The sequence below is a fragment of the Saimiri boliviensis genome, chromosome 16 (assembly GCF_048565385.1).
Source record: "Saimiri boliviensis isolate mSaiBol1 chromosome 16, mSaiBol1.pri, whole genome shotgun sequence".
Lineage (NCBI taxonomy): Eukaryota > Metazoa > Chordata > Mammalia > Primates > Cebidae > Saimiri > Saimiri boliviensis.
The window spans coordinates 4,291,601-4,363,689 of record NC_133464.1 but is presented as its reverse complement, the minus strand read 5'-3'; the positions used below and the strand labels follow the sequence as shown (position 1 = coordinate 4,363,689).

Here is a 72,089-nt window from a genome sequence, read left to right as displayed (position 1 = left end):
TCTCCAGAGTCACAGGTGTGGGTTTGAACCCTGGGTTTCTCATCTACTAGCTGTCTGGTCTCGGGCAAGTTTCTTCATCTCTGAATCTTGGTAGTACTGGTAATATTCAGCTTTGGGGAAGATTGAAGTAAGATTCTGCACTAAAAGCATTTTGCACTGCACCTTGCACGTGGTGAAGGTCTACATTTCCTTATATGGAAAATTTCCTGTTTGTACTACCAGGAAATTTACCAGGTAATGTAAATTCCTGTTTACATTACCAGGGCTGCCACAACAAAGTACCCCAGACTTGGTGGGTTAAACAACAGAAACTTCTTATCTCACGGTTCTGTAGGCCAGAAGTCCAAGATCAAGGTGGCAGCAGGGTTGGCTTCCTCTGACAGCTGAGAGGGAGGCTCTGCTCCAGGCCTCTCCCCGGGCTGTAGTCACCCATCTTCTCCCCATGTTGCTCCACGTGGTATGTATGCGTGTGTCTATGTGCAACTCTCCCTTTTCCATAACGACAGCCACCGCATTGAATTAGAGTGCACCCTAGGACCTTGCTGTTCCGTGATTACCTCTCTAAAGACCCTGTCCCCAAATATCATCACATTCTGAGATGATGGGGGTTTGGAATTCCATCACATAAATTTGGAGGGGGTATAATTCAATCTGTGCTGCTGTTGATATAAGTAATAATAATAGCTATTATTATCATGTGTAGAGCAGAGGTCATTCATTCCAGAAAATTGCATGTCTTTGAAATGGGAAATTCTTCCCTAGTGCCTTGAATGTAATAAATGACTTCAAGTGGGTAGGAGGCTACAAGAATGAACGAATGAGTAAACGGTAGGCAGGATATGAGGAACCTTAGGGATTTACCTCCAACACGGGTGGGAAAAGTGACCAGCGGAGCTCCCAGCATCCGCAGGAGGTAAACAGCAGATGGGGAAAAGGGGTCCCCTCAACAGCCTGCAGTCCTAAGACCACCATGGTAGGAAGAGCCAGCAAGAACCTCTGTTCCAGAAGGACTGAGACCAGGACGAAAGCTGCAGCAAGGCAGACGCCTCACCCACAGTCGCGCCCATCTCCCCCACCAGCTGTCTGTGGCTAGGCCAACTCCTAAACCTCTCTGAAGAAGACCTGCCACTATGTGCTGTGCCAGAGCAGGAGTGGAGACTCACTGAGATCATCTGGAAGAAGCACTGCCTCAAAGCCTGCAGGTGATACCCACACACAAACCTTAGGCTTTTTCCTTCCTGCAATTCTGTGGAGCTCCACCCTTCTGGCCCCTTCCTGGGGATGCAGCCAGCCTAGGGATCACACCGTGGCAAGTCCTGGAAGCAGCAGGACCTGGCTGAAATGGGTACAAACATGTAAAGACCAAAGCGGGCAGAAGCGACCCCGGCTATCCACCCCCCTATTCTGGAAACCTCATGGAGGAAGCCATCCTACGAGGTGACCCAGAGGAGAGGGACCTATTTTTAATGAGGTTACATTGTAACCAAATTGACAGCAGGGAAAGAGAAACAGAAGCTTCTGAGGGAGTATAGACAGGACAGGTACTTGATAATACTTTAAAATTTGGAAGGAGGAGTCTTGTTTTATTTGCTTTTACTACAAGAAAAAAAAATCTGCTTTATTTAGAAGTCATTTAGAATGCCTTAATGGCTAATACATATATAATAAGTAAATATTGTGACTTTCCTAAAAAGTCATAATATTATACATTTATTAGTTAACTTAGAACTCAAAAATGAGAAATAAGACTGTCCTTTTATAGAATAAATAGAACACACAAAAAAATCTGACTCAAAATATCGAATTCCACCTGCTGATTGAAGGTCTCTAAGTGGCCTGTGGGCAACTTCCACTTCCTACTACAGAGTGTGTCATTTCCTCGTCAAAGAGGACTCGGACATCCTTCCAGGCAATACCAAACTCAGTAAGCAGATGAGGGACTCTGGCTGATTAATATAAATGAGAGTCTAGAACAGGAAATCTCTGGAAAATGAGTGAGTAAAGAAATCCTGAAAAAGAAAAGCAATAAAACTTGCCTATTGATTTCGGAAAACAGCCCCCATTGTTCCTGAAACTTGATTCGCAGTTGATGGTGAGTTACGGAAAGGGCAAAAGGACAAATCCTTTTATAAATATAGTTCTGTAGGCCGTGGGAAGCAATCAAAAGGTGCTATGAGACTGAACACAAATCATGCTTTTTTTCAGGGATAATTATTTTGAATCAACAACCTAAGTATTTCCAGTGCACTTTCGCAAGACAAATATTTTCTTGGGATGGAAAAAATAAATGTGTTTTGCAAAGAAATTGAGGCCATATCCAAAAAGACTGAAATGTGTGTGTGTGTATATACACATATATATGCCTATATATACAAATCATATGTGGTATGTGTACATACACCAGGTGTATATCATGTATTACATATACACAACATATATCACACATGCTAGTAATAATTATTTGTACCAAATCTATTTCTCATTACTGTGATACTGTGTTCACACAGTCATTATGTAGAGATACATTATCACAGTGTCAGTCACAGGACTACAGACTATTATAGCTTTCTAAAGTTTCGTTTTGTACTTAGAAATCATAGCTGATCTCTCATACACGGCAGGAATTAAATATTTAACAGTTCTCAATAGAACTTCATTTAAAAAAAGAGTAAAAGAAATAGAAATTACTGCTTTTTTAGAAGAAGAAAAGTAGTGCTGTGTGTAATATTTATAGGGACTGTTTACGGAGTCTCAAAGCAAGAATTGGTTTTTTAGGGTCAAGAGGTGCATTGGCAATACCTGTGTTACTGAAAGGTCCTTAACTCGTTAGTGGCATTCTGTTTAGGACCTTTGGGTCAGCCATGGGATTTTGATGGGTGCAGTGATCTCCTCAGGAAACATTCCGCTGCCATGTAACCCTTGACCACTGCGATTCTCTCTAAAACAGTGCAGACTTTTTAGAACACAGAATGACTCCAACCAGGGTCAGGCTTTAACAACCAAACAACAATAAACAACCACTTTGCAGTTCTCAGAGATCAGCCCTGCCACTGGAAGTGCACAGTAAACCAAGGGTAGGGTTGACAGTCTCTGAAATGGCATCAGGCATGACTCTGGAGCAATTTTGTAGATAGATAGCCTCCATCTCCTTCCACTAGTTGGCTAAAGGATTGATTGATTTTTTTTTTTTTTTAACTATCTGTTGATAGTCTATGATCTTGTTCCAAATATCTGAATAAACTTTAAAAACCACAGTGCAATCACTTGGACACAATCCCAGATCCATCTTCCATTCCTCCATCCACCCATCCATCCATCATTCATAACTGACTCAACATCCTGCTGGGAGCTGTGGAAAAAACAGACCTGAAGTACCCCTGCCTCCGAGCGGCTTTCAGTGCAGATGGTATGCCAGAGACAATATACAAAACAGAATAGAGTTCATCAAAGTATTCTATGTTTTGTTATTTAGTTTTCAAATATGAGCCCTGGATGGAAGCAGCCTTTGTTCCCCCAAGTTATCAGCTAAAAAGAAAGAGCTCAGCCAAGTGACAAGGTGTTGCCGCAGCGATAACACGATTTTGTGGATTTTAGAAACATAGAAGAAAGGAGGCTGGAAAGAATTGGCTAGCACTGCCTGAAGAGGGCAGGCCTAAGTTCTGGTCTCAGCAGAACTGTGAGGGAGATGCAGGGTCTGGGCAGGCAAACCCAGGGAGAAGGGTGGGCTTTTAGATGCCCATCGCACCCAAAACCGTGAAATAATCACCCCCATCTCCTGATTAGTATTTGTCAGCCTCATTTACCCTTAATATTTGTTCAAATGAAAAACATTAAATGCAGTTCTTGGATCCGTAATTAAAGATAATTATTTCAGTGGAAGAGATTTTTGTTTTCATAATCTCCTCTTTGTCTGCATAGAGCCAGCTCTTGGTTACATCTGCCACTGATAGCCTTTGCTCTGTTTACTTTAAAGAATAAGCCACTGTTTGATTTGGTTTCTTGTTTTCGATATGTAAACCCTGGTCTCTTGATTCCCTCTTCCAGGAAGGAAAAAATAAAAGAATAAGGCTCTTTAAATATCAGAGCCATGATGACTTAACAGATACACACAGCCTCAATATTTTATATAACAGCCACTTAGGAAAATGCGTAATAATTTCCCAGCTGGCAGACTTGATTTGCCAGGTGTACCTCAATTGAACCAATCACTTTGCATCTGGCTGTCAATTTGTTTGGTTTTTCTGGCTGCATTGCACCAGAGTCTGTGTGTATTTCAAAAGGTCATTCACCTATTCCATGGTTCAAAGGGTTCATTCTGTTCACTTAAAGGGTCACTGTAATGATATATTAAGACATAGCTAAGGAAGATGAGCTAAAATTTTAGGTAGGGTAAAACTAATAGGAAAATCTAGGCATATAAACCACAAAACACACACAAAAAGGGAAAATAAAAAAAGAAAACATCATACTTCAATTGAAAAAAAAAAAACAAATAAGCACCCCAAAAGAAAAATCTACAGCAAAGCACACTGTAGGAGCTTCACTAGACCCTAAAATTAACAATGACAGCTGCTGTAAATACTTTATTTATTTTATTCATATTCTGCACTGGAAGCATATTCCAGTTGATTGTTTAATTTCGCTAACCCAAAGCAAAAGGAAAGTAGAGATTTATGTAAATTTCATGTCATGCTCAGATTGTAAGGGAGCCACTCATTGAACTTCAGGTCTTCCGTATTAGAAGGAAGACCTAAATGTGAACGGTGATGGATCTTACCTGCTTCTGTGGGCGTGAGGAGAAGGAGGCTTCATGAAACACTTATAAATGTGTGTGTAATTCCCCCACATCCATACGTCGGCCTACTTCTATGAACAGAGAAATGAGGTACTAACCCCATAGTCGATTTTTTAATCTGGAAAAAAATCATTCTTGTAGCAAGAATGAGGGAAATTACTTCCAAAAAGTACCAGGTTTTGCAGATATAGGGATTATGTTTGACCAAAACATCACTTGTCCCAAAATATTGCTATATTCAGATAAATGGAGTTGCTGTTATTTAATCTTACTATATTAAAATACTTATACTTACATGGCATTTTTCATGATACTACTACGGTTTTCACAGATGTTTGGCTTGCAAAATGTTAAAGATTACAATCTGTAGGCCACCAACTAACTTTATTTGTGGAGGGCACAGGACAGAGCACAGAACAGCCAGGAAGCCAAAGCACGCTTGAATTACTGCCAGCACTTCCTGCCATGGGACTCAAACCTGAGTCCTTTCTGGGACTTTTCCTTGCATGTAAAAATGGGGTGGTGCCACCTTCCACAGGGATCTCAAAACCGTACAGAGAGCTTAGCACAGTGTCTGGCACCCAGAGGCTTTGCTGAATCCTGATCTGCCCCCTCCAGTCAGCAACTGAGACCCCACCTTGGTCTAACAGCAAACACAGTCACGATGGTTGTACAGCCTGGATCCCGCCAGCAGGTGTGCTGGGGTAGGGAATGGAAGTCAGACATCTTGATCTCCATACATATCCGCTGATGGACACCCTCGATGTCTTTGCAGTGGGGGTGACGGTGGGGGCTTGCTGCCAATCTGGCTTTTCCTGTTATTGACATGCTCAGATGAAAGTGGGCCCTGTTCACAAACACAGCATCCATTCCCGGGACTCATCCCAAGCAGAACCTCAAATAAAAACCAGAACAAACTACACTAATTTGCTGAACCCCAAACGGAGCCAAATTCAAAGCTCTTATGAAACTACAAACAGAACCACAGTTTCAAAAACACCAGGAAAATGGTCTCAACAAGACATTACCTACGTGAAGGATGTCTGAAATCTTTTTCAGTGTAAAAATGCTATAAGTTTGCTCTTTCACTTTCTAAAATTACTGCATTAGTTATTAAAATAACAACCTAAGTAATCTGACTGCAAATTGAGCTTTATTTTATTTACCCTAAGATCTCTTAATCAAATGGAGATATAACCAGGGTTATCAATGTAGGTATTTCTACTGCATCTATTCCTGTAACATATTAAATCTCTGTCTCTGTGAGAGAAGAACATTGATTTTTCCACAGAAGAACTTTTTTTTTCCAGCTCCAAGAACAGCTAAGGGCTGCAAAACTGAGCAGATGGCCACATGGAAGAATCTGCTTGGTTGATAAGATAGTTTAAAAGAAAAATCACCTTCCTGCACATCTCAAATACCTGTCAAAGTAGGTCATGAATACTGTTTTATTGGAACAAACCAAAATATTTAACGGATCGAATCTTCCAGAGTTCATGATAACTGCCTCACCAAAGGTCTGAGCTTAAGCGTTGACATTTCCTTTATTTATAAAGCCCAGATTGTGAGCAAGGCAAACAGCCCTGCCAGTGTGTTTGTAGGTCCAGACAGTGACTGTGTTGGCTCCACAATGGTCTTTATCACTGTAACTTGTTTGGCCTGACTGTAACTGACTAAACATGGTAATTACAAAATGCAGAGTGCGGGACAGGAATCGCCTGAAGATATGAGTCAAGCACTTTACCAGCCTCCAAACCCGAATATGCCTCAAGAATGTTGTAAACCTTACAAAAAGTGAACCCAGGTGTTTATCAGAAAAAAGACATGTCATACTAAAGAAGGAGTGTGGTCTGGACCTGAGGAAACAGCAGTGCAGAAGGGAATGTCTTTCCTCCACAGTGATGTGTGCCCGCTGCCTTGAACAGCAGATCTGCAGATTAATGAAGATAGTAAAATAGATCACATCCTCCTGCCTCCAGGTATAATATTTTATTCATGTAAGAGCTATGTGAGCCTTGATTTATATGAACTTTCATTAGTAGGCAAAATTCAATCATAAGGTTTCCTCTTTCCCCTCTGGGCTTCCTTAAATTCAACACACAGTCAAACGGTGATTGGCTTTCCCTCTGCCTAGGTAATATCCCACCCCCAGCCCCCCAAAAAAGGAAGAAAAAGATGAAAATTTAAAACAATCCCATAGAAAGGTGGCCAAAGAAAATGGGTTGCATCAACAATATAACTTCTGATTTGTTCTCCTCTGCGACAGTCCAATGCAGCCTTATTCAGATGTGACCATTATTCCACAGAGCGCATTCAGGTCAAGTAGAGACTTTTCCTTGACAAGTACAGAGATACAACAATAGGTTTACACCAGGGCTACTTCCAATCTTCTTGGAGAGGTAACGTGTTTCCATTGCGGATCCATCTATTTGTGATCTGTTTTCTTCATAAACTGGCAATACTTTCCAAATAGCCCCAAATTTCAAAGAAGCTCTAGTTGGTTCCAAATGGAAATGAGATTACATATTTATTATTATTTTATTCTCAAATGTTAGATTTAATTAGGTTGGGAGCATTCATTCATCTGCCCCTTGGGTTTGTTTACTTGATTAAGAGACAATAGAATTGAAGGGAAGGCAAAAAAACCCACATAGGGCCCCCCAAATTGCCATTGTTTTTAGCTTTTATAAACCATTAAAATGTAAGTCAAGCACATAAATACATCTGCGAAGAAAGGAAGTGGTATTGCTGAGCTCCCTGGTAGATGATGATGGGACTTCTGGGGATTCCGCGTCCAGTATTTTCATCTTCAGGCTATCTCAAGGCACGTGCTTGCCAATGACGTCGGACCAGAAATCTCCAAAGGTGAGAAGGCCCTGGCCCACCCCAGATGCAGCTCCTGTTTGGTAAAAGCAGAGAAGGGGTGAGGCCAGGGACACAGCCAGAGCCCTGCTGCCCTCCAGCTGAGCTGCTCACTTGCCACTCCCAAACAAAACTGAAGGGTCGACCTTTCCTTATGCAACCTCTGAAATTAATTGGGTGCTTAAAACCAGAGGTGGGTCAAGCGGTGGATTACCTGAGGTTGCCTCTGGACTAACAAAGGCGTCTCTTCAGTGTGGTGAATGGCTCTGATGGCCCTGGGCCCGGAGCAATGATTTGAGAAAATCGCCCATGGCAACAATTAGGCAATGAGTCTCCACCGACTGCCAAAATCTCACTGAATATTGGAGGGAAAGAGAATTTATATGTAATCCAATTTAGAGCAACAACAACATCAACAATTTAATGTTCCCCAGTTCTTCGCGGGAAAATTTCAATCCAGGTCCGGAGAGAGCTGCAAGAGCAGGGCAGGTTACACGTGAAGTCTGCATTCATGGGCTGGCCCTCCCGCTCTGCCACGCTGTGCACTGCTGTGCGATTTTCGAAGAGGCATTTACCTTGCACAGCCTTAGTTTCCCCACCTGTAAAACTGAATAGCTACCTTCCAGGCTTTGGGAGAAAATTCAATAAAAAAAGAATCTTGCCTAGGGCATAATAAGCCCAGTAAATAATAGATTTTATCATTATCATTACCCTCCAGGTAGCTGTGATATGTGGGATCCCAGAACCAAGTAGCAAAGGAGATAGAGGTAGTTAACACATCCCTCCTCCAATACAACTGAGAGTGCCCCAATTACCCTAATAGAAGCTCCCCTGCAGTAGCGCTCTGTCTTGGAGCTCAAGGAAAGACCTACAAGGGAAAACTGTAGAGCTGTAATCATCAGCTAAAAGAGGAAGGAGATTCTAATCTCACAGAGCCTTTGGAGACTTGTGACTACCCGAAGCTTGGAGAAGGCTTCAACAGGGAATAAACCGTGAACGCCACACAAGAATGGACTTTAGCAGCAGGGAAGGAACACCGCATGTGACCCTGCACCTTAAAGGGATGCAGGTATGTGATGGGTGTTTCTGGAATATAGGGCTCATTTTCCAATGGAAAACTTCCATATGCACAGGAGTGTATGGAGAGGTCATAGTCAAGGAGGCAGAGATGAGTGGAGACAAGTGATAAGGTGAGTATCCTCAGCCTGGCTCCACCCTATCTGATGCCTGGCACCTAATGAACCACCTTTACTGGGGAAGATATGGTCAAGGGTGAAGCAATTCCCCCTTCATATCTAGCTATTATTTATTCTACATAGTCGATGTGGCAAGCAATGTGCTGGCTGTTTTAAGCAGGTCATACTTCTAATCCCCACAATGATCCTGAAAAGTAAGTATTATGGAATCAATTATCTGGATAAATAATATGAAGTTCAGGGAGATTCAGTAGCTTGCCTAAATCTAGGTAGGTAGATAGATAAATATATAGAGAGAGATTGAAATATATTTAAAGAAAAAGAAAACAGTCTGTTTGCCCAACATTCCTTCCTTTAGACAGGATTCTGAATGTGGGGTGGGCAGGAGAGCTGTCAGTCAAGAAGCGAGACTGCCCACCGCAAGACTAGTCATGTGACCCAGGCCAGATAATCAGGTTAGCCCACAGGGAACCTCAGTGATTGGCCCAGGGGTAAGCAGGTGACTCATGTAGAGCCAGAGTCATATTGTTGATGTTTCTTATGGAAGTTGGAAAGATCTCTTTTGGAAATTACCAGTTCCAGAGAGGATGTTAGCCTGGGAGTGCTGGGAGTTTTCTGTGCTCCTGGGGAAAGGGAGACTCGATTCTCTGGATATCATTGACCATCTGGGTCCTGCGGTGCCTGACATGCTGGGTCAGTGGTTCTCAAAGTGGGGCCCCCAAAGCAGCAGCAGCAGCAGCAGCCTCATGACCTTGCTGGAGATGCAAGTTCCCACCCCCGACTCACTGCATTAGAAACTCTGGAAGATGAAGCTCAGGGAGATCTGTTCCCAAGCACTCCGGCTGGGCCTGATGCTTCATTTGAAAAGCACTGTTTTATGTCAATCTAGGGAATTGTTAATTTCATGAGCCAATAGATATCCCTTTTCTTGCCTAACCTTTGATTATAATAAAAGAAAAAAACACCAAGATAGTTTTGGGTTGTTTTTATTTAAAAAATTACAATTGTTTTTTAATCACGAGTAAACTTCACTATTTTACCGTTAAAATCTCTTCAATACAGAAATTCCTTTGAGGTTTTCTACTTTTGCTCTGTGTTTGTTTGCATGTGAGACAAGACACTCCCGGATGATTGCAAGAAAGAGACAGTTTGAAGTGAAATAGGCAGATGTACAATCTGACCCTGTAAGTGACCCACTGCAGAGCAGACAGCTGGACATACGGACATATGCAGCTGCCTGTCACTTATACATGACAGTTAAACAGTTGACAAAAAGAGACTGAGCCACAGAGGAGTGAGCTGGCTAGAGGTATAGATCTAGCCACTGGAAAACACTGTTCTTAAAACAACACAAAACTCTATCCAAGGACAGGAAGTGATTGAATATGAAGTATTTGAAGAAAGATTTCAAAGAGTGAAAATGAAATGGTTCCTTTCTTTTGCTGAGTGAGTTGAGAGGGTGATGCAGAGGAGCAAAGAACGAAGAGCAGAGTGGAAACGCAGGGCCCGCCTCTGTAGCAGCCAGCTTTGCAGAGGCTCCTGAAGACACAAGGTTGAAGGCCTTGGACTCAAAAAGGTCCTTGGATCTCCAGTCAAGGGGGCCAGCTGTTTCCACAGAGGGTGGAGCCAAGTAAAAGCTGGAGAGTGAACAAGAGATGCTAGGAGCAATTGTCCAGGGTAGGGCCACCAGGGCTGCCAAGTGCAGATGGCAGGTGGTTAATGTGAGGCCTGGTGCACGGGTCATTGCAGGAGACGGGGATTGCCGTGTGCCTAGAAATGGAGTGGAAAAGCGGGTGCAAAGAAGTGGAAAAGTTCGGAGATGTGGCATAACCTGTGAATCATTATCCCAGACAAATCATGGGTGTGTGTGTGTGTGTGCGGTGTGTGTGTGTGTGTGTGTGAGAGAGAGAGAGAGAGAGATCACGTCTGTGGACAGAGGTGGGCTGGAACCCCTAACTTCCAGGAAACTCCTGGGTCCTTTGCTTTTTCTACCCATAGGTCTGCACTGTTTTTCTAGGGTTACTCATTTATTCATCCAACAAATATTCAACAGGCACCTGTTACACACCAGATATTACATACATGTGGCTGTGCATGGAACGGCGAGGCTGTGTGCTACAGCGGCAGGGTGGGGATTGGGGCTTCGGCTCCCACCTTGTGCAATGTGGGATCTTCTCCAAAGTCATACTGAGCCACCCCACATACAAATTTCACATCAGTCAGAACATTGTGCTTGCTATAAAAGCTTCAAAAGAAGGAAGCCCCTCCGTGGATCACCACCTCCCTCCAAGCTGCAGTCCTAATCTCCTCCTATGTCAAATCAGGGGCTGCCGCTGTCTTGGGGGGTTTAGAGATGAAGACACAGATTCTGACTGAGGAGTCTCCCAGTGAAGGGAAAGAAGCAGATGCTGAGTCACCCGTGATGCCACCGAGCTGAGTGGACCATGCAGAGGGAGCTGGACGCAGGGCACTCCGGCACGGACCTCAGAGCCCTACGCTGAATCCTCCACGATAGTACATACGACATACTGGGAGAAACTGAAAGGCCACGAGAGAAAGGTTTGCTCAGGGAAACATAGCTCTTTGCTGGCGCTGGAGCAAGAGAGGAAGAATGTCTCAGACCTTCAGTGCCAAGCTAGTGTTCGGACTTTCTTTTAAAGGCCATGGGTGAGCCCTTGGGAATGTGGAGACCACTCCGGCCCACATGGTGAGTGGAGAAGGAAATTCTGCCAGAAGCTGGGAAGTCAAAACTAACCCTCTGGGCTAGACATAAGTGACATGTGGGGCTGCACATAGGGTCATGGCAGAGGAAAGGGGACAGAGGAACAGATTTGAGTATAGAAATCTTAACCTGGGCTTGGAGTCGGTGTGTGAAAAGCCCTGAACATGTATGCTGATTTTGATATGTGCAGATATTATTTTCCTCCTGGGGTAGAGTTTAATTCTCAAAGGAGTCTGGGACCCCCCCAAAAATGTCCTCCCCCTACTTGAAAGATGCTTAAGTGTCTAATGGCCAGGAGTTGGTGTTGGCTGGATACCGAGCGGTGGGAAGAACACCACTTGTTCTGGAGCCCCTGACTTCTAGACGAAGTTTCCAAGAGGACTTTAGAGATACGCTGCTTTTGAGGTGTCCGTGAGGCACTGAGAAGCGGGGCGCAGGAAACGCAGGAGCACGCGCACTCAGGGTTGGCGCGTCTTTGGGAAGCTGCACATTCTCTAATTGAAGTAATTGTTCAGGCACTGAATGGAGCTGTTTCTGCTCGAGCTAGGGAAAGACGTGTCAGCTGTTTCTTCACTTATCTGACCTTGGAGAATCTGCTGTCTCCACCAGGCACTGATCCTTGGCACTGCGTGAATCTGATACACTTGACTCTGGTCAGGATTTTAGACCTCAACCAGGAAATGAGCTCCAGTCTCACCCCAGGCAAGTTCAGAACGTTGTCCTAACCAGGAGACGCTGGCCTGGGTCACACATTCCAAAGGTAGCCGGCAGCTAAGAAAGCCGCAACAATGGAAATCAAACAGCTCCTTCTCTCCTCCACGCTGCTTTCGGGCAAGTTCCAAACAAAAATGGAGGGTGCCCTGCAAATTAAAAACAACAGCCTGCCAGTCAAAGGCAGTGTTTTTAAGCACGGGAAGCGCAATGCCACTGCAGGGGGCAGATAAAAGAGCTTTTGAGCATCTCAGAAGCCGCTCACACACAAAAGCACCTCTGTGCCTTCACACAGGAACTCCTAGAAGTTTCCCAAGGTTTCATAACCCCAGTGCCGCGGGTAGTGATGTGGTTTGGAAATTAACCTTGCTTTTCTCCCCACTGCTGTTTTACATATTAATTAAAGTGTTTCCCTCAGATCAGGAACGCCTGCGGGCTGGCTCGGTTCTGCAGAAGGTGCCTCATTTTCCTGCTGCTTCCCGCCCCAGCTCTGCGTGCGCATAGTTCAATGATTAAAACTTCCCCCAGTCAACTGTGAACGCCTCCCCTCCCCTAACCACCATCGTGATATAAAACACACACTTCAATGTGGCTTTTAAAAAATCATCGCTTCCCCACCCCCACAAGAAAGTTGGGTCGTGCAGAGCTAATTTCGGGGAGTCCTTTGGAAGAAATTGTTGAGAAGGCATCCAAGTATTTTGCTTCAACTCTGCTTACCTCATTCATCGGCCTATTTCTTTTTCTTTTCTTTTCTTTTCTTCTTTTCCAGTGCTTGCAAAAGGTGTGCAAACAATTCACATATTATAAATACATTGACGGGCTGGGCACAGTGGCTCACGCCTGTAATCCCAGCACTTTGGGAGGCTGAGGCAGGCAGATTACTAAAGGTCAGGAGTTTAAGATGAGCCTGGCCTACATGGCAAAAACCTGTCTCTACTAAAAATACAAAAATTAGCCGTGCAAGGTGGCCTGCACCTGTAATTCCAGCTACTCAGGAGGCTGAAGGAGGAGAATCGCTTGAACCCTGGAGGCAGAGGTCGCAGTGAGGCGAGATCATGTCACCACACTTCAGCCTGGGTGACAGAGCAAGACTCTGTCTCAAATAAATAAGAAAAAAATAAATAATAAACACATTCGTTTGCTTTCGTTCATCTATTTTGGGGATACAAGGGAACTTAAAGTTTGAAAACCAAAACGGAGCTGGCCACTGAAGGTGTGGATTTGCTCAACAAGGTGTGAATTTCAGCAGTCTGCGTCACTCTCAAACACCATGTCCCAATTTGAATGTTTCCAAGTCACTTAAAAAAAATGGAAGATTCATAGTGACATTGAAAACATACCAGGATTAATTATCTAGTCCGGTACATCAACTTTATGTGTCTGTGACCCAAGACAATAAAAGTGAGTCATAGCTACCTCCTTAGGTGCTGGACACTTTAGCCCAATATATGTCTTTCAATTTTGAGTTACAATTTGGACTGTCATGAGATTCTTGGAGTACATTAAATCAACACACTTATTTGTAATTATTGAGACTCTTTTGTACCCTGTAAAATCAGGTGTAAAATAATTTAAACTATAAAATGCAAAATGTGGGGACAATTGGTAATCCATAGTGAAAGTAAATGAAGTCTAAATAGCAAAGAGCAGATTATTCTCAAATTTATGTAACGGAGTTCCTACATGTGGAAGTAGATACAACTATTAGTACATTCAGTTGATTTATTAAAAATAAAATGAAGCCACTCTATTTTTCTATTTACCACTTGCTTATAAAATCCAAAAGGGTAAATAAGAGCCAGGATGCGTCGCCATGAGTGTAGGGGCACCCTGGGGAGGCGACCTCCATCCCACGTGACAGTGGTATCATCAGAGATTCTGTGATCGCCTGGACACGTGTCTACAGGGTCCCTCCGCACACTGACTTGGTGTCCTTTAGGATGCAGAAAACCTGAATTAAACTAGTTTAATGAATAAGGAAACCCAGTGGCTCTTAGGACTGTAAGCTCTGTGGTGGGGCCTGCTTCACGGCTGGAGGATCTAAGATTTCTCTGGTTCACCAAAGCCCCTGTTCTTTCCATTTTTTCTGCTTTCTGTCACCCGCAGTGCCGGCTTTGTCCCCAGGCTGTCTATCTTCGTGTCCCCGGCTCATGGCCAGTAGTAATCAGGCTGCTTGAGAACTTATCGAATCCACAGCAAGGTGCTTCCAGAGGCCTTCTCAGTGGAGCTGGAACCCCTTCCCCCGAGCCCCAGCAAGGCCCTCCTATGCCACTGCAGTGCCCTGGATAGCAGGAAGAGGCCTGAGCCGGCCCTGCAGGGGCTGCAGGTGCAGCCAGCCTCCCCACCTGGGGGTCAGTGTCCTCACAGCAGCATCTGTTGAGCTGAGCTAACCATTCTGTAACAGAGGACCTGGCTGTGTAGAGTGGCAAATGTCTGTCATTAGAACAGCTCGAGGACAGGAGAAAAGACTGACAATCAGTTCAGAATGGCATCCCAGGATTTCTGCCCCGAAGAGAAAACTCAGTTCATCTGAGATCTTTTCCAAGATTCTGCAACGTTACCTCTGTTTAAAAAAAGATATCCCACTTTTTGAGGATACAGGATTCCCAAAGCATTTACTGAATGCCCGTTGTGGTATGCCAGGCCCTTTTCTCAAGTCTGCTGAACCCGGAGTGAAGAGAGCTGACATTACCATCCGTGTCACATTCCGGTAGGAGAGAGGTACAGTGAACGCAATCGATCAGTGAAATCGGTCCTGTTTTAAAGAGTGACAACAGCATGAAAAAGGAGGCCACGGAATACTGACGCAATGGCTGGCGTTTTCGTTTTAGATAAACAAATAGCCAGAGAAGGACTGGCGGAGGCAGCAGCCAGTCCTGTAAGGAAGGAGACCCCTGCCATGGCCCTGGGACAAGGATTGAGTGGTTTCCTCGGGAGGCATTTCCAGAAGGAGGGAGGGGAGACAAGCAGGGAAAAGTGTGAGAGGGGGTGTGCTCACCCCTGAATGAGCCCCGGGGGACACCTGGCTTCTCCTGCCCAGGCTCGTCAGATCACGAAGAGAGTACATAGGGAGCCATGCGAAGCCACGTGGAGAGCCCTGGGGAGCGTGTGGGCAAGCAGGTGGGCAGCTCTTGGGGAGCACGTTGAGAGCTGTGAGCAGGGCACTGAGGGAGGATGCTGTGGCCACGCTGTCAGGCACCCCCAGGCCATGGCCGGGAGGCCCTCGGGCAGCACAGGTGCCGGAGGTGGAACCATCCATGCTGCGGATGGTCCACCCAAAAGGCAGTGGCCTCGCGGGTGAGCCAGGAAATGGGGTGACTGAGAGAGGCCCTTGTGGGGACGGTGGTTCTGAATAGAGGCGAGATCAGAGCAGGAGCTGGGAACCAAACCAGAAGGTTTTGGGGACGTGGTTAGACTTTGATACTGCATGAGGCTGGGGCACATCTGACCCACTTTGTCACCAGCATCGTGGTGGCTTCTTAGTAAGGAGCAGGCTGAAAGGGGTGAGGCAAAGGGCAGGGGGACCTGCTGGGAAGGGGCCATTACCAACATTCAGGCTGGGCAGGGGTAGCAGAGATGGCCAGGGACCCACGAGGCTGGGTGAGGGCAGAGGGGACCCCACTGTTGCCACCGCTGCTAGGAAGAGGGAATTGCCATAGAGTGAGAACGGGAGGCTCTGGGGAGGGGTTCTGCTGTGGGGCAGGGGGCTCAGTTTGGGACAATGTTGATGCTTTTGGAGCTCATCAGCCATCCTGGTGGATGACTTGTGGAGGCCACTGGATATTACAGCTCTCGGGACAAAAACAGAGTCATCAGCATATTTATAGCCCTGGAATGGATGGGATGGCTGTCGTGACAGGCGGCAACTGAGTCTGAGGCCCCAGCACCTGCAGGGTCCCATGGGAGGCTAGGGCAGTAAGGGAGCAAGCAAAACCCACCTGGAGCAGGTGGGCAGTGAGAACAGACCGCCACTGTGCTGCTCTCAAAACCAAATGCATGGCCAGGCATGGGGCTCCCACCTGTAATCCCAGCAATTTAGGAGGCAGAGGCCGGCGGGTCAACTGAGGTCAGGAGTTCAAGACCAGCCTTGCCAACATGGTGAAACCACCCCAAACACACTAAAATACAAAAATTAGCCAGGATGGTAGTGCGTGCCTGTAATCCCAGCTACTCTGGAGATTGAGGCAGGAGAATCACTTGAACCGAGGAGGCAGAGGTTTCAGTGAGCTGAGATTGTGCCACTGCACTGTAGCCTGAGCCACAGAGCAAGACTTCATCTAAAAAAAAAAAAAAAAAGACACAGCTATTTGGCCAAACCCATGTGACTGAAACATCTGCATGGAGAGAGAGAAAGGATGGAAGACAGCGTGAACTAAATAATTCTCCCTTTCATTTGCTTGCTTGTAGCTTTGCCTTTATGAATGCCAACAGGAAGCTTCGAATCTTAAGTTTAGAATAAAAATATGGAAGAGCCAGCTTCCCAGGGTGAGGGCACCATTCTGAATTTGCTGCCAGTTGACCTGGTGTGGGTTTTGGGGCCAGTGTCCTTTTCTGCTAAGACAACTTGGCCTCTTGGAAGGAAAGCTGGACTTGGTTGCCATGACTCAAACTGTTATTAAATTTCTTAGGATGTCTCCACATGTTGAAACAAAATGAATGTGGACATTATGGGTTTAAACATAATTTTGAATGAATGAGGGAATTCAGGTAGAGGGTTTCTCATAATGCAGCATCAGTTGGTGAGATCTTCTAAAGAAACGTGTATGGTTCTCTTGGGAATTGGTTCATTAAATCCAAAAGGCAAAAAAATAAAAACACGCTTCTGATAGATTTGTTGGCGTTACACATAATCATATCTTTCAAGAGCAGATGTGCCAAAATACACACCGAAGAGTGTGGCTAGGTGACCTGAACTGCCCACAAATGTCATTTATCAAAACTCAAAGTTCGTTCCCCACAGAGCTGACTTTTCAGACCGACGCATGATTCCTCAAACAAATGATTGCGAAGTGCCAAACATCCCATTCTTTGGGGGATCCAATGCTATTGGAACTGATGCTTTAATCAGAGAGAGACTCAGACCCACCGGAGTTAAGCTCTTTGAAAGGCTTTATTCCTTGGCAACCATAAGCAGACCTCTACAGCTGACTGTTTTTTTTTTTTTTTTTTTTTTTTTTTTTTTGCATTTTTAAAGGATTATCCCTGAATTATAAAACCACGGTTACCATCTTATTCTTGTCGCTGAATTATAAAACCACGGTTACCATCTTATTCTTGTAACTCTAACATATCATTTTGAGTCAATTTTTAAAACTTGATACATGAGAGTCAAGATTCAGGGTCGAAGGGACAGTGACGGATTCTTACCCTCAAAGAGCGTACACTTGAATCGAGAGTGAAGCAACTGCCCCGATTCAGAGGCAAATACTATAAACAAAAACCAAAGTGCTTTGGATCAGTCACTTGGAGGGATCAGGAAGGTCTTCATGGAAGGGTAACAGTGGAGAAAGGACTTCAAAAATGGGGGAGATTTTTCCAGGCAGAGTTAAGAACAAAGAGAAAGCAAGTTTGTGAGGAGACAGGAAGCGTAAACGTGCTGGGAGGGAATTCGAGATCCTCCTGACTCCGGGCTGTGATGGCAGAGAGCACCTGCCTGTGAGCTCTCCACGATGAAGCCGAAGGTTTCACGGCCCATGTTATAAGGCGCTGGAACATTGAAGTGCAGAATTTGGACTTTATTTGGTAAGAACGGGAAACTACTGAGGGTTCTTGAGTAGAGAAGTGCGATCACGCAAGGTGAGCGTCGGAATGATTCGTCAGGTGATGCCTTCTCTGAATGGCACATAAACCAGAGACAAGAAGGTGAGTCCCGCTGTTTCTGTGGCCCAGCAGGAAGTAACAGGAAATAAGTAAAGTGACATCAGTGGGAATGGCAAGGGAGGGGTGATTACAAGTGACGTTTCAGACAGGAATTGATTGGATGTGAGGAGGGCCCAAAGGAACTGTTGGAAGTAAGTGTCTGTCTCTAAATTTTAGCCCTAGGGACTCAAAGAAAATGGTCAAGAAGGGAAACTGGTTTTCGAGGAAGACACTGATCCATTCTGGACATGCTGAATTTAAGATGCCTTTAGAAAAAACAAATTAAGGCACCCTGTAGGCAAAATGGCACATGTAACAGCCTGGCTTCTGGGATTTGAGAGGTGGCTGCAGAGAAGAAGGCCGTAAAAGATCTCCAAAGGAGATCACACAGGAAGGAAGTGAGGAATGAGAAGGTCATTGTTGGAAGCTTGGGCGTCAAGGACATTTAGAGAGCAGAGGGAGAAGAAGGGGTGGGCATGCAGTAGCCGAAGAAAAGTACAGCCACCCACCCTGCAGAGAGGATGAGGGCAGAGTGGCTGTGCACAGGTATGGAACTGGCCAGACTCAGGGTGAGGCCCTGATTCTGCAAGTGTGGCCTTGTCACCTGAGACATCTATCTGAGCACCCTGTCAGCGCTTCCCTGCATTCTAAATGGGAGTTTTTGCAAGGGTGAAATAAAACGCAAGGTGTTTGGTGCAAGGTCTTGTGACAACTAGCACTAAGGAATGGTACCTACGACCTTTATTAGGCAGGGAGGAGTCAACCGGGTGAGCTGCTGCTACCGGAGGGTGAGAGCTCTTGCAACATCATCGAGAAGGCTGTCAGCACCGCCCTTTCAGCGGCTGAGGGTGGCAGAAGCCAGGTCGCAAATGGGCAGGGCCTAAGTGGCAGAGCAAGAAATAGGTGGATATTTTATTTTTTCCCTTCTCTATCTGGACAAAGGCCTTTTTCCTTCCAAGATGTAGCTGACATTTTGTCTCTCTAGAGCTTCCCTGGGGAGGCCCTGTTTTCTAGTGTCTCCATGGGTCTTTGTTCTTTGTATGAGGTTTCAATGATGCCACCCAGTCATTTGCTTTCTTACAGGCATGTTTTCCACCAGCCACCCACACTGATTAGCTAGAGAGTGACTTAAGGCAGGAACGATGTTCTTGTCATAGAACAGCCTCTGCTCGAATGTTTGCTAAACACCTGGCTAGCTCTGAGCACGTATCAGAATGCAGGAAGGCGGGGTGTGTGAGGAGCAGGGACCGCTTGAAGAAGGTAGGGGGCTCCTGCTTGGGGCACCTCATCTCCTGGATATGAGACCACTTGTGTGGAGCAGGCCCAGTAGCAAGTGAATGGGTCAGAGGAGAGGGAGTGAAAAAGTCCACGTATGGAGTCACCTGAGGTGTCATTAAAGGAGATAGGAATAACAATACATTAATGGACCTAAATGGAATTACAGACTTGAGGCTGGGTGAGGTAGCTCACACCTGTAATCCCACCACTTTGGGAGGCCAAGGCATGCAAATCATCTGAGGTCAGGAGTTTGAGACTACCCTAACCAACGTGGAGAAACCCCATCTCTACTAAGAGTATAAAATTAGCTGGGCATGGTGGCACATGCCTGTAATCCCAGCTACTCGGAAGCCTGAGGCAGGAGAATTGCTTGAACCCAGGAGGTGGAGGTTGCAGTGAGCCAAGACATGCCTTTGCACTCCAGCCTGGGCAACAGAGCATGAGAATCTTTCTCAAAAAAAAAAAAAAAAAAAGACATGCCTTTGCACTCCAGCCTGGGCAACAGAGCATGAGAATCTTTCTCAAAAAAAAAAAAAAAAAAAAAAAAAAAAAAAAAAAAAAACAGAAGGAAAAAGAAAGAAAATGATTGAAGACAGAACGACATTAAGTTTCATAATGATTTTTAGTTAATCCATGTCTCGTACCAAAAGCATTATGCCTACTGTACCATATTCTATAAAATAAAATAGATGATCCTATAAGGGATCAGACTCTATGCCAACTTCTAACGCCACGACTTAAGAAGTCAGACCCGAGAACGTTGTTCAATTATTTTATTTTGAGCCTAATTTTTTTCCACCCTGGATTTTTCCATGAAAATGAATTCCACACTTACTCTGGATCCTCTCTCAGTTTCAGGATTCAGAAATGACTTCAGGGTAAGAGAACCCTTATGTTTTTACTTTCAATCCACTTGCCGGTGTTTCCCTTTGTCAAGAAACAAATGGGGACAGCACCCCTAAACTGTGTAATGTACCTGGCAGAGAAAAGCCCTGGGCCGCAGAGGACAGAGTGAGAGGAAACAGCTCAAAGACAAGGTTTCAGAATGAGCTTGTACCATGGGATGAAACCAGTGGACAGCGACGTGACCCGGAAACACTTGTGGTGGCAGCGGCCAGCGTGTCTGAGGTGACTGTGCCAGAACCAAATGTGCAGCCACTCCTGTTATAAAGGAAGAGAAGAAGGTGCAGGCAAAGGCTCTTGCTCTCATGTGCTGACTGTGCCAATTCAGCTAGATGACTCTGCGTTCAGATAGGCATTTTTAACTCACATGATTGCGTGGACATGAATCACCTAATCCCAATTAGATCTTTATTTTCTCCCTTCCCCATCACTCCCTTAGCTCAATAACATTTAAAGGTGAATGCATGTGCCATATTGGCACGAATGGGTGTGGCACACAGTAGGCCTCTGTGCATCCTGGAAGGGAGAGCGAATTCTGTTCCAAGTGTGCTGGAAGCCACTGGGGAGGGATTTGATCCAGCTGGTACCACACTGTGGCAGGGAGAATGGGGTGGAGTGAGGGGAGGGATGCCAGGGGAGGCCAGATAGGAGGCTGCTGGGCAGCCCAGGCAAGAGAGGATGGCAACTTCTCTATCCAGGAAAGGGAGGAGAGGAGGTTGGATTGAACCCAGGATATGCGCTGAGTAAAGGCCACAAGGTTGCTGAAGGATGGAGTGCAGGGAGATGGAGGCGCCCTGGTGAGGTGCAGCTGGTTGGCCTGAGTGTGTGGACAGTGGTGGTGCTGTTTATGGGTGCAGAGAACGCTGGCAAGAGAGCAGCTCAGGGATGGGCTGGGTGGGTCCGTTCAGGAAAGACCACACTTTGTTAACGTTGGTTTTGAGGCATGTGCAGGGTAGGCATGTGGAGATGCAGAGTGGATTTGAGTGCCATTGGCATGCAGATGGGCTCAGGCCATGTGCTCTTGTGAGATGCCAGCCCAGGTCCAGCTCAGGAGGAGGCAGAGGATGTTTGGCTGCAATGGCTGAGTGGGGCTTATATGCAGGAGGAGGAGCAGGCCGTGGCAGGGTGGGGCCTTCTGTGTGAGAATCTGGGGATGGGATGCCCATGGCACAGCCCTGGGTGTTGGCCTGCAGGCAGCGGTTGATGTGAGAGTGAAAGTCAAAGCTGAGGATGTTGACGAGGGAGTTGAAGTAATGAGGAGGCTGAGTGCACCTGGGGAAGGGGTGTCAAACAACAGAGCAGTGCACAGATGAGTACTGAGTCTGACCAGCAGCCTCAACTGAGCAACGGGTGAAAAATGGACCCTGACACAGGCTTGCCAGTCAGCACGGCCAGGAGACCTCTGCCAGAATCAGCAGCTGACCCATAAACTGGCGATGTTCACATTTATTGACTACAGATTAAATGACAAAGATCTCAAGTAAATGCCATTAGAGGGTAATTAACATTGCTGACCCCCAAAGTAGAGAGAGTTATGTGCCTGCAGATGATCAAAGGAAGGTCTTAGGACCACGTGAGTTATTTAGACAAACTCCTCTACATTCCTTTGTATCTACTCCTAGCTATTAGCTCAAGGTAAGAGGATCAGGCTGCCTTCAGCCATAACCTCTTCCAAGAAGAGTCCTTCCAAGAAGGTTTGTGTTTTCTATAATTTCTCCCACCATTCTGATTGATCTCCTACAGCTGAGAAACCTGATCTTTATGACATGGGAGACAAAAATTTGTGGATGAATGGTGTGGTGTCATGCAAACTCCAGTTGAGAGGCAATAAATATCTCACGTCTTCTCAGCTGCATCAACTTTCTTACCAAATGTGAAAATTTCATCCAGCAAAGTGACAGGCACATTTGCAGAAAGGGAGAAGGAAAGTCACCCAGGGCCACACTGGACTGAGACGGGGTCAGCAGGAACGGGAAGAATCAAGACCATGATGTTCACATGGCTTTAGGTTGCTTCTCACCAAGCTCCAGAAGGCAAATCTTGTGTGGACCGCTGGGATACACGGGTGACTGCAGAGAGGCCTAGAGAAGAGGCAGTTATTTGGGGTGAGGCTCCTGCTCTCCTTCAGGGTGATTCTACAGAGATCCTTCCAGCCAGTGGGTCTGCACTAGATCCTCCATCAGACACCCCTAGTGTGGACCAAGACTCGTAGCATTCCAGCAGCGCTCTAGCCTCAGAGCCCACACAACTTGGGGTCCCAGCTTCCCTGCTGCCACATCTGTGAGTCCATCCTCATGTTCTGCCTCAGGGCTTTTAAACCTTATTTCTGTGCCCCCTGGGTAAGGCAGAGTTTGAGGAAGAATGAATAAGATGAGGGCCACTGACTTTCAGGAGCTGTCTCCTCTTCTCAACACACATTTCCTACCTGCTGTGTGGCTCATATCACCTACCCTCCCTGTCCAAAATGTGCAGCTGGCCCAACACTGGCATCACCCAGGAGCTCCCTAGAATGAGGCTCTCATCCACCACCCAACCTCCTGAATCAGAATCTGCATTTTAACAAGATCGCAGGGAGATTCATGTGCATGTTGACATTTTTATTAGGCACAGTGGCTCATGTCTGTAATCTGAACACTTTGGAAGGCCAAGGCAGGGAGGATCACTTGAGGCCAGGAGTTCAAAACTAGCCTGGGCAACAAGAGAAACTCCATCTCTACAAGCCCCCCCCCCTTTTTTTTGTGATGGAGTCTTGTTCTGTTGCCCAGGCTGGAGTGCAGTGGCATGATCTTGGGCTCACTGTAACCTCCACCATCCCACCGGACTTGAACCAAGGTTTCCCGAGTTCATTTCCTGGGGCCTTTGATAGTTCCATGCCTTCTCCACGGGCCAGAGACTGAGAAGAGTGAGCTCTATCCTTTTCTGCAGTCTACTACTAGTTTTGCCTTTATGATTTAGACAACTTCAGATCAGCTGGTTCCTTGTATACCAGTCACAAGTGGGTTTTTATTTTACAAAGGAAACATACAAGTTATCATTTTCTAGATAAAGGTACAATAACTATTTCAATATACACTTTAAATATACTTACAGGCATGAGCAGTCCAATAATTAAAAGTTTCACCTGTCTGCCTGACCGCCAATGCAAAAGAAACATAATTAAAAGATTTTTGTTACTTCTCCAAGATAATAGTTTATAGAGTAGCTTAGTGAAACACCGAAACTCCAGAATGGAAGAGGATGTGTGAAATCCCCTTTCCGGTGCAAACTTATTCTTAAACAGTCAAATGAAAGCACCCGTCCGCCTCTGCAAGATGCTAACCATCTGGCCCCTGCATCCTGCCTGAGTCACCTGATAAATAACTGCAGGTTGCTTTCAGCACACTGTGCCTAGCACAAGCTGTTTTGCTCTGCTACTCACTGTCTTTAGGTGTAGACATTTACTCCCAGGGTTGAGTATATTTTCAGCCACACCTGGATGCCTCCAGCTAATTAGGAGGAAACTTTTAGTGGAAAGGAAACAGCATACCTTTGAGTAGCCAGAATGTGTATGCTGGAGAAAGGTTAAGTGGGAAGAGAGGGGACTTCTCTCCTGAATTGAGAAGCTTTGCTTCCTACTGGAAAAGTGTGCAACTAAAAGGAGGTAGAAATGCTAAAAAGCTCTGTGGCTGCTTCCTGCTATATTCAATTAGCCTTCCAGAGGATGCCAGAGGAAGGTTCAGTTACCAGAGCAGCTCCAGGACTTAAGAGAATGCTGGAGGGCAAGCCAAGGAGGCTGCCGTCTTGCAGACCTGGTGAGACCACGGCGGGGCAGCTGTGTGACCGGATTATGCACAGAGCATTATTTTAGTTTCTGCTGCACTGGCCGGAGCTATGCACGCTACCCTTTGCATGGGGTATTGAAAAGTCAGCTAATTTTAATAACTCAGAAGGGGAAAGCGGTAAGAAGTGGGAGAGCACATCTCTCCGAAATGCCCAAGCATTGGCCTTGCTGGAATGGGCCTCATCAGGGGAGCGGGGCCACCGCCCTGGGAGCAGAGGAGGAGGCCCAGGGCTGGCTCTGGCCTCTTGGCTGGACGTCATGGTTTCAGGCCTAGCAGATAATAGCAGGAGGCATTGACCGTGAGCTCAATGTTTTCAGAAAATGGACCTGATGGGAGGAAAGAGTGTGAGTGTGCTTTCAGAGCAGTAAACAATATGTTGGCTGCCTGCCAGGGAGGAGTGTGCTGATATCTCCAAGCAGGAGATCCTCGAAAGCTCCACAGAGAGGCTGAGGAAGTCTCCTTGGGGTTATGGATGAGGTGGCCGGGCATGGCTGCCATGCCCCCATATAGCAATGGGCATAAGGCCTCAGCCATACCTGGCAGGGAGCCCAGCAGCAGAATCTCAGGCAAATGCCCCTAGGGTTGGCTCCTCACGCCCCCACTCCCGGGCTCAGCTCCCTGAAGGGCAGGGCAGTGGAGGAGAAGCACAGCCAGGCGGTGCCCTCGGCCAGCTCTAGCTCACAGGCTGCTGGGGCTGATGGGTGGAGCTCATGTGGATGAAGCCCCTTACCCCTGAAGTGAAGGTTATGGCGTTTTCTGGAGGGAGGGCATGGGGCTCTGCTCTTAACTGAGGCTTCCCATCCCCTGAGGGAGGGTGACAAGAGTTGTCCAGACACATCCACAGAGGCAAAGGAGGTTGCCAAGGCTGACCACGGGAGTTTCTCATCCAATGCCTTTTAAGTGAACTGGTCTGTATTGCTGCTAGGGAAAGCCTGCTCTCACACACCCAGCACGAACAGTTACAAAGCCGATCTGACAGTGCCATGGCAGACCTCATGGTTTCTGGGCAGCCTCTGGCATTCATGTGAAAAGACAGCCCTAGAGGTTGAATTCTTTGAAAGCCTTATCTTTGGTTATTTTAATAGGGTATGACAATCTCCTCTCCTCAGCATGTCGATAAATGTTTATGACCCTTTACTGGCTGAGTGCAGGGGTCCTGCCATTGCTTGTTTTTATTTTCTTTTAAATAGCATGAACATGTTTAGCAGACATAACCAATGATGGTAATTAAGATTATAATAATACTGATAGCATTGTTTATATCCGGGGATACAGAAAATAGACAGCCTGATATGTTTTTATTACTTGTAGTCATAAAATTAAAGATCTTAAACGTGTGGGTGGGTGCGTCCGTTTCGAGATCTTGTTAGAGTGAGTATTCAACTGGACATGGGTTTCATCGGAAGCCTTTTGAGTGATGAGGCAGCAGTGAGATAGCACCTGCTATCCAGCAGCACAGAGCTGTGCCTGGTCATGGCAGGGTGCACCGGCTCTCTGGCTTCAGAGAACAGCTTATCAGCACCGTGCCCATGAGCAAGGACAGGACTCCTTGATGCCCTGGAACCTCCCCTCCGACAAACTCTCCTTGGACACATCTGCACACAGAGAATCAACCGTACTCTCAGCTGTGGCTTCTGCAGCAACCCTGGGTCACAGGAGAAGCCAGTGCATTGTTGAAACAGCAGAGACCAGGCAGTGCCCAAATAGAAACCAGGTATTGAGCACTCACCCCCATTCCTATGCAGGCGAGCATCACACACACCTTCTGCTGGAAGACACACTGTCTATTGAATGCCCAGTCTCCCTGTGCCCTGCCTTTTCTCACAGAATATGTCAGCACCCCCAGAGAACACACCTTCAATGGCAAAGGGGAGTTTCTGTCTGTCTGCTTCACACTGCCTTTCCTCCTCTCCCATCCCTTCTCCGTATGAAGAAGTGAAGCAAAGCTCTTAATGATCACCCTTAAATGGCAAGACTTTGATAGACTGTTTCTATAATTGGTTCTCATTTAAACATGGGAGTTCTAATTAGAGAACTGCAAGAAGTGGAATGAGAGGGCAGCCACCGAGCCGTGGCCATCTTTCCTGGTCTCTGCCGTGGGGACTTTGCACCTGCTGAGCCTCTCTTCCTTTGGGTCCCCACAGCAGGCCCCTCGAAACTCCAATCTAGTGTTGCCCTCTCAGAGAGGCCTCCTCTGACAGCCCCAGGAAAACAGGCTTCTCTCCCAAACCTCTGGGCTATCCCTCCCTGTCTTATCTTCATCTCATGATTTACATTTGTTTATTTGCTGATCAGTACAAGAAGGCCTTATGAATGCAGGCACTCAGGTTTCTTCCCCACTCTATCTCCAATATCCAGAAGCGTATCGGATGATGAGGAGGATGCAATAGAAATTAGTTGCAGAAATCAATCAGGGAGAAAGGAAATGTGCTCAGTGAAGTGTTTCAAATATGTAGCCTACCAGCCTTAAGCAGAAGATTCACAAAGTAGCTGACTTGCCCAGCAGGGGCACCCATTTGGACACTTTCCCCTTTCACCTTTCTTGTGGTTAAAGCCACTGTGATGGCTGGAGCTTCAGGAGCCACACTGGATTATGAGGCAACCTCGAAGACAGAAAGATGTGCACTGAGAATGCAAAAGCTGAGCCATGGCAGGAAGGTGGGTCCTTGGAAGTGATGGCAACCCCGTGCCAGCTTTGGAATGCCCACATCTGTCTAGTTCCACCCGAGAGAATAAAACATTGTATGTTCCATCCATTGTTGCTTTGGCTTTTCTGTTATATATAAAGGTTTCCTATACATGTAAGATATCAGAGAACAATTGGAATTCAATATTGGTCATTTATTGTAATTCAAAGAATGCATTTTACTTCTCTGAACAACGTTATGCCTTCCTAAAGCCAATAAAGCAGGATAATTGTTGAAGAAATTGTGCAAACATACTATACAATTGTTTAAACAACCTGCTCTCTTAGACAGCAAGTGTTCTAGTCGTTTACAAGACAAACGTATCCATTTAAAATATTCAACAAAGATTTGTTGAGTACCTACTGTGTGTCATGTATTATGTTAGGTCCACTAAAACACAGTGGGAAAGAGTTGGAATTGAAATAAGTGCTTTGAATTCGGACTCACTGCTTCTTACTTGTGACCCTGAGCAAGGTGTCTAACCTTCTGAGCTTCAGTTTTCTTAAAAGCACTTAGCTCTCAGATGTGTGTGAATACGGAATAAGAGGTGGATAAATGTCTTTTTTTATTTTTATTTTTTATTTTTTTATTGCATTCTAGGTTTTGGGGTACATGTGAAGAACATGCAAGATTGCTGCATAGGTACATTACTGGGTATACATCCAAAGGATTATAAATCGTTCTACTATAAGGACACATGAACACGAATGTTCATTGTAGCACTGTTTACAATAGCAAAGACCTGGAACCAACCCAAATGCCCATCGATGATAGACTGGACAGGGAAAATGTGGCACATATACACCATGGAATATTATGCAGCCATCAAAAACGATGAGTTCATGTCCTTTGTAGGGACATGGATGAATCTGGAAACCATCATTCTCAGCAAACTGACACAAGGGTGGATAAATGTCTTAACAGAGTTACAGTAACACAGTTGCAGTAACATGGTTTTGCTACCATGTCTGCACTGGGATCTTTTCCATCAAGAACCCCCTCGTGGGAGAAACAAAGGTAAACAGGTAATATCGTGAAACTTGGAAGTTGCCCTAACAGAAGGATAAGCAGGGTGCCTTGAGAATCTGGAGAAGTGAGTCACTAGCTCCCTTTAGGTGAGTTGAAAATGGTTGCATTATAGTCATTGGAACCATTCACTAGCTATTTCCAGTTTTGCTTCTCCTGACACGTGATAAAGTTGTCTTGAAGAGTCAGTAAAATTTTCTAGATGAAGAAAGAGGCTTCAATACTCTAGGGCAAATGAAATAGTTTTATACAAAGCACAGAGTCATAAAACGGCTAAAATTTGGTGATAGGCTCAGTGCATCTGTGACCAACACTGAGTTCATGGGGCAGTAGAGGTAGAAGATGAGAATGGTTAGAAAGATGGGTTTGTATACTTAGGGTATACAAAGGTGAATTCCCCCAAAGTCGTTTGAACTTGAAAACCATTCATCAAAATCTCTTGATTCAATAAACTAAGAAGGCTGGAGAAATGGCAGAGAGTTCTTTGGAAAGGAGCACAAGACCGAAAAGTCTCCACAGAACATTTCTTGCTCATCTATAAAGACAACAGGCAAATTACCTCTCAAATATGAGAGATGTCAGGGAACAGAGCACATAAAAAAGTTTCTGGAAAAAGAGTTTTGAGTTGTTTGCTTTCAGTAACAAAATCCAAGCAATTAATAGATGGATAAAAATAAGCATGTTCAAAGAACCAGTGGCAGGAAATGAATCAATGTAAGCGAAGGATAAATATTTTAAACTCATATAAATTACATTATAGAATTTTTTTTTACCTTGAAAATGCAGAAAACAACGTTAACTGATGTAAACGTGAAGGAGGCGGAAAAGGAGAAAAGAGAGGTGAATGGAAATGGGATTATGAATGTCCTAGGATTTCAAAGGAAGAAGTGAAGCAATGCTGCAGAGCATTTAAATGTGTATTTTTAAAAATGCTTCTAAATTGTTGCATAACTTTCCTCAAGGGATCTTTTAGGAAATAATAACTCTGGGTAGATAAACATTTATTTTTAGAATCAGCAATTCTTTGTCTTCTCATTTTGTTATGTGGTCTCTTCCTTACTTGAGCTGGATATGCCTTATGTGCTCTAGGACGGCTTAGGTACAGTCACAGGAGGGGCAGAGTGGGAGGGTCAGGACCTGGAAGATACACCTGGGGAATTGGGCAGAAGCCGGATCACATGGTGCCAAGTGTCTCAGGTCTACCTTGCTCAGGAATTTTGACTTTTCCTAAAAGATAATGGGTGGGTGGGGAGGAAGGAGAATTTGAATCATGCATGTATTTCCTTTTTTTCTTTTTTGAGACAGGGTCTAACTGTGTTGTGTCATCTGGCCCACAACTCCTGGGCTCAAGTGACCCTCCCATGTTAGCCTCCTCAGTAGCTGGGACTACAGGTGCCAGCCACAGTGCCTAGTTGATAAAGATCACTTTGTCACTCTGGCTGTCTCGTCTTTAAAAATCTCTTCAAGCAACGTGATTTAGAGATGCTCTATCCGCATGATTTTACAAACCCGGACGACAGTCAGGATTGACCTCACATTCTGCTCCTTCCTTCAGATTTTAGATCTTTCCTTCAGCTTTCTAAATACTACTTTGGTAAACACTTTACAGACTAAACTAGGCATAAGAAACTATCGTGATTCTTTTTCCTGCTTCAATCCAGTGCTCCGTAGTTCTCCCATCCTCAGAGCAGCCAGGACAAGGCATGGGACCAGGATCTCAGGCTTCAGGCTGTGCCCTGCGCAAGTCCAGGGGAGCTGCTGACACAGTAACAAAGCAGGTGGTGCCTCCTCAGCTGTGTGATGTGGGGCCCATCGGGGAGGGGCCGGCTGAGTTTTGTGGTCTGTGTCCCCTCTCCCATCACTAAGAAAAAAGACAGCTGCAAAGTCCTATTTTTTAAGGCCTCCAGGCAATGAAATCGACAATTGTCTCAAAGTTGATATTTAATAACCCTTATGACTATTAAATTACTTTTTATGGAAATAGAAAATGTTTTTCGAATTGTATTCTACCCCTTTCTCTGGTTTTCTCTTCTTTTGAGAAGGTCAGCCAACCAGTCTTCATTTTATTCATAGCCCCTAATGTTATCAATACTAATCAATCATCCTGTAGTTTCCTCTTTTCCAGTCTAAATAGTCCTGGCTCTTTCATGTACCTTCAAAGGTCCAATTCTCCGATCCTTTGTATCTTGATGTTTTACCAAACAGCTTCCCATGTTGCACAGAATTTAATAACAAAAGCAAAGATATGTGAAGCCCACAGTGGTAGAACTATGCTCTGAGTCAGGAAAATAACAATTCTGTAAACATAAGCCAATGATGCCTCTTTTTGATCATGCTAGATTCATACTTTGTTCTACTTGTACTGTATTATAAATCCCCCTTTCAAGATTGCAGTTGATGGAGATAGTACATTAGCGATGTAATTGCAGTTGAAAAGGGTGGCCCTTTCATTTTCTGCTGCTGTAGCAGACACTGTTCATTGCTACTGAAGGAACAGTACTCCTTTTTCCTGGTTACCAATGCCCAGCTTTTTTCAACTGTCTCTTCGTGGGATGCTGCCTCCTTCCAGCCCTGGAGGGTGCATCTCTTTTAGTGTAAATCAACCATCCCCTTCCTCATAATCAATGAAACCAGGATCATGGGACCCAATCCCAGACAATGAGTAGTAAGGCAGAGTCAGCTGGGGGTGGGGTGGCTCTGGGATCATTTGCATCACTGCAAAAAGACACCCAAGGAAGAGACACTGTCTTCGCTGGACATTATTCTGAGAGGATATGCTTCCTGGAGCTGCTGCAACCACCTTAAAAAAAAAAACAGGGGGCCAAGTGTGAGAAATGAAAGCACAGATCTGGAAGATGATGGCTGAGTAGAAAGATGAAGAGATCCAGGGCTTCTGTGCGCACCACTTAGCTGCCTAATTGACCCGCTCTGGGCTTCCTGGTGTGAGATCATACATCCCTTTGCAGTTTGGTGATTTTCATTGGGTGGTCCCAGACCAGCATAAGTATCACCTGGAAATTTTTAGAAATGCGAATTCTGGGGCCTTTCCCCGGACTTGCTGAGAAGAATCTAGGAGGGGAGTGCAACTATCTGTTTTAACAATCCCTCCAGATCATTCTAAGAAGTCCGGAAGTTTGAGAACTACTGCTCTGAGCTTGCTGGAGTCTGAATGTCTGTGTCCTCCCACCATCCAAGTATTAAAATTCTAATCCCCAAAGTGATGATATTAGGGGTTTGGGGTCTTCAGGAAGTGATTCAGTCATGAGGGGAGAGCTCTCATGAATAGAATTAGTGCCCTTATGAAAGAGACCTCAGAGAGCTGAGTCACTCCTTTTATCATGGAAGGGCATGGAGAAAGTGTGTACTGTGAACCAGACACCAGGCCCTCACCAGACACCACATTAGCTAGCAGCTTGTTCTTGGACTTCTCAGCCTCCAGAACTATGAGGGAAAAAAATTCTATTGTCTGTAAGCTACCCAGTCTGGCATTTTGTTTATAACACCCCAGATCAGCTAAGAGCCATTGAATTGGGGGTTCAATAAACTTGCAGCTAAATACATGCTAATTAACACAGCTCCTTAATGGTTTTATGCATCTTTTCTAGAAAAATTTATCAGTCAGTATGTTTTCTGTCAATGTCATCTGAGAATTAACAGCGTTATAACTGGAAAGGTCTGGAGAGACAGGAGCAGGTAGTACAGTCCCTGATATGTGTTTGACACACCCAGACAGTCTGGTAAAGAGCTGGGGTAGGTTTCCTGGGGTGTAAGTAATTTTGGTAAAAATTTAGAACTTCTTGAGTTCTAAGGTGAAAGGAGAGGATTTTGAAATACAGAAAAAGAAAACTTAGGAGGCACAAACTCAGAGCTACGGTCAGAGGAACCGAGTGCCTGAAATAGGACAGAGAGTTTCCACACGCAGCGGAAAGACTGTGAGTAATCTGAGAGGTCAGGTAGGAAAGTAGGACCAGCGTGAAATGAAGGAGGCACTAATGATAAGCTGACAGGAAACCACCAAATCGCTATTTAGGGTGATTGGAATCTGCGGAGGGAAACGAGGCTGAAGAGACACGGCCGGGAAGGCCAAGATCTAAAAGGAGCTCCTAAAGGGATGTTTTATGTTTCCAACCCCTCAGCTGCAGCACACTGGTTCTATCATCTGTGCATCACTGCCAAAGCCAGAACCATAAACATCAGATTTCACTCAGTGACAGCATTCAGAGAAATGCTGCTGGAGCAATGACAGAGAAGAGACACTGCACATTCTCAGTGGGGGACTCGTCCCCTCTGCCCTACAGCTGGTGCCATCAAAAAGCTGCTGTAACAAGTGATGCTTGCTTCACTCAAATGCTATTGCCCCTGGTCAACTAACAGTGATATGTACGAATGAGCAACCCACCTGACCTGTGAAACAATGTGTAAGGAAGGTTTGAAGACGGACAAGCTGCAGACCAGCTCGAGGAAGGGACTCGAATATCATGACAGCACCAAGAGCTAAGCCACAGCTTGCAAGCTGCTTGCTGAGGCCACCAGTGGGTTAGAACCAAATTCTTCGAAAATTACTGCAGTCTGCCGTCACTTCATCTTGTCATGTGACACTTAACATTCTGGAAAAGGCCCTACACTGGTTTTGAGTGATCTTTCCAGGATCTGTGAACCTTTGAAACAACTCCATTTCCCTGTACTTCATCCACAATGCTCTTTCAGGTAAATCACCTGTCCATTCCTACCCCAAAGGAGGCCTCTGGAATGACTGCATCGTTTACCCTTTCATTGTTAAAATGGTTATCAGATTTCAGGTGTATCAAGCCTTGCAGATCAGTCTCTTATTCTTTGTGACGAACAGGCCCCTGCAGAACAAACCATCCAGGCACCAACAGGGGATGCAGCCCGTGGCTCCCCCATCACGTTTCCACACCACTGTGTGGGCCCACCTTGCCAACTTAAAAACCATCATTTTAAAAATCACCTTCCAAACTGCACTGATTTTATTTGTTCAAGAGATAACATGCATATTACATGACTATCATTTTAGGGCAAAGTGGATATATGGACAAATGTTTCCAGCAAGGAGGGAAAAAATGTCCTGGATAAAAATTCACAGCATCATTTTTGTATTTTCTGCTTCCTGAGTTGCTTTTTCTTGGATATGATGATTTCGTTCTTTGTATTCTTGATATACGTATTGGTACACCCTTCTTCTGTATGCACGTCATGGAGGGAGCATTCTTGATGTACGCATCAGTACATATTCTTCTGTGTGCACATCACAGGTGGCATTCTTGACATAAGCAGTGGTACATCTTCTGTGTACGTGTCATGGAGGGAGCATTCTTGATGTATGTATTGGTGTATTCTCTTCTATGTGCACATCCCGGAGAGGGCATTCTTGATGTACACATTGTTGTATCTTCTTTTGTGTGCACATGATGGAGACAGCCTCCTTGATGTACGCATCAGTACATCTTCTGTGTACACATCACAGAAGGGGCATCCTTGATGTACACAGTGGTACATCTTCTGTGTATGTGTCATGGAGGGAGCATTCTTGATGATGCAGGCATTGGTACATTTTCTTCTGTGTGCATGTCAGGGAGGGAGCATTCTTGATATACACCCAGGTACATCTTCTGTGTGTACAGCACTGAGTAGAGGTGCATTGGCAGATTCTGGTCCTGGTTCTACCACTCATGGACTGTGTGCCCTCAGACAAGTCTCTTAGCTTTTTAATCTCGGGCTCCTCCTCTGTAAAATGAGGATGGCAATTCCTACCTCCTAAAGTTGTCATGAACTCTGGCGAAGTTAATATTTGTAATATATTTAGAACAGTATCCACCACGTCATACTCTATGTCTTATAGAGTAAATCAAAATGGTATTTTTTTGTTGTTATAACACATTTGTTTTTCATAAATGTTGCTATTTGGCAGATATTACCTGGCTTCCAGAATAAAAGTTTTAAAATTAAAAGGTATCAAAGTACTTTTAGAAGTCTAATATTTGCTCATCTACTCACAAACTCTAAAAGTAGATTGGCTTTATGTTAAACAGAGAATTCATACAGAAAAAAAATTTTCAAAGCTGTATTCATTTCATAAATAATGTACTTTATTTTATTGCATATGGCTATTAAGGAGGGCATCCATGATCAATACAGACTAAATACAATGCACTATTCTAGTCCAGTTTATTCTCGTCTCCAGCAGCATCACATTGACCCCTATATACAGCGTGTACAGTGGAAGACAGAGCAAGATAAGTTAAGTCTCTTGTCATATCACAATAGCAAGAAATATATTTAACATCTTGATATCCAGAAACAATACGTACCCAAAAAGAAAACACTGTTTAATAACTGTTAAAGTTTATATAGCAAAAAATATTTTAAATTTAAGGTAAGTCAGGCAAAATGTACAAAGACCCAATATACATTGTGAAGTTTTAGCAAACATAACATTTATACATTTTGGTTCCATTCTGTAAACTAAATTAAAAATGTAAATATTGCATATGCCTTTTTTTTTTTGAAATGTACAGGATAGAGGGAAATTTAGTATATTATCATATGTGTATTTTGCTTGTTTTAAGCTGCAGTATGAACATGAACCATCTGTATAGTGTCATGACTACTCTAAGCACAGAGGGCGAGTTAAGTATGCGCCAATACACCACCGCATTCAGCAGGGTCCATATTCAGTCCCTATCGTACCTGGGGGGAGGTACAAAGCAAATACGCCCATCGATGCCAATTCCCAAAACTAAATAAAGACTTCAGGATGTTTTCTACATCTTAATAAAGCAGATCATCCATTGAAACTGACCTTCCAGCTAACACTGTATGGCCTATGAGCTGCTGTGATGTATAATTTCAGAAAAGTAAAACTTTAAAAATGCTCAGGGAGATCACTTTACATTCAACTTTGTCTTGCAATACAATCCTCTGTTCTAAAGTTCAGCACGGAAGCAGGAAGACTTTTGCATTGCCATTAAATATATTTTAAGACATTGAATTTTTTGGTCTTCCTCTAAAAAAGCCTCATTTTATTAATGCATTATGCTATAGTGATATATATCTATATATTTATATATATTTTTTCTAAAAACAAAACAAAACAGAAAAACAAAACCAACAACTCACATCTCCAATGAACTAGTGTAACCTCTCCTTGACTACCAGAGAAGACAGGCACTGGGGAAGCCCCCACGGGAGGAGAGGTCAACAGCCCTCCGGTCGAGTGTCAGGGGAGCGGGAAATGGCAGGATGCCCTGCTGGTCAAGTTCAGCAGTTGTAGGTGACATCTGCAAGAACTGCCGCAACACTGGTATTTTCGGAATACTGAAAACACAGGACAAGGGTAGTCTTGTTTGGAATTTTTTGACAAGTAACATGTACTGCGAGATTGCTTTTCTTCTTTTTCTTTTTCCATCAAGAACATAGGGGCTGGAATGCCTCTTTTTATCAGTTTCTTTCTTTTTTTCTTTTTTTTTTTTTTTTTTCTTTTTTGTTGTTGTTGTTCAGGGCAGCCTCACTGGTTGACATAATAGCATTATATTAAAGGTAACAGATTTTTTAAAATTAAATCTGCCAAACCCGGACCACCCGGGAACTGCCAGCACGCCTACAGGGATTTTTGGTTACAGAAAGGCATGCCCAAGATTCAGGAGAGCAGAGACATCTGAGCTTGTAGATAGGAGAAAAGGCGTTTGCAATGTGAAGTACCTACATCAACATCTACATCGAGAAGATTAAACAAGTCTGTTAAAGGTAAAAAGAGATATTCATCCCCTTCCCAAAGCCCTTCCCTCCCACCCCCCACTACCCAATACAGTTGATTTTCAAAAGTAGGTTGCTTCAGTTATATATAATAATTATTATTTAGTAATCCGTCTTCTAAGTCCAATCCCAAATTCCACTTCCGTTGAGAAATGTCAGCCCCACACTGGGCTCTGTGTGGACGTAAACATGGCAGGTACCTGCACTGGAATCCAACAAGCAGCTGTCTACTTGAATCAGTTCACTAAGGCCGAGGACCGCGCTCCAGATGCACAGGGCAGGGGCTGCTACAGGAGGGCCTGCCGGACCCCCGCCGCATAAATCTGGCTTTACCTTGAACTGAGGTAGGACTGTGGTCGTTTTGAGTGTAAGCCAGTAAATACCAGATTGTACGACTTTCATAGGTACGGGTGCACTCTCTTAGCATGCTGAGGGTTATGTCTGCTTTGCCAAAAGGAAAAGAAGAAGAAATTAAGACACTGGCCACAATTTAAGAAGGCCAATGAAAACATCCAATTTTCTTGAGAATAATTTCTTCAGCTAATTTTGTTAAAAAACAAAACAAAATGCAAACAGCATAGTGATGAATGCCCCATCGGGGAACAAGGGAGAGAGGCAGGGGACCGTGCCTTGTTGGTGCCTCGTCTAACAGAGTCCACAGGTGTTTACAAACGCAGTCAGCACTCAGGTCCAAAAGAAAACTGTAAGCAGCTTTGGGCTGAGACAATGCTGAGTATCTTCTTTTAATGATGTTCTCTGACGTGTGACATCCTGGTGACAGAGCCAGACAGATCTTCACTCTGAAAAAAAAAAGGAGGGAAGTCAACAGAGAACCTCAGGAGAGCAGAGCAATCTCCAGAGTTCCGGAAAAGGCCCCTCTAACCCGCGGTTAGAACCTGGGTCGTTTTCACAAACAGATGCCCTCTGAGAAGCAAACCTGTGTTCATTCTATTTTCTGAAAATGAATTCGGTGGGAAAACTCTGAGTTTTCCTAGCTGCAGAGCTGTTGGGTTCACGGTGAGTTGTCTATACAGTGAGATTCGTATTTTCAACTTAAGAAAAATATTCACCCATGCTTTTGTGAATCACTCTGTCCAATGATAGAAGAGAAGGGGCAGTTCGCACTGTGTGTCTGTGTGGCCTGAGAATCACCCCTCTAATCCCCTAGGCCTTGATACTTCCTGTGTTGTGTGAGATACACAGAAGCCACTGCCTTCCGCCCAGGGCCGCAGAGATGGAAAACCGTGACACACGTGACAGCTCTGTAAGCTATGTTTATTCTGCAAATGTGCATCATGTTAGGAAAGTGCAGGAACTGATCACTCCACACGTCTGCCCTCAGAAAGCTTCCGACTGGACCATCCATGCCCTTTCTGAAAGTGCCCAGCACTGCCTCACATGTTGTTACATAACCCTCAACATTAGGAAAGGGTTATTTTTATCCACCCAACTTCCGTATGTTCCAGTTTAAGTAATTTACCCTTTTGCTGTGCTGAGCGGGCAGGGACTGAGGACACTTGGCCAGATCTAATTGCTTCCTCCCTTCCAGGTTGAAGGAGCAAAATTCTTTAACCCTTTCTCGATTTCCAGTGTTTTAGGGCTATTTTTACTCAATATATTCCTTCTTCAAGGGCCAGAAGAAATTGGAAGATTTTGACCTTTCACAGTGTGTTGTTTTTTTCCTTTCTAAGCTTCTTGGCTTTTTAAACAAAATGACACACCGTTTTTTCATCACTCACCCCCATGAGGGTGAGCACTGCTTTGCTCTCAAACAGGTCTATTTCCTTCCTGTGCAGATGCATTGATACAAACTGCATTTCTGGACACTCTTCTAAAATCATTTAGAATTCTGATCCTAGACTCTTATACTCCATGGCTTACTTTTTTGTGAATCAAATTCTTTTCTATCCATCTTAAGTTCAGAGGACTGAACTCAACAAGACACTCCTAGTGTGCCCTGAAGCTGAGAATGAGTCCCTCAAAACCACATCTCACTATAAACTTGAGGCACTACATCCCAGAGCACCTGAAAACCCCAAAAGCGTGAACAGAAAAAATACCTGTCAGTGTACAAGGTAAACATTTTAAAATTCCTTACAACGCAACATTCTGAGGTTGTGCTGCTCTATCTTATTATTATTATTGAGATGGAGTCTCATTTTGTTACCCAAGCTGGAGTGCAGTGGCGTGACTGGCTCATTGCAACCTCTGCCACCCAGGTTTGAGCAATTCTTGTGTCTTGGCCTCCGGAGTAGCTGAGATTACAGGCGCATGCCACCACACCCGGCTAATTTTCGTGTTTTTAGTAGAGACAGGGTTTCACCATGTTGGCCAAGCTGGTCTTGAACTCCTGACCTCAGGTGAGCCACTCACTTAGGCCTCCCAAAGTGCTGGGATTACAGGCGTGAGCCACCACAGCTTGCCTACCTTATTATTTTTAAAAAGCTTTAATGTCCATTAAAAATTTTAAAAGTAAACAATGTTCTTCTGCCAATGAAACGTAACAGAATTAATTTCCTCCTAAAGAAAGATTTGTCTTTCAGTTATTTCATTCATTATTGTTGTGGTTTTTCAATCCCAAGAGACGTCAGTAAAAATCTAATTGTTTGTATCCCCTAAAAAAAAAAAAAAAAAAAAAAAAAAACAGGCATTTGCTAAAGTACACCCTGACTTGTAATTCACCTAAAATGAGCTTGCATTCTGTCCTTGAGGCCCTGATTATGGGAAGAATCCCATGGCCACCACAAAGCAGGTAACTGAGAGTCCAAAATCCATTGACAGAAATATTTCTAATCAATTGCTCATTTTATTTTGACACTAACAATTAGCTAAATATGGCTGAATTATCTCATGTTAACTCTAAGTCTGTTATCTTGAAAACAGCCAAACAAATAAGTTCTTCAATTTCTCAAACTTAAACACTTTGTCATATTAAATGGCAGGTAAATTATTGCTGAAAAAAATTACTTTCCGTTTTCATTTGTGAATTCATGGGGCCACTGACATTTTCATTGTTTTTTTCAGGCTGCTTTATTGCTGGGAAAGTCAACTCTTATCACTAGATCTTTGTGAGCTCTAATTAAGTTGAATGTGTAATTTTATTTTTTGAAAGTAGAATAAAGTTATCAAAACCTTAATTTATAAGCATCAGCATTATGCAAGCAAAGAGCTGATGAATAGCAAGGAAATAATTCATCCATGCATTTATTCATGCAATGACCTTTCAACAATTTTCTTTTTAAATTCTACTCTGGTGTAGGGTCTCACTGATAACTTGGAGGAAGAAGGCTGCCAAAAAAAAAAAAGAAAGAAAAATGAAAGGAAAGGGGGAAGGGGAAAGAAAAAAGGGAAGTGCAAGGGAAAGGAAGGGAAGGGAAGGAAACAGGAACAGAAGGAAGGGAAAAGGAAGGAAAGGGAAGGGAAGGGAACCGGAAGGGAAGGGAAGGGAAGGGAAGGGAACAGGAAGGGAAGGGAAGGGAAGGGAAGGGAACAGGAAGGGAAGGGAAGGGAAGGGAAGGGAAGGGAACAGGAAGGGAAGGGAAGGGAAAAGGAAAGGAAGGGAAAGGGAAGGGAAGGGAAGGGAACAGGAAGGGAAGGGAAGGAAGGGAAAAGGAAGGGAAGGGAAGGAAACAGGAAGGGAAGGAAGGGAAAAGGAAAGGAAGGGAAAAGGAAGGGAAGGGAAGGGAAGGGAACAGGAAGGGAAGGGAAGGAAACAGGAAGGGAAGGAAGGGAAAAGGAAGGGAAGGGAAGGGAACAGAAAGGGAAGGGAAGGGAAAAGGAAAGGAAGGGAAAAGGAAGGGAAGGGAACAGGAAGGGAAGGAAGGGAAGGGAAAAGGAAATGAAGGGAAGGGAAAAGGAAGGGAAGGAAGGAGGGAGAGAGGGAGGGAAGAAAGACTGGAAGGAGAAAGGGAGGGAGGGAAGAAGGCAAAGAGAAAGAAAGGGAGGGAAGAAGCAAGGAATGAAGGGAGTAAAGGAGGAGGGAGGGAGAGACGGAGGGTTATCACAGGAAGATGAACCTGTTCATGGCACACTCAAAGGAAGCAAGAGAGCTGAGGCAAGGGAGACTAGAACCAGGATGAACACCCACGCAGAGCCAGGCCTGGGGCGTCGCTGTGCAGCACTGCACACACAGCTGCATGCACACACACGCACCAGGGCAAGCACCATGTGGATGTGCCTCACCTAGCCTGTCTCCTGTTAGGTTAAAATATAACCGCTTTCTATGGCCACCTCCTTTCATGGTAAAGGGGGAACTGTGGTCTGGGTGTGCTCAGAAGGCACAGGCCAGTGGTTCTTGACCCTCAGTGCCCTGCCTCTCAGAGACCTGCTTGCTTAGACATCCCCCTACCACAGGAGGCTGTGGCTGATTCCGGGCCACCCTTCAGGATGCTTGGAAGCACTCTCGCTGATGTAGACAGAATTAACCACCAGAAACAATCCCTTGTGGAGCTGCAAAAGGGCAGCAAGGAAAAGGCTGGAGCACACCCCAGAGTAGACCCAGATGACTACGAGCTGCCAGCCACCACAGGATTAGGGTACAGTGGGGACCTAAGAAGCGTTAAGTACTAAGAATGCACGGTGGAAAAAAGGGATCTGTTTTGAAAACCCAACTATAATTTTTATTCATTTGTTAGAGAAAGAAGGCCTAAGACAGAAGCTATCTGCCTCAACTGATGTCTCAAATACCTTTTTCCAACTGAGCTGGTGGTAGAATCTGTGCCACGCATACTATTAAGGGTCCCACTGGCGTAGGGCTAAAGTGATCAGCACGTGCGGTAGCTCAGGAGGGCTATCTCTGGTCCAGATGCAGCTTTCAGACACCACACTCCAAACGCTGCTGCCCCTGGCTGAAGACACCCTGGAAGCACGATACCTGCCACCCCCGACAACCACCCACTCATCAATGGCATTCCCCTGGCCCAGGAAGAAGGAAGCTGGAAAACACTCTTGTACCTTCAAACCTAGGAAGGAGAGTAAACTTTTGCCTTTATATTCATTTACCTTCAAAGTAAGTTAAGTTATCCCTCTCCCTGAAAAGCAACCTTTAAATATGATCAAGCTTTAGGCTTCCTAAAGATGAGATTCCAGCAAACATTTATTTATTTTATTATCTGTGTTCATTTTAACAGAAGTGAGGAATTACTAATTTTATGGCTGTTCTACTCTGATATTCACTAAGAAGGGAGACATTTTTTGAGTTCATCAGCTGTAATGACAAAACCAAAAAGAAAACAGTAAGAATCACGTGTTGCTCCTGAACACAATTACAGAACACCACATACCAATTCCGCTACTACAGGTAATGTATGTTAAAAACATTAACTTATTGATACTCATTGAATTTGCCCCATAATTAATTACACACTGTATTACCCTGTCCCTTAGATGTTGCTTTGTAAAGAAATCCATCCACAGACACATCCATGTAGAGTTTTTGAGCAAAGAAACTAAACCAACGAACAGAAACCCTTTTAGCAAAGAGGTGAGTTGTTCCATATGACCTGCCGTGCAGGGGGCCCACTGCTGCTGCTGTGACTGATGACATTCATGCGTGGGACACAGTCCCCTGTACCACTCATCACAATGCCCTGCAGACGGGCAATAATTCCACTCCTTTTCTCTTCCACTTAAAAGGCCAATCAGAATGCAAATGAAGGAGAGAGCTGTCGGTAAAAGCTCCGCCTTCAAACTGCTCAACTTGACTCCCCCAAAAGAGAGAAAGAAGAAAAGAAAACATTTAACTAAAAACACTGTCATTAAAACAGGGACGAAAGCTGCCTTGTAATATATGGAACAATGTCCCCACACTGACATGTCACATGGAGCTGGGCATCATGACTGCAATCACAACATGGAAAACTGAAGTGAGAATCCAGCCTAGAACATGTTATAAATCAGGGGAAAAACAGAAAGAAAGAAGATAAATTTGCTCAGCCAATAAAATCAGTCAGCATTTTAGAGAGAAGTCTGACTCACCAATCCTTTTTCTTCATGATTTCTCATGACAATTTGGGTTTGGACATGTTTGCCTCCAAGGTCATATTTCAATGTTCAAAATCCAGGGCCAAATACACCTGGGTCACGGTGGCTCTGCCCAGGGAGGCCCTGGTTTTCTCTGCAGAGGGGCTTACGACCGCCACACAGGGCCCCACAGAACGACTGTGGGAAATGGGACCTCACAGGCCTTTGGTGAGCAACGCTGGACCACCAAAGGGCAAACTCACAGAGTAGGTGAAGACGCTTTCCCACTTTTCAGTCATAGCTGCATTAGGAGTGTTACCAATAATGATGTGCTTGACAAAATGATACGCTTTTTAAAATCTGTGTTTCTAATCCAGCAGCAAATGTGATTCAGAAAGCAACTAACCCTTCCGTGAGCTCAAACATATCACACAGGTACATATTAGGCCTTTTACGTTAAACACAGAATTACGAGGGAAAATTAACTTTTCAGTTGCAGGAGCAATTCTGAGAAAAATAAACCTGATAATTCAGTATCTCCTCACTTTTCAAAAAGCAAGACAATCTAAGAATACGAAAAAAAAAAAAAAGTAAGGTTGAGTATGATAACAAAACCTAGAGATTCTAAGAAAAACAATTACTTGAACTTTTCTTTTAAATTGGAAAAAAAAAATAAAAGGGAAATATGGAAGAATACGTTCTGCATGACAAACATGGGCAATACTTACCCCTCAGCCCTCCTTGAGAAAGACTGACAACATTCTTTTATATGAGCTCATCACTTCCACTGACAATTAAAATCATTTCATTTTGAATACTTGTTATTAAAAAAATTCCTAATATCAAGTTGCAACTTGACGTTAAAGACACAATACAAAATAGGATGAGAAAATCTAGTTGTCTCACAGGCTGGGTTTAGTGAAAGGTATCTTCCCCCTTTTACTCCTGTTTAATCTTTCACATGTGACTGATCTTAATCACCCAAAACTAGGAGGAATCAAACTTTGACCGACTTTTACCTATGGCACTTCCAATTCCCTCCATGCATTCAAAGTTTCCTACACAGGAGCCTGTATTAACTTGACACTGCATGGTTACATAACGACTGTAAAACACAGAATGTAAACAATTCTTTTCGGAGTGTTACTGTTAAAAACCCTGCCATGTGCCTGATGTGAGCTATTTGTGTCTATGGCAAGAGTTGCCCACCGCCCTTGCAGTGCAGCCAGGCCATAAAAGAAACATTAACTGTTTTCCAGCACAAACGCCTGAGACATAACACATCCCCAGAATTGCGGTGGACCCTTTCTTTTAAATTATAAAATGTTAGACACTTTTCAGTTGAAACCCAGACCAGGAAGCATAAACAACTTTCTGAAGCCTCCCTGCCAGTCTGTGGAAGAGCAGAGTCCTCAATTTCTCCCAGAACACCTGCCTCTCTGCTCCCCTTTGGTGACAGTGAGACGGGGCAGGAGCAGAGACACCTGCAACTGTCACCTGAGGCCCCAGAGTGTCAACTTCCACACTAAACCACTAGCTCTTTATAAAAGTTTCCTCGAAGGAAATTAAACAGCACACTAGCATTTCACATGATTCAGCACGCGAGTCGATGTGGGCATGCTCCCGGGGGCTGTCTTCCTCACCAGGGGACGCCCAGGCCCTGCCTTCTCACCTCCCTGTCCCCAGCATCCAGCAGGCTGCTGGCCAGGTCCTTAGTAACACTTATAGGTATTAAACTGAAGTGAAAGTCCCATGTGGTTCATGCCTTTTCTCACAGGCAGAAATACTCCATAAAGTTTTCTAAAAGAGAACAAAGCTTTAGGACTGCGTGAGACCCAGTAGACAAGAAAACCCTTTCCAGTCCACTTGAAGAATGACTCTAAGGGAGAGGTCAGTAACGTAAGGCCAGCTCTGGCTTGCCTGTCTCTGCAAATAAAAGTTTTATTGGGACACAACCATGCTCATGCATTTACACATGGCTGCTTTCACACCATAAGCAGAGTGGAGAAGCTGTGCCAGAGACTGCATAACAAGAAACCTAAACTCTTTACTACCTGACCTTTCACAGAATGTTTGTCAATCCTTCAAGGAACACATGAACATGGTAACCTTTACTAAGGAAGAAATGAGAAGAAAAACAGGCAAATTTGCCAAAATAACACCATGTATTTCTACCTGGGTGCTACACTGGGAAACTAACTGATACCCCTTTAAAAATTATCTGCAAGCTTACGTACTTTAGAAATGCAATACTGTCTTCTAAAAACCACACTATCCTGTTACAGACCCTACTGAAAAAGAGGACCCAAGTCACAAAATCATTTATGAACCGGCACACTTTCGGGATGTTTCTCTTGGCTACCGCTGTTCTATTTGTTTTTTCATGCGTAACACAAAAGTGCTCAATAAATCTAACCATTGCTAAATACATCCTCCACTAGCATTCTTCCTACAACAGAAGTAAAGGTTTACATGTGAGATCTGCAATTCATCAAGGGTCCAAATCTTTCCTCTTTCTTGGGTCATTTGAGAATGTACATGTAAGTACTCAGCCCTAAGACTATTTGGGCCAAGTGACACAATATGCATTAAAATTGCAAACAGCCAATGAACAACGTGATTCCTTCCTCAGATTTGCCACACACTTGTGCGTATGGTTTTTTACTAACCTAAAAAAATTTTATGCACACCATAAAAATGTTTATATTGTTTGTATCTGAAATTATAAAATCTAATTATTATATTTTTGCTATCAAATTAAGGGAACATGGAATAATTATTTATTCAAAATATATCTATCTCCAAATAGCCTGTTGTTACATATCATTTCAACCGGACCTTCTTTTCTACTTCAAAAGCTTAAATAACCATATCCCCTCTTCCCTGGTCCATAACATCTATGTGATGTAGGATTTCAGCTTTGTCTCTCTGGGGACAAATCCATCTATCTAATTTGAAAGCCTCGTAAGAATGACCATGTAGCATTTAACTGAGCCATCCAGTAGAATCAAGGTTGAAGGTCCAACTCCTATTTAGTCATTGAAGTGCAGGCTGTGTTTGCAGAGATCGAAGTACACATTCTTCCCAATCAGCCACACCAAAAGCATTCTGCTCTTCCCTGGGAGCTTAGGAATGGCTCCATGCCACCATCTCCATGCTTTAAACAACATGCCATTCCCACGACTCTCATGATACAGGTGTGGAAGGTGCTGTGGCCACAGCAGAGCCACACCAAGGCTGGCATCTAGGAACCACCTCTTACCAGCTGTGTCATCTCTACAGTGACATCTCTAAGTCTGCTCCCTCTTATGAAAATGGGGACACGATCTCTCCCACCCTGAATTCCCCAGCGGGGTGGTCACAGGGAATCTGTCAAATGACATTTCATGTATAAAATATATAAATAATTAATATAAAAGATATATTTTTTTCATTCATAAAGAAGCATGAGCTACTACCACAGTTGGCATTTAGTGGTTGGGCTCCCTTTGCTTTCTCTGTGTGCCTTCAAATGATGTATACATGTAACCACATGTGCTCTGAACCACAGACTTCTGAAGACCAGGCAGCCCTGTGCTGCCAGGGAAAGGCAGGCTCCTCCCACCCTCCTATCCTGGCTAATTTTCGGAGGGCCACCGTGGTCTCTCTCACTGCATTTGTCATCACGGCTCTTCCTTGTTCTAAACTGTATTTGTGAATGATACCACGAGCAACCACAACTGCAGGCAGCAAATAAACAACGGCCGAATGCACAAAAACAATGGCAAACAGCTCCCAGAATAAAATGAATCAACTTGTTTTAATTGGACAGAAGTGGAACAGAAGTAGAATTGTTTTTCTTGGGGTAACCCTAGGCCATTTAAAGCTGCAAAGAATGTGTTTGCCTAACTGCTTTCTTCATGCCCGGAGGACAGGACAAAACACCCGGGAAGAGGCTGCACATGTCCACCATGCAGGCAGCTGCCCCAGAGAGGACACCATGTCACACGTGCCAAGCACACACAATCAGCAGGCTGGGCTCTGCCTGGTGCGGGCCATCGGAGGACAGCACCTCCCCTCTCTCTGCTCCATACAAAAAGGTGCACTAAAATCCAGGTCCACATTGAAACTCCTCTGCCACAGATGACAGGGATTTACATCTAAACGAAGCAATGCAAATTTCAGTAATCCAAGATGGAAAGCGCCAAGTTACCAAGTGTATAAAGTTCATTTACTAAAGAAGCAAATAAAATAAGACAGCAGCAGCTGACAGCTAGGCCTGCCCAGGGATGTGGAGACAGAGGAAATCCACGTCTCCGGCTCCTCCTCTCCAAGCCTGTAGACATCCTGAGCTTGTCCACCGTGGCTCCCACTCCCCACTTCATGTGGCCGACTGGCGCCAAAACAATGCACAAGTTATATTCCGTTAATGCACATGCCCATTCAGCCAAAATGCCAAGTGTCTATAAAGTTACTAAAAAACTGAAGTCTAAGCAGAGGAAACATACATTGCTCAGCCTCGGCAGGACCTAAAATGACAAAGACCTTGTAGACATTTTCAAATGCTGATGGGCTAGGAGCAGCCTCACACGCCAGGGGACACAGACCCCAAAATGCTTTGGTGGAGGACGTGGAGGGAGGTTTAGATGAGTGGGCAGCCTAGAAACATGGGCCCCAACTTCTCCTGGAGGGCCCAGTGGGGTGCAGTGACCTGCCCTGAGCCACTGGCAGTTGGACTCAGAGCGAGGACAGGCCCCTTACTCCTGCCTCTCAGGCCCAGGGACAGAGGCCAGAGGCCGTGCAGATCAGTGTGCAGCCTGGCTCCCATCCAGGCAGGCCACACCGGGAATGTGGCCACAAACACGTCTCCTGTCCTCCCTTCTTTTTCAGCAAGGAGGAGGAGGTGTGGAAGAAGAAAATACCCAGCAACATAAAGATTCCATTTCCCAAACTGCCGAAAGTTTGGTAAGGGGAGAAATTATCAATGAATTATAAATAAAACATTTCTTACATCAAAAGGAAGTTGGACTGTGTGTGATGACTGACACAGTCACATGTCCACGTTCCCCGAGGCTGTGCCTGAGTCCTTTAAGACTTTTAAGAATGGAGTTAAGAGAGATGTGCCTTTCTAACCACCTCGTTAGTAACCAAGGTGACAAAACTCAGGATCAAGCAGATATGCACTGAATAGACAATGGTTCTACCCCGTGTGTACAGACTTAGTACCTTTTCTTCCAGGACAGCATCACTCGGTGATATTCCATCCTGGAAAATCAGCTCGACCATATCAATATTTCCAGTTATATGATTTGTGATATCCAATACATAGAAAATTCCTATAAAATAATTGTCCTTCCCCCCCATTTTGCTTAGAGAATGATGAGCCATTTTACCATTTCTACTTGGAAGGAATAACTAGCAACACAGTTCAAGCAGATAACTAAAGAATGAGGTCCTCTTTCACAATTAATTTTCTACATATTTCGTGAAAACCAAGTCAAATGGTGCCTAAATTCTAAAGACAGACCTAAACGCTCAACCACGTTTTAAAAATTATGCAGGCCCCGATTATTATAACTGCACATGTTGGCTAGAGCCCATTTATTAAACATGCACTCTCCTCACCAGCAGGCTAAGAGGACATGCGGGCACCCGTACACACACTCCGCACCCTCACCTTCCCCAAGCTCTTACGCCCTCAGCAAAATCCATGCCCTCAGCTCTTTCCTGTGAAGCCCGGATCTCCATGAAACAAATGGAAGAATACATTGAAGTAATACATTTCCTGTGCAGTTTTTTCTGTCTTCTATAATTTTCATTTCCAAATTAGCTGAAAAGTGAAACTGATTTGTTTGATAAGCTGGCGGTTAGCCAGCCCTACAGCTAACTGTAATGCAAGGGGCACCCCACCTCAAGGCAGAGTTCCGAATAAGCAGATTCAGCTTTTAGTTTGTCAGAGGGAAAGACTTCTTCTTTTTATAAATGAAGGCTCTGTGTCACTAGAAGATGCAGAATCAGGCAGCAGCCAGGCTTGCCAGGACCGCTTCCTCACTCTACAGCCTGGGAAAGCTCCTCCAATACCAGGAGCTGGGCTCCATGGTGGGGCAGGCACATAACTGGCTTACCATCTCCAGACCTCAGATTTTCCAACAAAAAAACAGGGATAACAACAAGATCCAACCCTATGCGGAGGTTATCAGGGTTCAATATCATTTTTAAATGTCTTATAAACTGTGTTACAAATGTAAGTTTTAGAACAAGGCACGCCACTCCGTGATTACTGACTTGCACTTCTGTTTTGTTGTTTATGCTGTAAGCATGACCTAGTGGTCCCAGTCTTAAGGACATCAAAGCGTCTTCATTCTACTAGATCACTTTCAGCTCTTGTACGATTTTATATACTTTTGAGAGAGAAATTTGAATTGACATAGACTCTACCAAGTAAACACCACCACTGAGGAATGCCGTTCCCCATAATGATGGAATTGCCAAGCCTAAACAAGGAAGAAGTTGAAACCCTGAATAGACCAATAACAAGGGCTGTAAGTTGAGGCAGCAATTAATAGCCTACCACCCAAAAAAAGCACAGGTCCGGATGGGTTCACAGCTGAATTCTACCAGACATACAAAGACGAGCTGGTACCATTCATTCTGAAACTATTCCAAATAATCCAAAAAGAGGGAATCCTTCCCCAATCATTTTATGAGACCAACATCATCCTGATACCAAAACCCAGCAGAGACTCAGCAAGAAAAGAAAACTTCAGGCCAATATCCATGATGAACATAGATCTAAAAATCTTCAATAAAATACTGGCAAACCAATTGCAACAGCACATCAAAAAGCTTATCCACCATGATCAAGTAGGCTTCATCCTGGGGATGCAAGGCTGGTTCAACATATGCAAGTCTATAAGCTTAATTTACCACATAAACAGAACCAAAGACAAAAACCACATGATTATCTCAACAGATGCAGAGAAGTCCTTTGACAAAATTCAACAGCCCTTTATACTAAAACCCTCAATAAACTAGGTATTGATGGAACGTATCTCAAAATAATAAAAGCTATTTACAACAAACCAACAGCCAGTATCATACTTAATGGGCAAAAACTGGAAGCATTCCCTTTGAAATCTGGCACTAGACAAGGATGCCCTTTCTCACCACTCCTATCCAATATAGTATTGAAAGTTCTAGCCAGAGCAATCAGGCAAGAAAAAGAAATAAAGGCTATTCAAATAGGAAAGGAGGAAATAAAATTGTCTGCATTTGCAGACATGATTGTATATTTAGAAGACCCCATCGTCTCAGCCCAAAATCTCCTGAAACTGATAAGCAAATTCAGCAAAGTCTCAGGATACAAAATCAATATGCAAAAATCACAAGCATTCCTATACACCAATAACATACTTAAAGAGAGACAAATCAAGACCGAACTGCTATTCACAATTGCTACAAAAGGAATAAAATACCTAGGAATACAACTAACAAGGAACATAAAGGACCTCTTCAAGGAGAACTACAAGCCACTGCTCAATGAAATAAGAGAGGACACAAACAGATGGAGAAACATTCCATGTTCATGGTTAGGAAGAATCAACATCATGAAAATGACCATACTGCCCAAAGTAATTTACAGATTCAACGCTATTCTCATCAAGCTACCAATGACCTTCTTCACAGAACTGGAAAAAACCACCTTAAACTTCATATGGAAGCAAAAGAGAGCCTGCATAACCAAGCCAATTCTAAGCAAAAAGAACAAGGCAGGAGGCATCACACTACCGGACTTCAAACTATACTACAAGGCTACAATAATCAAAACAGCATGGTACTGGTACCAAAACAGAGATATAGACCAATGGAACAGAACAGAGGCCTCAGAGGTAACACCACATATCTAAAACCATCTGATCTTTGACCAATCTGACAAAAACAAGCAATGGGGAAAGGATTCCCTGTTTAATAAATGATGTTGGGAAAACTGGCTAGCCATGGGCAGAAAGCAGAAACTGGACCCCTTCCTGACACCTTACACTAAAATTAACTCCAGATGGATTAAAGACCTAAACATAAGACCTAACACCATAAAAACCCTAGAAGAAAATCTAGGCAAAACCATTCCACACATAGGCATAGGCAAGGACTTCATGACTAAAACATCAAAAGCATTGACAACAAAAGCCAAAATAGACAAATGGGACCTAATCAAACTCCACAGCTTCCGCACAGCAAAAGAAACAGTCATTAGAGTGAATCGGCAACCAACAGAATGGGAAAAAATTTTTGCAGTCTACCCATCTGACAAGGGGCTGATATCCAGAATTTACAAAGAACTGAAACAGATCTACAAGAAAAAAACAAACAAGTCCATTCAAAAATGGGCAAAAGATATGAACAGACACTTTGTAGAAGAAAACATACATGGGGACAACAGACATGAAAAAATGCTCATCATCACTGGTCATTAGAGAAATGCAAATCAAAACCACATTGAGATACCATCTCACGCCAGTTCGAATGGTGATCATTAAAAAATCTGGAGACAACAGATGCTGTAGAGGATGTGGAGAAATAGGAACACTCTTACACTGTTGGTGGGAGTGTAAATTATTGGTTCAACCATTGTGAAAGACAGTGTGGCAATTCCTCAAGGACCTAGAAATAAAAATCCCATTTGACCCAGCAATCCCATTACTGGATATATATCCAAAGGATTATAAATCGTTCTACTATAAGGACACATGAACATGAACGTTCATTGCAGCATTGGTTACAATAGCAAAGACCTGGAACCAACCCAAATGCCCATCAATGATAGACTGGACAGGGAAAATGCGGCACATACACACCATGGAATACTATGCAGCCATAAAAAATGATGAGTTCGTGTCCTTTGTAGGGACATGGAAGAACCTGGAAACCATCATTTTCAGCAAACTCACACAAGAACAGAAAATCAAACACCGAATGTTCTCACTAATAGGCGGGTGTTGAACAGTGAGAACACATGGACACAGGGAGGGGAGCATCACACACCAGGGTCTCTCTGGGGGAAATACGGGAAGGACAGCAGGGGGTGGGGAGTTGGGGAGAGATAGCATGGGGAGAAATGCCAGATATAGGTGATGGGGAGGAAGGCAGCAAATCACACTGCTTTGTGTGTACCTATGCAACAATCTTGTGTGTTCTTCACGTGTACCCCAAAACCTAAAATGCAATAAAAAATAAAAGCTCTACGTATTGTATACAAGGAGTCTATCACCGTCACTCAGTGTGACATGTGAACTAAGGTCAGTAGCATGGCTGGACAGGCTCCATCCCTCCCAGTCCCTTACTATCTCCTTCTCTTCACCTTCTCCTTTGAGCCTTAGCTCTCCACGCCAGCCACACTGGCCTCCTTCCTGTTCTGGAACATTCTGGGCAACCTGCTGCCCGGGACCCTCTGCACTGCTGTTTACCCGCTTTGCCTACTTCGATTCTCCCCTTAACATCCATAAGACTGGCTTCCCCGCTCCTTCAGGTTGCTTGGCTCAAATATTCTCTTCCCCCTCTCCCTTCCCTGCTTCATTTCTAGAGCATTTCACCACCTGCAATGCTTCATGCCCTAAATGCACATCAGAATTAAGTTTACTTCCTAGGTTTCAAAGGCAGACAGTCCACTGAAGACTCGCCCACTTTCTGTTCTTTTTAGCTTTAAAAAGCAATTCTGTTTCTCGCTAGCCTATCCTTTAATATTGCTCAAATGGATGAAGAATTTTTTTGAAGTATTCTATCTGTAACAGTTGTCATCTTTGTAATGGAAAAAAAATGCAGAAATTGAATGGTTTGGATGACTTTAAAAATTAAAGGGAGATCTCATCATTTCTGCTACTGTCCTTTCTGCTCCCAACTTTATACCTTTCTCAAGCACCCAATAAGTAAAGTTCCTATTGGTTTTTTGTTTGTTTTCTGAAAAGAACCATAAAAGGTGGCAAAAGGTTTGAGAATGGCAGCGGACTCACCTGTGACCAACTTCCCCATCAGCCTCACGGATGGGTGACTTGGAGCTTCCTAACTCAATGGGACTTCCTTCTTTCGCCTACATTGGCCAACACCAGAGAAGGCAGGGTGGGGCAAAGTAGGAAGCAGCCCTTTGAGCGCGGGGGCTGTGGCTGGCAGAAGGGAGGGGGCTTTCCTGGACAGGCCAGGAATGCCTCCAGAAAGAACGGGACCAATACTCTTAACACAGGCTTCGGGACCACCTATGGATTGCACATCTGCTGGAGGTAAGACGTCAGAAAATGCAACCTTATTTGGAAGTTACTATGACAGTGACCATTTGTAAAGCAACTCTGAAGCATAACATTAGAAAACCTAGGATTATAAAAATATTTGTGGCTAACATCTAACCTCTAATGGGTTACGTTTGCAGTGGCATGCAAGTAGCTGAACTGAACACCTTTTAGACATGCGCTTTCTTGCATGTGTATCTAGGAAAGCCGAGGGAAAGGTCATGAAGAGAAGGCGTGCGTTCAGAGAACTATTTCCTTTTCCATGAAGGAAAGTGGGGCATCTTTGTTAAGCCATCATTGAGGATAAGCAGAGAAGAACTGGAGGAGTCGGAAGAGGAGCCCAGAAACCCAACAATGGGGAAGTTTCTGGAACACTACCATTTATGACAAAGACTAAGCACAGAATGAAATACCAGGAGAGCTTGGAGGCAAGGCCAAGGGCTCAGGGCAAGCTAACATCTAGGAATCAGGATAGCAGCAGAATCAAAGCTACTATTTTTCAGAGAAGAAAACTCACAAACACCATCTCATCTGATGCACCCTAGGCTGGCGCAAGGATGAAGGGGAGAAACATCTGAGGGGTCCCAGAATGGGACCAGTACTGTGAGTGTTCCAGCAAGGACATCCACAGTCACAGCAGAGACATCCCATGAAACACCCCATTCTCTGTGTTCAGCCAAGACTGCCTGCAGGGTGGAAACTTATGAAGAGGATCAGAGGGGCTGCCCAGAACATGGCACTCGGTGGATTGCTGCCAAGTTGACTCTGAAGGCACCTGGGGACAGAGGCCAGGCTTCGAATTTCTTCTGCATCTCCCAGGACATCTACTCTTGCGCTGACAACCACTGAACTCTCAATACGCTGATTGGCTTAAAACATCAACAGTGTTCTGCCTTTTGGAAATGGCTGAAGACCCAATGGATTCTAAACAGTCCAGATGGCCTGGATGAACCAGGACTCAAACAGATGAATGCATACCATCCAGACTTGTTCCAGGAACTTAAATGCTTCCTGCTGGGAAAACTTGGACATTTTATTGCAGTGATCATTTCACCTGGAACTAGGAACGGTGATAAACTAAGCTGCAAATAATAGTAAGACACCAAATGAACCAAGGTGTATCCTTTCTGCTGCACCATTGAAACTTCAGTCTGTCCCTAAACACCAAAATGCCCTTATGTTTGCAAGCTACAAAGCCATTAGGAAAATATTCTCACTTAAAAAATTTCTTAAATAATCTCAACGATGTCTACAAATTCATTGATGTTTACATTTAAAAGGATTTTGTGTAACTTTTGTATCTAGTTTTTCCATACAGTTCATTATTAAAGTTTTAATTTTTTCTCTTTTGCTTTCTCAGTAGCTAAATTAAAGCCAGTTTTCTGAAACTGACTGCAGTTAAAATAAATGTACAATCCTGGATTTAGAACACTTTAAAAGAGAAAAAAAGATTTGGTACTTTTGCAACTAATACATTTTGCTAAAGCATACCCAAATATACTTTCATTTGAACTATAAATTGAGTAGATGTCTACTTGACAACATAAGTTATTTGAACAAGTTTCAGCATACTCCTCTGATATACAGAACTGGAAGAGGGTATGGGTAGCTTGTGGATGTGTTTTGTTTCATTTGCATATGAAAAATGTTATTTTAGGTCATTTTCATGCAGGAAGACAAAGAAAGGTGAATACCTACTAGCATACCAGAATAAAACTGAAGCAAAGCACTTTAGTAATTTATTTTTTAGAAATGCACCCAAGTTGTGGAGTAAGAAACTGACCACAGACTCTCCTTTTCCAGGAATGTCTGCTGTCTAGGAAGTTCAGAAGCCCTGCAGGGTGAACAGTACACTAGGGTCCCAGTACCTCCATTTCTGACTTCTTCCAACCAAAACAAGCTGATCGATACACTCTAATCCATGACTTGCTTAATCCTGCTCATTGCCTGGAGTTTCTAAAGGATTATGTGCATGGTTTTTAAATTTAGTAAGGAAATTCTGGCCTATTTCCAAAACTTTTCTCCCTGCTTCACAATTCCTCTTATTTATCTATCCATCTGGGGATGGGAAGTCCCAAACAAAGAAAGGAGGGCAGAGAGCCCCACCCAGCATGCGCTGGGCCAAGGCAGGGCAGGGCAGTCATGGATGAGGGTGGCCACTGAGATGATGGGATCAGGAGTGGCTTCTACCACAGACCCGGGAGTTCATGGGGTCAAATGGTCCCTGACTTCAGTCCCTATTTTGGTAGCTTTGCAGCATGGAGCAATGCAGGTGCATACTCTTCCCAGGTCCTCTGAAGAAGCCGAAAGTTTGCAGAGGGACCCAAACCTTGCTGGAGAAAAGGCTTCCGGCCTATTCACGAAGACCCCCACACCCTACCTCTGGATCAGTTTTTCTGGCTAACTTGGTGAGTGTTCAACAAACCCGTCACTGCAAGGCAGGGTGCTCTGAGCTTGGCTTCCTTCTTAACTGGGAGGGAGGTCATTCACCCTGATAGCAAAATGCATTCCTGCTTTGCTCATCCTGCCAGGCCTCCAATCTCAGCTGCTGTCTGGTGGGTCTCGGGGCTCACTGCTGGGGATGCTGGCCAGGAAGGAGGAGCTCTTTCCTGCTGCTCAGGGGCCTGACAGCTCACAGAAATCAACACTGCACTGCACACAAGAGCTCCAGGCCATGGATTTGCCTATTATATTTTTTTAAGTGTGAGTATCTTAGGAATTTTTATGTGTTTGCTAAAGTGTTTCTTTCTGTTTTTGAAAGTGAGGTTACAGCCACGTCATTAGAAAGGTGGCAGCTCCTGTGAACTTAAATTTGTATGAAAACTATTTATCTTCATATAAAAATCCAGCTAAATGATTTTTTTCCCCTGAGAATTGGAAAAAATAAACAAAAAACAACAACGCCTCTTAAAAACAAAAAGGCACTGATGAAATACTCAAATCCCCAGAAGACAGCCACCTAGCAACAACTGATTAGTTACTTATTGGTCCTTAGGCAAATTCTAAATTGGTTAGTTTTCAAATAAACTCATTAAATAGGTTAATGACTCATTTCTTAGGAAAATGTTAATGGACTTATCCATAATGGGAAGTGTATGACATTTCACTTAAAGAACAGGCCCCTGTCTTAGAGACACAGAGAGCAGTGACCGAAAGCACCCACTGACTCATCAATCACTGTGTCACCACCCAGGCTGAACCTGTTACACAGCAGAGACTTCAATTCTGATAGATAATGTCGGCCTTTAGATTTCACTTAGCCCAAAACTTTGCTACCTTTTCTTTAACAAAGTAAATACATGACCTTAAATATTTGCCAAATCTTCCCCACCCCCCTCAGTAAACACCATCCACATGGTCATGAGCAGCCATATTTCTCTGATTTATGATGTGTTTCAATATTAGGAATTCCGCATTCTCTTATTTCTGGCTTTCAGGGTATCTTTTAGTCTATGTATGAACCAACTTACTAAAATGGTCCAAGGTAAAAAGACTAATCTCACTTCTACAAATACTAAGTTGACCTAAGGAGCACAGTTTGCATCCTGGGAGAAAGTTATTCATCAGCATACAAAGAATCAACTGAGATGTGTCATTGTTTGTATCACATTCTCCTGTTCTTTCTTGATGATATCTACAAACAACTCTACCACGAATTACATCAGTGACCTTGACTAAGACTCCCAACCTCCCACAACCTGTTTTCACAACCTTAAAATAAGTAAGTTACATTGTATCAACAGTTCTTAACTCTTTATTCTCAAACACCCTTGTGTATATTTAATTGTTGACACCTGAATTGCAAAAGTTTTAATGTATTTGATGGTGGGAGTGGTGGGCAGGCATCCTACCAAGTATCATATACAGTTTGTTTTACTAAGATATAATCAAAGACAGTCAGGGGAATCTAAGTTTTCCATTTTGTCAACATACCTAGAGGTACAGGAAGCATGATGGGAGTCCCCGGAACAGATCCACCACCAACTTGATTATCAACTCTAAAATCTACTAGCAACATGACAGCCTTGAAAGCAGTATCAAATCCTAAACTCTCCAAACTGGCAGATATAAAAACTGATTAAAACAAATAGAGGGCTTTCCTATAATGTCTAGCCTTCCTCCTCAATTGTCCCCATTTTACTTTGAATTGATACCAGGTGGAAGAAAAAGGGACAGAGGGAAGATATAAGTAACTATCACTCCAGCAAAACATTAACTTGAATGTTGCTTGAGGTAAGGGTCTAGAATAAAATCCCAATGTAATTGCTGCATATGGGCTTTCCAAGCAGACAATATGACATAAGAGAACTGAGCTAGAGATACTAAGATGCTATGAGGTTAAACCTGACATTCCTTCTCCTTTTGGCTCAGAGATCTTGGGCAAGTCATGTGGCCTTTCCATGCTGTGGGTTCTTGATTCCAGAAAACGGGGTTTATGGTGGCTCTCCTATGCCATAGGATTTTTTTGAATATTACATAATACTATGTACAGGAAAATGTCCTAACACTATAAAGGGAAGAAAAACACTTTCTGAATTTTACACAACTCTTTTACCCAAAGAGGAGAGGGGCAGGCAATTCTCTGTCAATATTGATCCCAATAACGGTACACTGTCATTAGAGTCAACTTCAGCAAGGTTTTTTCAAAATCTTCAGTTGCCAGTTGTGTACCAAGTTCTAGGCTTACCTGTTACACTTATAATTTGGAGGCCAAAGATCAACTTAATTAAGTCCACAGAATGCACAGAGAAAGCACTATATAATATTATTAAGTATTAAAGATTCTACATTAATACCATGCAAAAGAATGAGTCATTCTTTTCTTTGATTGATTGATTGATTGATTGAGGTGGAGTTTTGCTCTTTGTTGCCCAGGCTGGAGTGCAGTGGTGCAATCTTGGCTCACTACAACGTCCGCCTCCCTGGTTGAAGCGATTCTCCTGTCTCAGCCTCCTGAGTAGCAGGGATTACAGGCATACGACACCATGCCCCACCAATTTTTGTATTTTTAGTAGAGAGGGGGTTTCAACATGTTGGCCAGGCTGGTCTCAAACTCCTGACCTCAGGCGATCCGCCTGCCTTGGTCTCCCAAAGTACTGGGATTGCAGGCATGAGCTACTGTGCCCAGCCAGGAATGAGTCATGATTTCAAGGTAACAAAATCGCATAGTATAATAGAATTTTAAGGTAAAAAAAAAAAAAAAACCACATAGCATAATGAACTCTATCATAATATCTGTTTTTATGCAATGAAAACAATTGAAATTTCATACCACACCATAACTGACTCAAGTATTTGTACCAATTGCATAGGGTTAAAGTAACAGTAGACTATGCTTAAGTTATAAAGTTTCAACATGAACAGAAAATACATCATTAATGCTTGAATTTCAGTTATGGAAAAAAAATCACATGGAGCCTCTTGGAGCATGACTGGATAAGATATTAGGGAACCATAAACACACACACACACACACACACACACACACACACACACACACCGGCCCCAAATATTATTTCTGGAAAATCTGATACTCTTTAAAATGAATATTAAAAGACCCAGCATTTACAGAGTGTAATGCATGCGATCACTTATCTTTAAAAAAATATAATGGTGGGTCAAAATACCTGATCAAATATTCCAAATTTTAGTAAAAACACAGTAAGCAAGGAATATTTTATAAACCTTGTTTGTGTACACAGGTATCATATACGACATAAGGAAACTGGACAAAGTTTCCAAGGCTTCACCTTTATTCATTCAAGTTTTACAGTGTCTTTGGACACATAAAAGTGACTCTATACAAATTTAGTATTTTTCTAGTCTAATAGAAAATTAATCAGAAACACCAAATTGACTATTTTCTCATTTGTAAACATGCAACCTGTAAGTCTGAATCCAATCTATTACAGAATTCTTATGTAATGAATTCACTAAAGCAATAAAGCTGTAGCACAGAGAAGTATCTTGCGTTGTTTACACCTACAGAGCAGAAGGCTGGTATACAACATATACTCCAACCCTCTATATACTAACCTGCACCTATGCATTTTATTTTAGCACTCAGTTAATGTAAATCTCTGTAGCTATCTTGAAAGAAATTGAAATCAGTAGCATTCATCATCCTCATCATCTCTTTCATGCCAAATGACTTTACCAATTTTCTTCAGAAAAGTCTAGCACTGAACTCCGTGAACAATAATCTACCTTAAATGAGTCAGAGTAACCACTGCAGTCTTGAAGAACCCACTCAAACCAAATATAGAGTGTCCCTATCTAAACTTGGACAGCATTATTTTCACAACAATCATGATCTGACAGTTAATATGTTTATAACCAACACTTTTGAACATTCAGAAAATTTTGTTTTCATTTGTTCATGAAAATGCCAATATTAAAATGCTTTGTTCATCTTATACAGAAATACTCATTCTGCTATCATCTGTACTAGAGAAATTCAACAGAGAATCCACCCCTATTACAGCTGTCCAAATGCAGGACAGGGGGCATAGCACTTTGCTTCACAGGGTTTTCCTTACTCTAATTGGTAATGCAGATAAAAGAATAAAGTTACATTTCCCTTAAGTTTCTAAGGTGAAATGGGAACACTTGATTCTGTGCTACTCCCCCTACAAAAAAACCCAAAACAAACAAACAAACAAAAACCCTTTCTCCTTGCCAAATCTGATACCAAAATTGGCTAGCTCTTAGAACTATGCTTCTAAAGAAAATGTATTCGTGGGAATTTTAACAGAAAACCCATTATACTCGTGCTGTTACTAAAACGCCTGCAAGTTCTTCTCTTCAGAAAAAAGAGCCTCATTTTAAATACTGATACTTCTAAAGAAAATAAAACATCAATTCTCTACTAAGATTCTTTTTGGGGGGTTAGAAAAACAAAAGAATCACATATTTTCTAAAACTGCAGACTGACTACCCTAATTAAATCAATCCCAAAGAATGAAACCCCAGATTAAACAATGAGTAAACAACTGTAGGGTTCTGTTTTTCTTTCAATGAGTTCGGCATTAAGAGACGATTTTTAAAACGTGTATTCAAATTATGCAGTTTCACCTTGTCCACGTCTCTTAATACATAAACAAGTTCTAAAAGGTAATTGGAAGTTCAGTCTCCATATAGTTTCAGGATTACCATACTGTTTTCCCTAATTGTTACTCTACTATGTCATTTAGAACACCACTTTGTTACAATCTGTTCCTAAATATCTATGGACAGATCTTAAGTTAAATAAAAGGGGAAAACAATGGCTGTAGGCAGACTGGAGTGGAAACAGCAATGAAGCAGAAAAGGTGGCATTTTTTTAAGGTACTGGCTCCATTTTCAGACTACTCTGTTAGTCAATTTGAGGGCATCCACTTATAAAACTGTCTCTCCTGTATACATTCATGGCTTCAAAGTAGTAAGTATCAACAATCGGATTTATTAGCATCTTCCTTTAGAAGAGCTTAAAACACTCTTGATGTTTATGATCTCATTTACCTTCCAGCTTGTGACACAGAAAGGGGAGGATTATAATTACCCCCATTTTACAGACAGGGAAAGTGAGAAGGAAGGATTAAGTGGCTTGCCCATAGTCACACAATGACTCATTAAGATCAGCAACTAGAAACCTGGTTTCCTGATTCCTGGTTTAGTGTTCCACATACTATGCTTCCTTCTATGAAGTACTATTTTTGTAAAGGTTTCTCTTTCAATAAAAGAAACAGAGCAAGTCATGTGACTTTCATTCACGAAAGCCCGTGTGTGTTTTCATTAGCACCTTAGTTGTCCGCTCCTGTGACTAGAGTGGGAGCAGTGCACACACTATTATCCTATTACGGCCAGAGCCAGCCAACTAAAGCAAACCAGCACCTGCCACAGCAAACACAACGCTTGTTGAGGTTTGCCAATCATCTCACTGGATTTCTGAATTTAGGAAAATTCTCTCCTTTACGACTTCAAAAGGCAAAACTTTTCAACATAAATCGTGATTTTATTGTCAGTTTGGGAACATGTCTCTTATCATTCTTTCACCATAGGATAAGAATTGATAGTCCTTTTATTAAACAAAATTTAAATATGGATACTTTCAGTGGTAATTCTTATCTAACCTGTTTTATACATACATATATATGCCGTTTTTAGAATAAAATTCCACTAAAGAGGGACACTAAAACAGCATACTTTATGGCGTTCACCAATCTACCATCCTAACACAAAAACATACAGCGTTAATTTTAAAAATCAGTTTTAAAGCACAGGAAATTCAGTAGCATATTTCCAATTCCCAAAAAACAACAAAACCTAACAGACTGGTTAGAGTTTTCCACAAGCACACACACACAAAATGCATGATAAGTAACCTTCACTTGCCCTCAAATAAGATGCATAAATTAGAGTTTGCTCTGGACTAATAAAAATAGATGTACCTGAGATATACTTTTTAATTGGCTCTTGCACTGAAACCCACCCCTATTCACAATTCCACTGTAAACAACTGCCAGACATGGCTGGAATCTTACCTCTCTGCTGCCACTTATGCAAATACCAAACATTACCCAAGTAACCCCAAATTATTATGCATCAGCATCACTAATGATGTCTTCCCACGCAGAACACAAGGAGCTCAGGGTGGAAACACAAGCCACTTCTAAGAGCCAGGCAGGGCAGGGGGCCGCCCAGGAAGTGCTTTCTCTATTTCATCTTCAAAGACATGCTTTGCAAGTCTGCCTCCTACAAATCATTTCCTCAAAGGACGCTTATCTACTACTATGAATGCTGTATTCACGACCACCACAAACACACTTCTAGTGCATGTGTGAGCTAAATAAAAGCGGATGTTCGCCCCAAGTCTCTAAACGTTTCCTTTCTGTCCTAACAGACCACAACTTTGGTGCCACGTGGACTAAGGTGACTAGCCTTTCCTGTTCTCCTGTTCTCTGTGTTCAATTTAGTTAACCAGAAACCCAGTGGGGCAGATATTGCTGTCTTCAAAACGTCGTTTTGGCGTAGTGGACTGACTGCAGTCGCCTATTTTGATGTAAAGGAGTTGTTTACTTCTTAGAAGAGGGTTCATCCTGAGACCCACACAAACTTGGGACAAACAGCAGCCCCAGGGATCTCCCATCTTTGTTCAACAGCCATAGAATACACACTGTTGTCTGGACTTCAGAATCGAGAATCATATGGGCTGAAAGGAATTTTATGCTGGTGGGAAATCTTAAAAACTCAATCCAGTCTCTAAATAAACTTATCTCTTAGAGTCCAAAATTTTCACTAGTCTGAAAAGGGCATTATCTCCTATTTGGATTCCAATTCTGAATGTATCAACTTGATCAGAAAGGCCTTGAGTCCCTCCAGGCCTGTAGACACAAATTCCAGCTCACATCTGCTGCTATGGCAGAGCTCACCGCTGAGGCCCCACCATCACCCAGACCAGGTTTGCCCCACTGACTCCACTGAAAGCAGGAAAAGGTGTTACGTTCTCAGGCTGCTTTTCTGATTAGAATCAGATTCAGGCAAGATGTAACCGCTTTCACGTTCACTCCAGCATATATCCATTTGTGCACTTCATAAATGTGTGTATTTTCTCCACTCAATTATACTGCTGCTGCTGCTGCTGTGTTTATAATGGTCTGTGTCTTGTAAGACAGCTAATCCTTCAACTCTCTGACACACTCGCAATAGTGTTTAACTCCAACCAAAGTGACCTTCAGCTGAGAACCACTGTTCACGGGATACGTTCTGGCAACTTCCAATGATTTAATTGGATGCCGAAGCACCACACTCCTGACAATTCTCTATGACTCTTTTCATCTTCTAGTCTATGGTTTTAATAAAGGAAATAGCCTTTCCTCTATTTCACTAGAATAACAGGAGATTCACCCCACAGCTGGAATTTCAAATCCGATGGACCAACAGTCCTAAATATACTATAAAACAGACACTGGATTTGGATAGCATTAAACTGGTCTATTTAGGAGCAAAAGGCTGGGAATCCCACTTAGATCCTCATCTTAGGACCCTTGAAGACTGCTCAAACCTTAGGCTCACATCCAGCCCAAAATCTAAATAATACTATTTGTTGCTATACGTTTCACTGTTCCCACAAAGCCTCCATCCTGCTAGGAACCCCACAAAGAAAACAGCTACAAAATAACAGAAGCGCTCTGGAATTGAACATTCACCTTTCCCTTTCGCCTCTCCCATCCCAAGCACCGTTCACAGTTTACACAGCCAGAACGCACTACCAGCCGCAGAGTCAGCCCAGCTCTCTCTCCTCACGGATATTTGATAAGGACAAGAACAATACCAGGAACCCTCCTCCGATTGTTCTTGAGAAGACCTGTGTTTTCTGTCTTTCCCTTGTCTTCTCCAAAGCACTGGTTCTAAATCCTGGCTGCACACTCAGATCATCTGGACAACTCTGAAAAACGCCCTCCCTGCCTCCCAGCCATCTCATGTTTTACCTGAATGTGTCTGGGGTGAGGCCCAACAGGCAATTTTTCACTCCTCCCCAGGTGAGTCTCCCCTGGGACAGGGTCCTCAGAGTTGTCCCCTAGGCCAGCAGCATCAGCCCTGTGCAGAGACTCACTAGAAACGCAGAGCCTGAGCCCCGCCCCAAAGCTACAACATCAGAAGCTGCGGGGTTAACCCAAGCAGGAGATCCCTGTTTCAGCAAAGCCGCCAGGTAACTCGCACGTCTGCTCAGGTAGAACACCACTGCATTATCAGGCTGTGTTTGCAGCCTCGCCGTGTCACCCCTCAAGAGAAAAATAATGCCTTTGATGGAAAAGCTCCTACAGTGGATGCGTCAAGTTGAAACGGTTAACTGTGGCCGTTAACAGCCATCAAAATGGATGCTCATTTATTAAATGACTTTCAGGTCTGAACCTCCAGGCTCCCCAAGAATCGGGAGGAGCACGGCTCCAGAAACACAGGGAAAGGTGCAGGCTGTGGCTGGGGGTAGCGGTCGGACCTACAGGTCCCCCCGAAGAACGGACCCAGGTACCCAGAGGAAGAGAGCCGGGTGCCCCGCGGCCTCCAGGGGTGCTGGTCTGGGAGATCTTCTACCGTATGAAAGGACGGGGGACTGCAGGGCGCACAGGATGGGTGAATGTGTCGGGCCTCAAAAAATCACTTCCCTCCCACATGGAAAACGTCACCTGCAACTCGAGTTGAGTGTTCCTGGGAATTCTCTGAAGTTAGAGAACAAGGTAGACCATGGAAAAACAAAACAAGAGCCAGAGCCAGGCTGATGGCTTTTGGGTCAAAGTCTCCAAGAAGTAAGGGCGTGAGTGGGGGGGAGACCCCCCACCCACTCCCGACCCCCCACCCCTCCTTCCCACAGACGCCAAGGCAAAGGGCCTCACCTTTCACGATGGTGGCCTCCTTTAAGTGGTGAGACAAGAAGTCGATGCTGGCGTACGTGTTAGCAGGGGGCAGGGTTCCGGGACCTGGCCCCCCGCACCCGCCGCCCGCACTGCTGACGCCCACGGCGCTGATGAGACCCCCGAGGCTTCGGGTCCGGCCCCAGGAGCTCCTGTCTCCCGGCTGCAGGAGCTGCGGCGGCGGAGGCTGCGGCTGCGGCGACGTCCCGGGTTCCTCCCTCACGTCGATGGCGATGTAGTTGAGGCCGTTCTGGAAGCCGGCGGAGGTCTCCCTGCGCATTGGGGAGCCGCTGCTCCCAGGACAGCCCACCAAGCCCCCGGGCTGGCCCGGGGTCCACGGCCGGCCCTGTGGGGCCGAGGGGGCCGCCGGCTGCACCTGTCGGGGGGAGGTGGGCGGCTCCTCGCTCCCTCCAGGGCCGCCGCCCACGCCGCCCTCGCTGCTTTTCCTGAGAGACACGTTTTCCACGGAGGCCGAGTTGTGGCGCTTGGGGTTGTGGGCGAAGGACGGGGACACGGGGGTGACCGTCGTGGTGGAGGAGAAGGTCTCGGAGCTGTGGCGGCGGCGGCCGCCCTGAGGGTCCGCGCGGATGACCTTGGCGCCGCGGTGGGGGTCGGGGGGCTGGCCGGCCTGCAGGAAGGCCTCCACCCCGGACACCTGCTCCATGAGGCTCAGCCTCTTCACGCCCGCCGTCGGGCTGGCCACGCGGGCGGCTTCCGGCTTGGGGGGGGCCGCGATGGGCTGCGGCGGCGTGGCGGCCACGCCGAACGCCATCTCGGTGTAGTCACCGTTGTCCCCGGTCTCCGAGGCCGTCGACGAGGCGGCGCCCGGGCCCTGGGTGGCAGTGGCAGCGGTGGTGGTGGCCGAAACGGGGGGCAGGCGGTACAGCTCCCCCGGGGGTGGTGGCGGCGGTGGCAGCTGCAGCGACAAGGACGGGGACGCGGGCGGGCGCGGGGGCAGCGGCGGGTACGGGGAGGAGCCCTCGGGGGACAGGAGAGCGTCCAGGGAGCCCACGGGGTGGCCGCTCCGGGGACCCGGCTTGGGAGACTTGGGGGAGCTGAAGTCGAGGTTCATGTAATCGGAGAGCGGGGAGCGCTGCCGGCTGTCGCTGCTGGTGCCCGGGGTGCCCGAGCCCAACGACGAGGCTGGACTGCTGGCGGACAGCAGCGAGGACGACGAGGCCGCGGAGGCCAGCAGTGGAGGCGCGGGCGGAGACAGGCGGGCGCCCGGCTCGCCGAAGTCGATGTTGATGTACTCGCCGGGGCTCTTGGGCTCCGGGGGCAGGGGGTACTCGTGCATGCTGGGCAGGCTGGGCAGCCCCTCCAGGGACAGGCGCGTGGGCCGCACCGCCCGGACACGCTGGCCCAGGAAGCCGTCGGGGCGGCCGCTGCCAGGCCGCGGGGGCAAAGGCACTAGTGGGTGAGGGGGCTGCGTGGGGCCGGCCCCGGGCGTGGCCTGAGGCTCCAGCCGCTCCTCCTCCAGGATGCGCCCCACGGGGGAGCTCATGAGCACGTACTGGTCGCTGTCGCCGCCGCACGTGTAGGGCGCCTTGTAGGAGCGCGGCAAGGTGCTGTAGCAGCAGCCTGGGACGCCCCTAAGCGGCTCGCCGCCGGCGTGCAGGGCCGCGGAGAAGAGGTCGGGCGGGGTGCCCGCGTCGCCGGGGGACATGTTGAGGTAGTCCCCGTTGGGCAGCAGCTTGCTATCCGCGTGCTCCATGGGCAGCTTGGAGCCGCACCACATGCGCATGTACCCGCTGTCCTCGGGCGAGCTCTCCGCGGGCGAGCTGACCTTGTAGCTGCCCCCGCTGACAGGGAAGGTCCTGCCGGCCGCAGAGGTGGGCGCTGGGCCCGCGGACCCCGCGGGGGGCACGGCGGCGGCGGCGAGGGCCCTGGGCTGCAGGATCTGCTTGGGGGCGGACACGCTGGCGGGGCTCATGGGCATGTAGTCGCTCCTGCAGCTGCCTCTCCCGCTGCCCGCAAGGGCCGCGCCGGGCGTCATGGGCATGTAGCCGTCGTCTGCGCCCAAGTTGCTGCTGGAGCTCCGGTGGGAGCCGATCTCGATGTCCCCGTAGTCCTCCGGGTAGGGGTGGTAAGCCACCTTAGGGGACGACGCGGGGCAGGACGGGCAGAGGCGGCCCGCGCTGCCCGAGAAGGTGGCCCGCATCAGCGTGTACTCATCCAGCGAGGCGGAGGAAGGCTGGGGCACCGGCCGCTGCCGGGCCGGCGTGGTCAGGGAGTAGGTCCTTTTGCGCAGCCCTCGGTCCAGGTCCTGGGCCGCGTCCCCCGACACCCTGCGGTAGGGGCGGCCGCAGTGGCTCAGGGGCCTGTCCATAGTCATGTACCCGTACAGCTCGCCGCCGCCGCCGTCCCGGGCCGGGGGCGTCTCCGCGATGGACTCGGGCGTGTTGCTCCGGTGGCTGCAGAAGGCGCGCAGGTCGCCGGGGCTGGAGCCGTACTCGTCCAGGGACATGAAGCCGGGGTCGCTAGGGGAGCCCGAGGCGGAGGCGCTGCTGCTGGAGGGCCGCTGGCCGGGGCCGTGGTGCAGCGGGTGCGGCAGGGGCGGGTGCGCGCCCGGCAGCGGCGGGTAGGAGCCCGAGCCGTGGCCGCTGCTGGACGACAGGGAGCCGGGGCTGGTGGCGGCGGGCGGCGAGTGCGCCACGGGCATGGACATGGAGCGGCTGTGCTGCAGCGCGCCCCCTGCCGGCAGCAGCGCCACCTTGCTCCCGCGGCCGCCGCAGCCGCCGCTCAGGGTGTGCGAGCGGCTCAGGGGCGCGCGCGCCGGCCCGGGGCTCAGGGGGCTCCCGGCCACCGACACCGGCCTGGCGCCCGCGGCCGCCGCCCCCGCCGCCGCCGCCGCCGCCGCCGCCGCGCCGCCGTCGCCCTCGCTGGCGGTGCGCACCCGGCACGAGCTGCACTTGGCGGCCGGCGGGGTGGCGGCCAGGCTGTCGGTGCGCGAGCGGCGCACCAGGCCCGTCTGGCTGGGGGGCAGGTTGACCAGGTGGTGGTGGCGGCGCGCGCCGGGCACGCTGATGGGGTGCGTGGCCGACGACCCCGACGACTGGCTCTTGCTGCGCGGCCGGAACTCGAAGAGCTCCTTGAGCGCCTTCATGGCCTCCAGGATGGTCTCGTGGATGTTCTGCGCCACCACCGAGTCGTCCGCCTGCATCCAGAGCTCGCCGGGGCCCGTGACGGCCGAGCGGCCCACCTCGATGAAGAAGAAGCTGTCCGAGTGGCCGCAGCGGCGGATGTTCATGAGCTGCAGCGTCACCGACGGCTGCTCGCAGTTGAGCTTCACGAAGCCGATGGTGCGCGCCGACAGGCACAGGCGGTACACGCCCGTCAGGTTCTTGCTCTGGCCCAGACCCTTGGGCTTCAGGTTCACCTGCCACACCTCGCGGTAGGCGGCCGTGGCGGGCGCCACCAGCCCGTAGTTGTCCTCGGCGCCGGCAGCGCCGGCGGAGCCGCCCAGGGCTGCGGGCAGGGAGCCGCTGCAGGAGGCGGCGGGCGCGGCGGCGGGGGGCGCGTCTCCGGCGGCCGCGCGGCCCTCGCTGACCAGGTCGGTGAGCGCGCGGTACCAGCCCTCCTGCTCCTGCTCGTTCTCGGCGGCCACGGCGAAGTACTCGTCCTTGGTGTAGAGGGCGATCAGGTACTTGTGCTTGGCGTCGGCGCGCTTGTTGATGTTGAGGCAGCAGTCGAGCGCGATCACCCGCTTCGGCGCGCCCGCCTTGCTCCGCCACTTCTTCTCGCTCTCGTAGTACTCGAGCCGCGGCGGCTGCGGCGCCGACCCCCCGCCCGCCGTCGCCTCGTCGCCGCCCGCGCCGGGCCCGCGCAGCACGAAGAAGCGCTTGTGGCCGTGCTTCTGCTTGCGCAGGTAGCCGCACTTGCGCACGCTGTGGTTGTTGTTGTTGTTGTTGTTGTTGAGGTTGGGGCCGTCTCCGCTCGCCGGCCCGGGCGGCCCCTGCCGCGGCGGGCTCGCCATCGCGGGCGCTTCAGGCCGCGCCGCCCAGGCCCGGCGCCCGGGGGCTGGGGCGAGGGGCGGAGAGGGCGCGGGCGGGGGCGGCTCCCTCCCACTCTTGCGCCCGGCCGCCCGCCCGAGCACGCGTCCCTCGGGCCCAGGCGGCGGGGAAGGTCCGGGGAGGCCCGCGGGGGCCAGCCCCGCTCGGCGGCGCCGCGCCCTCCGCGCTCCGGAGGCTCCCGAGGATGCCCGGCGCGGGCGGTGGCCGCCCCCCGGCCCGGCTGCCTGCGGCCGCTGCCTCCCTGGCTCTCGGGCGGCGCCTGGGGACGCGCTGGCTGGGCCGGGAGTCGGGGTCCCCGAGCCGCGGGGCCGAGCCTAAGGCGCGCGCGGCCGCACCGGGGCTGCCGCCGCCGCGTCGCGCTCCGGGGAGCCGGGGTGCGCCGGGGCGCTCGGGGTCCGCGCCGCCGCCGGGGCTGCTGCTGCCGCTGCCGCTGCCGCTGCCGCTGCCAACGGCGACCCGGGCTCGTCGCGGTCCCCGCCGCACAGTGAGTAACACATCGCGCACCGAGTGACTGAACTAAGAAGAGCAAAACAACATGTGACTCGGCGTTACGCAGGCACACACGGCGCGGCCGCCCCGCCCCGCCACCGCGCATTGGCGCCGCGCCCCCAGACGGACGGCCCGCTCGGCCAATCGGCGCGCGGCTCGCGGGGGCGGGCCGCGCGCCCCCGCCCCGCCCCCCTTTCTCCCCGGGCCGCGTTTCCCGCCGTCCCCTCCCCCTCCGGCGGAGGCCCGGGCCGGCCGGGCGGGGTGGGGGCGGCCCCGGCCTCATTAATCAGCGGCTCGCTGTGGATGCCGGCGGAGGAGATGCCACCCAAGGCGGGAAAAGGGGCGCGGAGGAGGGGCGGGGCGGGCCGCGGCGCGCAGGGCCCTTCGCTCCCGCCTCGGACTCAATTAATTGGGCTCGAGCTTCCGCCGGGGAGGGGGCGCCGGGCGGGGCCGCGCGGGGCGGGGCGGGGGATCGGGACCGGCGGCGGGGGCCGCGGCCTCGCGGGGGAAGCCGGGGCGGCGAGCGGGGCCGTGCCCTCGGGACGCGGGGTCCCCAGTTGGGGCGAGGGCGGCCGCTCCCACGCTTGGGGCGGGCGCGCCTCCTCCGCGTCCCGGTGCCCCGCTCCAGTCCCCGGTCCCGGGACCCGGCAGCCGCGGAGCGTGGGGAGGTTCCGGGGCCGGCGGCCGCGGGTTCGCGAGCCTCGCGTTCGTCCCGGCGCTCCGGATCCAGAGCGGCGCGCGCCCTTCCCTGGAGGACAGCGGGGCTGCGAGGGGCGCGGAGGGGTGCCGGGGTCCCACCCGCTCGCGGGCGCTTTCCGGGGCGTCCTCGGCGCCATTCACTTGTCAGCTTCCCGGGAAGTTGAAGTCGCGTTTGGGAGGTGACAGGAGAAAGACATCGGGGACGGCGGGCGGAGAAAGTGCGGTTTCAGTTACGCCGGGGAGAGGGCGGGCACGGAGCTGGGAGACCGCGCGGCCGTCCGCGCAGCCCCCGCGGGAGCCCCCCTTCCGCAGGGGCGTCCCCTCCCCACACCGCAGCGGGAGCGCCCCTTCCTCCCACACCGGGGCGTCCCCTCCCCACACTGCTGCGGGAGCGCCCCCTTCCTCCCACACCGGGGCGTCCCCTCCCCACACTGCTGCGGGAGCCCCCCCTTCCTCCCACACCGGGGCGTCCCCTCCCCACACTGCTGCGGGAGCCCCCCCTTCCTCCCACACCGGGGCGTCCCCTCCCCACACTGCTGCGGGAGCGCCCCCTTCCTCCCACACCGGGGCGTCCCCTCCCCACACTGCTGCGGGAGCCCCCCCTTCCTCCCACACCGGGGCGTCCCCTCCCCACACCGCAGCGGGAGCGCCCCTTCCTCCCACACCGGGGCGTCCCCTCCCCACACTGCTGCGGGAGCGCCCCCTTCCTCCCACACCGGGGCGTCCCCTCCCCACACTGCTGCGGGAGCCCCCCCTTCCTCCCACACCGGGGCGTCCCCTCCCCACACTGCTGCGGGAGCCCCCCCTTCCTCCCACACCGGGGCGTCCCCTCCCCACACTGCTGCGGGAGCCCCCACTTCCTTCCACACCGGGGCGTCCCATCCCCCCCCGCCGCTGCGGGAGCCCCCACTTCCTTCCACACCGGGGCGTCCCATCCCCCCCCGCCGCTGCGGGAACCCCCCTTCCTTCCACACCGGGGCGTCCCATCCCCCCCACCGCCGCTGCGGGAACCCCCCTTCCTTCCACATCGGGGCGTCCCCTCCCCCCCGCCGTTGCGGGAACCCCCCTTCCTTCCACACCCGGGCGTCCTCTCTCCCACAGGAGCGCCCCGCGCCCAGCGCACGGGCAGGTGGGCGTCCCCTACCTGTGTGCGCGGTGCAGGCGGCGATGGCCAGGTTGGAGATGCCCTTGGAGCACTGCTTCGGGTTCTTCCCTCTACGAGGCTTTTGTGACTTGAAAAGCCTATAGCAAATAAGCACCCCTGCAACTGCATGTCTTCAGTGACCAAGTCGGGGTGAGGTGAGGGCTCCCTGGCTTCAGATCCGACCGGTTGCCGACCCTGTACAACGAAGACACCTCAACAAAATAAGCCTTGCCTGTTTTTAAAAAACATTATGTCTTCATGAGATTATTTACAGCAATAATTTATCTTAATAATATTGGTTATTGTTTTTTAAGTCCCGGATGTTTACCTGTGAATGTCTTCTGTCAAGTCTAAAAGCATTTAAAATGTAATAAAATCTTAATATAAGAGAAAATAAGTAATTTTTAAAGGGTGGTACGTATTTTAACATATTTTTGGAACACGTGACTTGAAGATTGTGTTGGCTAATTATATGTGCCAAGAGAACTCTGACTAGTACGAATATTATAACTTTTTTATTTTTACGTGTATACAGTTCAGATTATTGATTCGTAGCCTGAATTTAGGGAGAATATTCAGTATGGCAAATATCACACAATGTGACTCAAAGAGGTGTGTTTAAAGTTGATCTATTTTTAAACCATACCTTTAAAAAATAATACTTGAAGGAATGCCATTTTGTCTATGCACCTGTATGTGTGCAGGTGTGCGTGTTTGTGTATAATTATGTATGATTGTGTGTGTGTACTGGTATAATTATGTGTGTATGATTGTGTGTATAGGTATGATTATGTGTGTAAGATTGTGTATAGGTATGATTGTGAATGAGTGTATATAGGTGTGATTGTGTATGATTGTGTGTATAGGTGTGATTGTGTATGATTGTGTTTGTGTTTGTGTGTATAGGTGGGAGTGTGTGTATAGGTGTGATTATGTGTGTATGATTGTGTGTGTGTATAGGTGGGAGTGTGTATATAGGTGTGATTATGTGTGTATGATTGTGTATGCGTATAGGTATGATTATGTGTGTGTGGCTGTGTGTGTTGGGGGCACCACCTTTATGAACGTTGTGCTTTGGCATTCCTTTTAGGTCTTGTTACCTTTTTTTATGTTTACAAATGTTGCCTAGCAATATGTCTACTCAGGAAAGATGAGGGATTCTTATTTTGGAGCTTGGAGAACATGTGGTGTACTTGTATTGGCTTTGTGATCACTTCCATCCCACTTTATGAAGATGTAAATGGGCCACCTCTATGTTCCTGTATGTTGCCAACAATCCATAGGCAGTGCTAAAGGGGCCACCGCTTTTGAACATCATCGTGGTTTCTTCTGAGAAAGTATATTTTGCAGTATTTTTTTCTTTTTCATTTTGACTTTTAATATGAAGTTAGATTTTCATACATGTATTGATGTTTGCTTGCTGTGCCTGTCACACATTAGCAAGTGTCTTTTCCTGTTTGCTTGTTTCTTGGGGCCATCCCGGTGTTAAATGCCAGTGTTTTAAGCTAGGGTGTCAGCAGCTCTGGATTGGCAGTTAGCACTTTTCCCAAGTACTGCCTCAGTTACCGGACTGGGGACAAAAGAGAGAAGGGTAAAGAATTATCACCTATATCGGTGATATTCTGTCATAGCGTAAATTTCCTACAGCAAACTGGAAATGTAATTCTGCAGTTAGAACCTCTAAATAACAAATGTGGGTGATACACTTTCAATTCTCATTGAGAGCCCATGAAACAAACCAGCAGTAAGGAACTGTAATTAGAAATAACCCAGTTTTCTTCCTAACCCGAGGAACTTGTTTTCTTTCCCCCTTTCTATTGCCAGATAAGCTATTTATTTATTTAAAGCTTGTTGTACACCTTGTGATTTTCCAACTGTTCTTCCATACTTTTTCAGCAAAAGTCAGCTAATAACATCTGCCAACATACTCTGCACGCAGGACTGGCTGCTGCTGGCATGGCCTCTTGCCAGCAAACAGCCTGGTTGAAATTTTTTCTCATGGTCCAAGATCTTTCTTTGGAAGCGTTCTTTCCTTTCACAGCTAAAATAAAATGGCTGTATCTTTCAGCAGGGAGTTTGTTTGTTTTTTTGTTTGTTTTTTTCTATTTTCAACAGAATCATACGATAGTGATTATTTTATTAAAAGTCTTCTGAAGTAATTACTTTTCATGAAATAATCAATTATATAAGAGTGTAGAGATTAAAAATGTTACAGGTTCACAATACAAATACTGGTATCACTACCAATAATGAACATCATTAATTCCTTTCTTTATTTCATATAAGAGAAGCAAGGGTGGGAGGAGAAAGGTGGATAGCATTTTATTGCTTGTGGAATTTTCTTTCTTTTTTTGGTTCTTTGACCTGTAGGTGTTTGACAGTGTTTTGTATTTAGGTGAACTCAATCTAAAAACTAAGCAGATTAAGTGGAATGCTACATAACTAGTTAGAATAGCTTTAATTTAAAAGGTATTTTAAGAGGGAAAGATTTTTAACTTCATAGG

General features: G+C 46.4%; 1 protein-coding gene across 1 annotated transcript; it reads right to left on the bottom strand.

The window, feature by feature from the left end:
• Positions 1-35,322: 35,322 nt before the first annotated feature.
• IRS2 (insulin receptor substrate 2) lies at positions 35,323-67,281 on the bottom strand. The gene is made up of 2 exons (XM_003945178.4): positions 63,223-67,281; positions 35,323-36,433 (listed from the first exon to the last, which is right to left on the bottom strand). Exons 1-2 carry the CDS (start codon positions 67,214-67,216, stop codon positions 36,429-36,431), a joined length of 3,999 nt encoding a protein of 1,332 aa, XP_003945227.3. The 5' UTR covers positions 67,217-67,281; the 3' UTR covers positions 35,323-36,428.
• Positions 67,282-72,089: the final 4,808 nt, after the last annotated feature.

Excerpts from the sequence above, each read along its gene's own strand:
- IRS2 (XM_003945178.4), bottom strand. The coding sequence starts at position 67,216 with ATGGCGAGCCCGCCGCGGCAGGGGCCGCCCGGGCCGGCGAGCGGAGAC.